General features: G+C 37.8%; 1 protein-coding gene and 1 long non-coding RNA gene across 2 annotated transcripts; one reads left to right on the top strand and one right to left on the bottom strand.

Moving 5' to 3' along the window:
• Positions 1-3,013: 3,013 nt before the first annotated feature.
• LOC127418968 (uncharacterized) lies at positions 3,014-25,142 on the bottom strand. The gene is made up of 3 exons (XR_007893576.1): positions 25,022-25,142; positions 3,499-3,591; positions 3,014-3,108 (listed from the first exon to the last, which is right to left on the bottom strand). It is a non-coding gene; the product is annotated as an uncharacterized LOC127418968 (long non-coding RNA).
• A 14,926-nt stretch (positions 25,143-40,068) lies between these two features.
• On the top strand, positions 40,069-50,681 carry LOC127418915 (potassium voltage-gated channel subfamily A member 3-like). Its single transcript, XM_051659832.1, has 2 exons — positions 40,069-43,403; positions 49,682-50,681. Exon 1 carries the CDS (start codon positions 40,673-40,675, stop codon positions 42,215-42,217), a length of 1,545 nt encoding a protein of 514 aa, XP_051515792.1. The 5' UTR covers positions 40,069-40,672; the 3' UTR covers positions 42,218-43,403; positions 49,682-50,681.
• Positions 50,682-72,089: the final 21,408 nt, after the last annotated feature.

The following is a 72,089-nucleotide window of genomic DNA, read 5'->3' on the forward strand; positions in this document are numbered from 1 at the left end:
CACCAAGAACAAATAAATCAATCTGATTGGCTGATGAATCTGACATTAGATTTGCATTCATTTGCACTGTTGAGGGATTCTGTGGAAATTCTGAAGGCCTGACGGGGTGGAGCTCAAACTCACGCGCTGCTTTGGGCATGCAATTTGTGAAACAGCCATCACGCTTCGCTTGTAAACATCAAGGAATAAATTCTGACTGGATAAAGTATTTGTTTGTAGATTAATTAAGAGTGGAAAGCAATTAAAAATACATAGGCAAAAAGGTGATTGAGAATGAAAGAAGAAAGAAATAAAAATATTTATTTATTTGGCATGTAAGGCCAGCAGAGAAGGCTTTGCTGGCCCTGAGAATTTGCCACTGGTGCTAGCCAATAGCTTTCGAGGAGCTGGCTATGAAGGAGCATAACATTGGTTTGACCCACTGAACGAATACACTGCTTCACTGAACTAGTTGGTCATGTCGTTCGTGAACAAACTGAATATACTGGTAAACTCATTCGCAAACTAATTGAATAAATCAGTCATCTTGTTCATGAACGAGAGGAGGAGCTGCATGTCGTTCGTTCAGTTCGTCAATCTCGTTAAACAAAAATATAAAAGACACCGGATTAATTATGAATAAAAGTGAGTGATGACCACACATTACAATGACATGCGGATGTTATTGAAACTCATAATTATTATTTAGGCTGGGATTGTTATCTTTTTAATATAGCTTGATAAAAAGTTCATAACATGATAGATATTCTTTGTTGTCATTTATGAGGAAAGGCTTATGATGCTTAAAAACTGCAGTGCTGAAGTCTCTTAGTAGAATTGTAGACACAAATTTTAATTAAGGATAATTAGACTTATTCTGGTTGTGAATGACTGCTTTTGGTTCAATGCAATTACTTAAATGACGGTCATTTGGCACCATCTACAGGTGCAAAGATGTAACTTGAAGAAATGGTCAATGAATGAATCAGTGAAGAATTAATTAATGAATCTGAATGAAGCTTTTTGCTGGCAAAATGTAACAGGTTAAGATGTACTCTTGATAATTTTAGCAAAGAATGTTTGTGTTCATTATATTCTTACATCCTAAAATGGTCTGCTGGTCTCCTAGCCTGGCCAAGCTAGTCTTCAGCTGGTTTAAGCTGGGGGTCTTTTTTCTACTAGGGTTGTTGAAGCTTATATTAGTTGCCATTCTTTAATTAATCAAACATTACTCTGTGGACATTGTGTTTACTGATCGCAAAATAGTTTAAGTTTCGCTTTCTGGTGAAGTTACTGTTGAACTGATATTTAATAGTATTCATGACTTCTGAGTATTATATAGAATTGCTGCAATTTTGAGGTTCCCTAAGTGTGTGTATCCCAAAGTGTGTGTGTGGGTGTGCCAGTGTTTTCTCATTTATTTTACCCCAGTCACAGAAATGCACAATTTGTAACACTCTGCATTGCCTTTTTTGTAGTACGTTTAAAGAGAGTGGACAATTTGCAAGTAATATATTAGTTATAAATGTTTAATCGAACACCATGAAAATAGCACGTTATGACTCTGACACTGCAGGTGAATATCTCCGAGTTATCACAGGAAATGTCCAGATAACCTCAAACCATGATATTCATCTGTGCAGAAGAGTAGTGGCAAAACTCAATTGATGTAAAATGTTCTTCTGCAAGTTACTTGCAATTTTAGGTTTTAAACACAGATGTCGATAGAGAGCCCAGAGTTCTGTAGTGCAGTTTTGCAGGGATATCCGATATAATTGCACATCTTAAAACCATTCTATTATTACTTATTTCTATCCATCTTAATGTTAGCTCAAGAGAGGTTGGTAGAAATACTTGCTCAAGAGAGTTAGAAATTGTTGAATTGAAGTTGCACTTCTTAAGGACAGATACAGTATATCTTCATAGTATATTATGAATTATTTCTTTGGGAATTAAACTTTTGTATGAAAAGACAACCTTGTGCTGAAACTACATGAATAGGGTAACATGTCTTTGTAAGCAAGATTACATTTGGTTAAAATGTAGCTTGCATTATGTAACTCACACCTAAAAAGAAAACAAAACAACAATTATACTGAATGTTCTGCTCAGATTCAACTGACAGCACTTTCAGCAAGCTCAGCAATAGTTTTAACTCAATTTATTACAGCAGATTGCTTGTCATTCCCACTTGTTATTTAATCATTCTACGAAGCACACATCTACATAAGTCAATACCGGCTTCATCTTGTTCTGTAATTAAGGTGGAGAAAAGAACCACAATGCAAGTCGAAATGAATGTTCTGAAGTAATCCACTGATAAGAACGCTGGCCCTCACCACCAAGTAAAAGACAGAATGTTCTATTCCCATTTAACAGTATGAGAAGATTATGTACTGTAAATGTTATTCAAATTGACTCTTAAGTCAAACACATTAAGCAAACACATTTTATCATTAGGAAGCTGTTAACAAGACAATGGCATATTTGAAAAAGCCTTTTCAAGGGTGTTGGAATACAGATATTTCCTGATTATAAACCACACATACAGCAGTCCTGGAAATTTAATTATGTCAATGTTAAAATAAATTGAAATGAATTAAAACAATGCTGTCGCTAGGTAAGTTAAATTAAATGAATTTATCAAGAAGACTTAGAAATCACCAGTGATGGGCAGTAGCTTCGCTATTTGTAGCAAAGCTACTGCCCATCACTGGTGATTAGCTTACAACATTTCTGAGTAGCGAGGTGGTAGCTTTGCTAGTTTTTAAATCAAGTAGCTTTTCAGTAGCGAAAAGCTACACCACTAAATCATGCATGCCAGGGGTGAGGCCAGAAATCTCCAGATGAGTGGACCTTGATGAAACAGAGTAGACCTCTATTCTGTGCCTAATTTCATCCTGAATATAATGAAGCGAACCCCTTTCCTCAGCCTTTATGAGTCAATATTCGCTCATTTACCTAATACTTAGAGTTGCATAATTACATATACAATTACAATAATTATTTGATATTATTAGAAATTTACCTTAATAGGTCATATTGATGGAATTGTAATGGGGTTGTCTCTGCATTGTGTTGAATAAAGCACTCGATTGACACCATCTCACACCTTTGGTGGATTTTTTTCTGTTGAAACACATTGAAAAGCAGTGGTCAGTCCCAATAACCATGTTCACGCATGTTCCCCACAACCACTCTCTCGGCTGGTGCAAATCTTAATCTTTATGTATGAACAGTATTGGACAGGTATACAATAATTACACATATTATTTAAAATATAAAGTCTGTACCTGTTTAAACACATTGAAAAGCGGTGGTCAGTCCCAATATTCATGCTCATGCATGTTGTATAATGAGGATGAACATTAAATCAAACAGTACTACACATAAAACATGGTAGCTTAAGAAGAGAGCATACAATACACGTTCATACTTGACAAAACAAAATACATATCGATGTTAACCCCCCAAAAATAAGATACAATCAATTAAAATATTTTTCCGGGGAGCACTCACCCACCACAAACACTCTCTTGGCTGGCGCGAATCTTAATGACCCAACCGGAACCAGTGCGCTACACAGCACAAGCCAATGGGTGGAGAGTGCAGCTGAAATATAATTAAAGGGTCATACACAAAATTAAGTAAAGTAATTGGAATCACATTTCTGACCCTGTTACACAGTGAAAAATTAAATGGCCATTGAAATAAATATAATCAATTAAAATAAGAGATATTGCAATAAACATTATTATTAGACACTTTTCAGTCCTCCAGCTTTTCACAGGTGTTGGCTGGGTTTCCAGAAGCACTAAGAAGAACGTTAGTAGTACCTAAGTAGTACTTCATCTCTATGGTGTGTTTCCCAAAAGCATAGATATCTAAGTAAAAACTTTGTAAATTAACGAGAGCTTTGAACCACTCTTAAGTACATTAAGTGCAACTTAAATGTATCTTTCTCGCATCTTTCACAGTTTATCAGAGACAAAGGGACATTTAATAAATTATTTTATATATTTTAATAATTGGAAAGCCATTGTACACTGTTTTAGAGGATAAAAAAGTGTGAAAAAAATCACATTGAAATCAACTGGCAGTCTCCACAGTCTGCACATGCAACGTGATAGGTCTAAATTAGGTCTAAAGATAAATCTAAATTTACATAACACATAATACAGTATAATGTTTTATTGGCCTTATTTGATAATCATAACTATGATAGCAATAGTAAGATTATATTATTAAACAGATTTCTTTTAAATAATGAACGACATCAGTTAAGATGATCGTAAAGGCTTAAGTTGCAATGTTATTGGGAAACCCAGTGTTGGCTATTTCCCCAAAGATCAAATCTTAAAATCGGACAGCTCTCCTTTTACTTATGTTCTGGGCTTCGTGGAGCTGCTGCAATGTTGCAAAATATTTATTTTGATTAGTAGTCTATGTAAAATAAGAGGTCTGGTGAAAAACGCAAGTGAATCAGATGTTCTATTTAACAGCTGTCCTATAGAGTTGGGGAATGTTACATTTGTAAGACTGGCACAAAATTGTCTGCATCACTTCCGGTAAAAGTCAAAGAACTCTGCGAGAACCAACGTCATAAAACTCTCGCACAGAAGACATCTCCACCTGAGACAACACACCCCACTGATTAGAGACCATTAAATGCAAATCACACTCACATCTGTTCTCTCTCTCACCTCAGGTCACTTTAAGGACACCAAAAACTAAGTTATGACTTGTCCTGTTCTGTAATGTAAAAGGTTTTTGATCATGCATATTTGGTATCATTTGAAAGATCTCACTGCGACTGGTAACACCGTCTCATTCCCTTCCAGCAAAATCAAGTCACTAGTAAGGTTTCAGTGTTTAATAGAATTCTGTAAGTATCAGTATGTCCCTCCCACAGGAACCATATGGAATTCTTTGTAAACATAAATGCAAGCTTCAAAGAACTTACTTGCAACCCCCTAAATTGTAAAACCAGATCCTAAATAACATCAAACACACACATCTGAAAAAACAATAGAATCGTTTGGTACTTAAGGAAGGATGGCAGAGGAGCTCTCTGTAGTCAGATGACCACACAGAAAACATTGTGTGTCATTTTTACCAGGTATGCAATTCTTATTTCTTATGTTTTGATAAATGTGTAAATTTGACTTATTATTGTCTAATTGGAATTGATGAATGTATTATTTTACCTGATAAATAAATTGTTACATTTGAGTTTATTCTGATTTACTCTGAAATTATTATCTTTAGTAGATTACGTTAAGTCCACGTTTCCGCAAATCTACGACCAGGTTAGTAGAGGACTAAAGCTCAGTTCTGAGTGGAGCATGGGGCACACCGACTGAGACTTTAGAGCTCCGACTAACAAATTGGCATTAGTTCTAGTGTACTTAGAGTGTACAGGCTCATTATGGAATTTCCATTTAGGACAACATGAAGTTGTCAACCAAGCTTAAATAGGGTGAAGTCTAAACCTCTGGTTATTGTAATATTTTCTAGCTAAGTGTACATAGGAATCTATGGCATGATTATATCAAGTTATTTTAACTTAGGTATTGTTGGTCTATCTTTGTAAATTTAGTGGTCATGACCTCTGGGTAGAAATATTTTTCAGAAAAAAGTGTTTACTATCTAAGGGGACTAAATAAAATACTTTTAGAAACAAGGGCAAGCATGAGCAGCCATCTAATTAGTATTTAGTCAGTTACTGTTTTAATGACCAATACTGGTGTATTTGTGACCGTGAGATCCGTGTGCACGGCCAGCACGAGACTCTCTAAACGACAGGAATCCGAATGAACAAGTACAATATAAAATAGAGTTAAATACGATGATCAAATGTTAAACCAAATTTAATAATAATAACTAAGATTAGAACATAAATATATCCTTGGAAACTTTTATAATTGGAGTCAGATAAAATAAACGGGGATCATAAAACGAATAATATAGTTATTTAATTGGAACTAAATAACTTAAACTTAATGCGCACGATAAGACAGAACGCGCCGGAGACCTTCAGCCACGCTATTGGATGCCGTCCTTGGGCCAGTTGGGTGGCTTCCCTATTCCTCCTTTACCTTATTCCCCCTCCCCCTTACACATTCAAATGGAGGCTAAAGAGTAGACAAGCATAGAAGAGAAACCTCTTGTTCAAGGACCATTTCTGAGGTTGTAACTACTGAACTATGACACATATGACAATTCACCTGTCGTTTTAATGTCCTTGCATCCTGAGATGGTCTGAGATCATAATAAGCGTTCTCACAGATGACACTATTCCTGCAAATTGTTCCCAGATTATGAACAGAGAAGAAATAGTGAGAACTCGTCATATGTGCATGAGCACCAACGCGTCAATAAACCTCTAAACACACAGCGAATCAGAGACGCGCATCAACAGCTTCTCTTTCGTCTGTTTTCCAAAATATGATCAAGTGTGCTTCTTCAAATAAGCGTATTTGTGTCTAACAGCATTCCTTGTCATTTGTCACTCCGAGAAGTATTAAAGGTCACCTGCAACACAGTTGCGGGTGGTTGACAAGCAAAATTACTCGTTAATTTCATACTGTGCCATGTCATCTACAGAAACATCTACCACACACCCATGTAAAATAATAATAATTATTATTATTATAAATTAAGTGAGACAAAGCGTGGATACATTTATCTTGATGCTAAGTGCAGTAAGCGGATCTGTTTACAGGCATGACTGTAGAGAGCTGTGCAGTGCAGAGAAAATAAGCGACTCGGTAAGAAGCGTGCCACAACACATTTCAGTTCACCATAATCATATCAAACTTTATATTTGAAATAAAATAAAAAAATTCTAACTATATTTATAACAGGAATATGATGATTGTCTTGCATGTGAGCTATTATGCGTGCAACAAAATGCAGTTGCAAACTGTTCTTATATTCCTGCAGTTTTGACTGGGTGGACCAGCCATCAGTCTGGGTGGACCAGTGCCACTCTGGCCCTTATGTGGCCTCGCACCTGATGCATGCACCTGGTGTTTACTATCGCCAGTTTTGAATCAGAACTAAAGATGTAAGACTCAAATGAATCACTCATCTGAGTCAGTTCTTTACAATGATTTGGTCAAATGTGATAGCAAAGCAGTCTGAATCGGTTCACGATTCAATCTGAATGACTCAGAAAGCTCACGTGTACCCTGCTGAATCATTTGGTGCGTGCTCTCACTTGGCAACATGCTCATGGAATATTTTTTTTTCTCTCCTTTTCTCCCCAAGTTGGAATGCCCAATTCCCAATGTGCTCCAAGTCCTTGTGGTGGCGTAGTGACTCGCCTCAATCCGATTGGCGGAGAACGAACCGTCAATCAGCGCATCTTATTACGTGGCTTGTTGAGCACGTTACCGCGGAGACATAGCGCGTGTGGAGGCTTCACGCTATTCCCTGTGGCATCCACGCACAACTCACCACATGCCCCACTGAGAGCGAGAACCACATTATAGCGACCATGAGTAGGTTACCCCATGTGACTCTACCCTCCCTTGCAACCGGGCCAATTTGGTTGCTTAGGAGACCTGGCTGGAGTCTCTCGGCATGCTCTGGATTCAAACTCGTGACTCCAGGGGTGGTAGTCAGTGTCTTTACTCGCTGAGATACCCAGGCCCCCATGGAATATTTTAAAATACAGAAAATAAAGACAAAACTGGTTGCAGTGGATCTACAGTCAAAGGATACCAAACCTGCAAACGCATACTGTCGTTTGCCAGTGATGAAGGTCTTTATTAAGTTCAACATGTGTGCAGCCTGTGAGCGACTACTGCAGGTAAAGACATTTTACCACCAAAAGTGTATCAAAACATTCAGTAGCCTACATGAAAACACATCAAAAAAGTATCATGGCATTACCATGTTTTTTGGACATGTAGCATTACCTGGGGGCACCATGTTAAGGCAATGGTAAATGAATAAGTTAATCATATAGTGATGTACCATAGTAGTACCATGGTATTATTTGAATTACCTTGAAGCACCATGCAAATTCAACTGTATATGAATATGGTAATCATATATCAAATTACAATGGTAGTACCATGGTATTCTTTGAAGTACTTTGAAGCACCATGTAAATACAGAATGGTACATAAATACGGTAATTGTATCTCAAAGTACCATGGTATTACCATCTGATACCATCAGATGTGCTCTCACACACAAGAAATTTGGCCTCTGGTCAGAAGCTTCTAGTACAGAAATACAACAACAAGACACTGAATTACAGGATAAGATGAATAGTTTGTGTACAAGTTTTTATACAGGAAAAAGGGAAAGGAAATTATGTTAAAATGGGTATGGGTTTGCAAAGGTAGTAGTATAAATATGAAAAATAAAAGCCATTAAAACTATTTTTTTTAACCACTCCACAGATTTCATATTAGCAAACTATAGTTTTGGCAAGTCGTTTAGGACATCAACTTTGTGCATGACATGAGTAATTTTTCCAACAATTGTTTACAGACAGATTGTTTCACTTTTAATTGACTATATCACAATTCCACTGGGTCAGAAGTTTACATATACTAAGTTAACTGTGTCTTTAAGCAGCTTGTAAAATTACAGAAAATGATGTCAAGGTTTTAGACAATTAGCCAATTAGCTTTTGATAGGAGGTGTACTGAATTGGAGGCGTACCTGTGGATGTATTTTAAGGCCTACCTTCAAACGCAGTGCCTCTTTGCTTGACATCATGGGAAAATCAAAAGAAATCAGCCAAGACCTCAGAAAAACAATCGTGGACCTCCACAAATCTGGGTCATCCTTGGAAGCAATTTCAAAAGCCTGAAGGTACCACGTTCATCTGTACAAACAATAGTACACAAGTATAAATACCAATGGACCACGCAGCCATCATACCACTCAAGAAGAATACACATTCTGTCTCCTAGAGATGAACATAGTTTGGTGTGAAAAGTGAAAATCAATCCCAGAACAACAGCAAAGAACCTTGTGAAGATGCTGGAGGAAACAGTTAGACAAGCATCTATATCCACAGTAAAACGAGTCTAATATCAACATAACCTGAAATGCTGCTCAGCAATGAAGAAGCCACTGCTTCAAAACCACCATAAAAAAGCCAGACTACTGTTTGCAAGTGCACATGGGGACAAAGATCTTACTTTCTGGAGAAATATCCTCTGGTCTGATGAAACAAAAACGTAACTGTTTGGCCAAAATGACCATCGTTATGTTTGGAGGAAAAAGGGTGAGGCTTGCAAGCTGAAGAACACCATCCCAACCGTGAAGCATGGGGGTGGCAGTATCATGTTGTGGGGGTGCTTTGCTGCAGGAGGGACTGGTGCACTTCACAAAATAGATGGCATCATGAGGAAGGAAAATTATGTGGATATATTGAAGCAACATCTCAAGACATCAGCCAGGAAGTTAAAGCTCAGTCGCAAATGGGTCTTCCAAAAGGACAATGACCCCAAGCATACCTCCAAAGTTGTGGCAAAATGGCTTAAGGACAACAAAGTCAAGGTATTGGAGTGGCCATCACAAAGCCCTGACCTCAGTCTGATAGAAAATTTGTGGGCAGAACTGAAAAAGCATGTGCGAGCAAAGAGGCCTACAAACCTGACTCAGTTACACCAGTTCTGTTTGGAGGAATGGGCCAAAATTCCAGCAACTTATTGTGAGAAGCTTGTGGAAGGCTACCCAAAATGTTTGACCCAAGTTAAACAATTTAAAGGCAATGCTACCAAATAATAACAAAGTGTATGTACACTTCTGACCCACTGGGAATGTGATGAAAGAAATAAAAGCTGAAATAAATCATTCTCTCTACTATTATTCTGACATTTCACATTCTTAAAATAAAGCAGTGATCCTAACTGACCTAAGAGAGGGAATGTTTTCTACGATTAAATGTCAGGAATTGTGAAAAACTTGTTTAAATGTATTTGACTAAGGTGTATGTAAACTTCTAACTTTAACAGTAAATATGAAAAATAAAATGTAAAAATATAGATTTTTCATTTTGAACACATGGGTTTGAATGCTCATTTAAACATTAAAAAATTGCAGCCTCAAGAAGCATTATGACAGCTTTGACATTAGTGATGTCAAATCCAATTGGCTCTCTCGTAACTTGTGACCAATTGCGACAGTCTAATGTTTGGATGTATATTGAACATACTGTATATCCATATGTAAAAGATTGCAAACTGAGTTGATAAATATGACAATTATCATTATTTATTTTTTTATTATTATTAGCGTGCACGTTATAATATAATATGTTTAATTAACAGGATACTTAATGTAGTCACATTATTTGATAGATTTAACTCGGTTTAGTGTGTTACGAAAAATAACCTTTAACATAAACATTCATTATATTATTCAATGTTTGGTTTCCATTGAAATATCAGGCAATTTGAATGTCGCCACTCATCACCACTACAATTTAATGGGCTATATACAGTAGAATAATAAATGAATACATTTTACATTAATTTAATTTAAATTAAAATGTCATACTTTCACTGTCTAGGTAGCTTTCATAAAGTGATTGAGAAAATGTCTCCCTGAACTTTCTGTTCAACTTTGTAATGTGACATTCCCGCCCTTTAAAAATAAATTTTATACTTTCTGACATTATATTTAGGAATTATAATAAGTCTATGAAAAACGTACTGTGACAGAGTTGAAATAATGTAGTGCTTCGAGGCTAGGCTTAGGGTTATTAACAATTAATAACTATTGGTACTTTGCAAGGCAGTAACCACATTTTAAGGATTTCGGGTATTAGTTTTAGAATGTACAAATAAAATACCCTTATCTATTGACCACCAATGTAAATATTGAGAGGGACATGTCTCCTATGATGGTACCCAAATATCTATGGTTCTATACCAAGGAAAATATGATTTCCTGGAAGTTCATCAATAACCTTTAAAAAGCAAACAAACAAACAAACAAACAAACAAACAAACAAACAAAAAACAACAACATAATTTTAAAACTTCTAACATAAATGCAACATTTTTTAAGTATGACCCAATATCAGGTTCCAATATTTCGACACTATTTTCTCCAAGTGTACCCCAGGGGAATTAGTAATAACAACTGGAAGATAACCTTTTCACAAAGTTTCTTTCTTCAACACATATAGAAATAACAAAGACGGTGAATAAAACAATATATCAACACAACTCTCAGTAGAAATATGATGGCCCAATTCATCTGAACTTCTCAGCAGTGATTAGATCCATCCAGCTAGACCACACACGTCTTTTGAAAAGTCCAGAGTTCTGGGAAAAAACTTGAATGTCAGCCCTTCAGCCGTACACTTCCATTAATGAGAGAGAGAGATAGAGATTATTGCTGTATAGATGTGGTGCTGCTATTTAAACTAGCTAAAGATATCAATGAATACATCCCACATGTATTTGAATCTTCCATGGTCAAGGTGAACTGTGAATAAAAGAAAGCACATGGAAAGAGTGGCTAATCAAGGCACATGAGTCAGTGTGCATGTTTATGCTCTGCACATGAGCAAAGGAATTAGGGCCTGTTTTCACAAAGTTTTGTATCGAGTTCCTAGCTAAGAGTTTCTGCATAAAACCTGTTCAAAGAACTGCTAAAAGCAAGATTTACTATGAAATAGGGGAAATCTATAAGGTAAGAGTAAAGGCGAAATTGATCTAGTTGCTATGGATGACGTCACATTCTGTGATGGCCACTCCAGAACCTTCACCTTTTTCTGCTGTAACCACTGGAGGGTCAACTTGGCCTTGTGCTTAGGGTCATTGTCGTGCTGGAAAGTCCAAGAGTGTCCCATGCGCAGCTTTCGTGCAGAAGAACGCAAATTGTCTGCCAGTATTTTCTGATAACATGCTGCATTCATCTTGCCATCAATTTTCACAAGATTTCCTGTGCCTTTAGAGCTCACACACCTCCAAAACATCAGTGAGCCACCAGCATGCTTCACAGTGGGGATGGTACTCTTTTCACTATAGGCCTTGGTGACCCCTCTCCAAACATAGCACTTATGGTTGTGATCATAAAGCTCTATTTTGGTCTGTCACTCCAAATTACAGTGTGCCAGAAGCTGTGAAGCATGTCAAGCTGTTGTCAGGCATATTGTAACCAAGCTTTTTTGTGGCATTGGCGCAGTAAAGGCTTCTTTCTGGCAACTCGACCACGCAGCTCATTTTTGTTCAAAGTATCATCGTATTGTGCTCCTTGAAACAACCACACCGTCTTTTTCCAGAGCAGCCTGTATTTCTCCTGAGGTTACCTGTGGGTTTTTCTTTGTATCCCGAACAATTCCTCTGGCAGTTGTGGCTGAAATCTTTCTTGGTCTACCTGACCTTGGCTTGGTATCAAGAGTTTGAGTGATTTCTGTTATCATTATGATTTAAAAAGGATCCAAACAACTATGTGATAATAAATGGCTTCATATCATCACTATCCTTAAATAAAAGACAGTTTGTTTGCATGATCAGTCATATTTTCAAAATCAATGCCAAAATTTCACAATTTCTGCAAGGGTATGCAAACTTTTGAGCACAACTGTACATATCTATATTGTAACGTCTGTGTAAGATCAGTGATGGCTAATTACACTTTGTTTGAAAAAAACTTTGTTTGAAAAAAAACCTTTTAGCCTTTTGACATTTGCATATAAATTACTGACCTGGCCTCCACGTTTACATTTATATGGGTGCTAAATTGCAGATGGTCTTTATCACTATCAAAAGGATGCTAAAACAGGTCTCCTCTGAAGTGTCTCCATCAAGCTTCAAACACATTCCACAGAAAGGGGGTGACCCCCCGTGCCAGGCACCAGAGCAGTTGTCTGTCTCCAGTAATTCCAATACACGTCACACACACACCTAAAGACATTTTCTCTATTTAGGCCATAGTAAGCAGTTATAAATGTATCTGCTATGTGCATGTGTTGTATGTATATTCCCCTATTATATTAACTTGGTTAAAACCCTTTACTTGTATTAGTTAGACGTTAAACGCATATATTCAAGTGTATGAGTGTATCTCTGCTTTAATATCGTCTGGAGGTTACCTTCTTGGTATCAAAATGATCTTCTCTTTATTTCTCACACCATAATGGGTGACCCCCATGCCAGGCACCAGAGCAGTTGTCTGTCTCCAGTAATTCCAATACACGTCACACACACACCTAAAGACATTTTCTCTATTTAGGCCATAGTAAGCAGTTATAAATGTATCTGCTATATGCATGTGTTGTATGTATATTCCCCTATCATATTAACTTAGTTAAAACCCTTTACTTGTATTAGTTAGACGTTAAATGCCTATATTCAAGTGTATGAGTGTATCTCCGCTTTAATATCGTCTGGAGGTTACCTTCTTGGTTTCAAAATGATCTTCCCTTTATTTCTCACACAATAATGTACACCATGTGATCGTGAAATGCATCGAACAATTCTTACTATGTTTTGAATTAAAAGCTGCACTAGCGGTCCAGATCAGCAATAAAATGCGAATGGGCCATAAACGGAGACAAAGGATGTTTCTCCCGCTCAAAATGCATGCCTCTGATTGGCCACTCCACCCACAAAATGGGTGCGGCAATGAACTATCAAAACTCCAGAGCGCAGACTAATCATCGCTCAAAACTCTTCTTCTTGAGACCAACACACTCCAAAACTCTCTCTTGAGTTTAACCTTCTGGCAGTGTTTACCTTCAAGTAACTTTGTGGATTTCCTGTGGACTTCTTCAACTCACTCCTAAAGAAATCGTTGAGAACCTCGTCTACCGCATCAAGACTCTTATTCAGCAACAAACCAATGCAAGTAACCATTTACAACTGATTAGATGCGCGTTTAAGTTTGAACCCCTTTTAAGGTGAATTGTGCCTCTGATGATTCTCATTTAGGTTGTGGTTAACTGACGTGAAATACTGCCTTCTTTGCTCTCTCTCTCTCTCTCTTTTTCTTACTTTCCTTCATTCTATATATGTATGTTTTGCTTAGTTTGTTTGTATGTTAGTTATAGTTTCATTTATTAAATCCCTTATATTCACAATTGATTGTCTCTGTGTTCCTCTCACAATTCAAAGTCACTGAATGTTGCTCCTTGCTACATGCTAAACTACTGCTAGCACTGTATAAGTAGGAAGGCTATTGTTCCTTGGCCAGGAAAGTAATCTTCCAAGAGTTGATAAATAATTATATTGTCTGCTCGCTGGACGGACAGATCAAGTAATTGTAATATCGATTCTGCTACAGTTAATTCTAAGATCTAATCTAAATATTTATTATTAATTATAACCAGTTATAATTAATTATAAATAATTCCCTTTTAAGCTAATTTGCTACAATATCTATCTATCTATCTATCTATCTATCTATCTATCTATATATATATATATATATATATATATATATATATATATATATATATGATTATTATTATTATTTATTTATGTATTTTTTTCTAGAGCAAATAATTTTCCTAAAAATGTTTGTCCCCATATGTGCACAGCGGGACTAATTTGTGAAATTTTAAATAATACCAAGCTATAGAAAATCTGATTTTTTATTTTTTTCATTAAATTATTTTGTTTCCAGGAGTGTTGGTTATTCATGTTTTTGAGACATTACAGATTTTACAGCTGATTTTCTGTAATGCTGCTTTGAAACAATGTGTATTTGGAAAAGCACAAATAAAAAACTATACAAATAAAAAATATTTGACTTGTATGTTACATGTTATGTATTTTTTTTCTACTTTGGAAAAAAAAAAATCTCAATGTTCTCTTTTTGCCAAGTCAAAAAACAAATGATAGCTAGTGCTGAAGCATTTTACCCATCAGAAATTAGCATAATTAATTCTGATTCAAAGTAATGGCCAGCATCGTCTAATCACTGCCAACCATGTTAAAATAAAATGTTACATTATAAATTCTAAATCTACAGTATGCACTGATTTCCATTGTCCTGTGTCTGGCAAACAGGCTGAGTGGTCCAAACATCATCTGCAGCCTGAAACTGAATTTTTGATTGGATGTTAGCAGTGAATGCACTTAGCTGCATAGGAAAGCTTTAGGATTCTCCCTTGCTCCCTATTTAGTGAATGACTTAACCTTCAATGTGCTGTCTGTCTGCACTTGTCTCAGAACAGTTCGAAATGCAACTTATTTTCACTCTAACTCCAGTGCCTTTCAGTGCAGAGTTTGCATGTTCTCTCCGTGTTCGTGTAGGATTCCTCCGGGTACTCTGGTTTCCTGTCTGTCACTCACTTGACGTTGTGTCGATGTGACACTAGGGGTCACTCTTGGGAGCCCGAAACACCTCTGATCTTTTGAAAAAAGGCCAATTTGAACTGGCGAGTGGACTTTGCATGCCACTCCCCCGGACATATGGGTATAAAAAGAGCTGGTATGCAACCACTCATTCAGATTTTCTCTTCGGAGCCGAGCGGTTGCATTCAGTGCACTGAATACAATTCTTCTAGAGAAAAAAAAACTCACCTCCCTAAAGACTGCTGGATTTGATGCCGCATTTCAACGGCTTCTCCCCCTCTGTGCCTGTGCAGTGCAGATATCTCATCTGGTGCCCTGGAAGATGATGAGTTATCGAGCGCAGCATCAGAAAGCGGGTTCGTCCGGTCTGACGCTGTGGCTTCGGCTGGACTCCCTCCTTCGGGAATGGTTGCCCAGTCTCAGGCCGATGCGGAAATGACGGACATGCTTTCCCAGGCGGCTGCGAGCGTCGGGCTAGAGTGGAACCCTCCGCTCTCCCCTGAACCCTTGCGGCTCGATGATTGGTTCCTTTCTTCCCGGAAGTGCATGAGGAGCTGACAAGGTCGTGGGAGGCATCTTTTACTGCCCGGTCCCGATCTTTCAGCTCCCCCGCTTTCGCTACCCTCGATGGTGGAGCAGCCAGGGTGTATACGGTGATCCCCCAGGTGGAAAAGGCGCTCGCGGTGCACTTGTGTCCGCAGAGCACCACCACCTGGTGCATGCTCCCGAAGCTCCCGTCCAAGGCCTGTAGATTTACATCGTCTCTGACGGCTAAGGCCTAGGGTGCCACTGGACAAGCCGCCTCCGCCCTGCACACCATGGCTCTCCTGCAAGTACACCAAGCCATGGTGCTAAAAGAACTGCACGAGGGTAGTTCTGACCTGGGATTGATGCAGGAACTGCGCTCGGCGACTGACCTCGCTCTCCAGGCGATGAAGGTCAACAGCGTGGTCTCTCGGGCAGGCGATGTCCACTCTCGTTGTCCAGGAGCACCACCTCTGGCTCAACTTGATAGAGATGCGAGAGACCGACAAGGCACGGTTCCTTGATGCCCCCATCTCCCAGGTTGACCTGTTTGGCGACACTGTCGAGGACTTTGCCCAGCAGTTCTCGATAGTGAAGAAGCAGATGGAGGCTATAAAGCACATCCTGCCCCGGCGCAGCTCAACATCCAGGACCCCGTCTACTCATCGCGAAGGGCGTCTCTCTGCAGCAACATCTCCGGCTCCACCGCAGCCCACCCCCCGACCCCGGTGTGCAGCCCATCGCAGGAAGCAGACCCCCCCGTCTCATGGCCTGCCACCAAGAACCCGAGGAAGGCTTCGAAGTGCCCCTGAGATGGGTGAACCAGGGGCAAGGAGACCCATCTCTCTGGAGCTGATGCACAGACCACTCCATCCCCCGGTGAAGGGCTGGGAGGAGAATCTTTTGTTTCTTTTTTTGCCGCATGCCCCAGAGGCTGCGGTACCCAAAGGTTCAGCAAAAGAGCAGTTTCCTTGTTTCCTGGGTCACATGTCCGATGTGCATGGCCGTCGTCACGACCACCGTCCACCATTACTTTTTGGCAGGGTTGGCACTCCAGCGGTGGACCCCCTGCCCCTGGGTGCCCAGCTGTGGCATGAATACCCCTACACGGGATTAGTAGTGCCGATGGACCTCGGGGACAAGACTCCTCCTACCCCTCCTCGGCCAATCTCATGGTGGGCTACAGGAGCCAGGTAAGTGCTTCGATGTCCCTCGACTCAGCATGGCCAAGGGGCTTGAGTCCCCTCAACATGGCACCTCGAGCTCTGCCCCGCCGCGAGGTTCCACCCGCCAGTACGTCCGACATGATTATCCCCTTGGTCCCCCTCGCCCGGAGTTTGGACGCATGGCTCACGCTTTCCAACCTGTCACGATGGCTGACCCGGACCGTCTGACCCGGCTACGCGATTCAGTTTGCCAGGCGCCTGCCCAGGTTCAGTGCCGTCCATTTCACCTCGGTGAAGGGCGAGAATGCTGCTACCTTGCGTGCAGAGATCGCGACCCTCCTGAGCAAGGGCTTCCTCCATCCGAGATGAGGAAAGGGTTCTACAGCCCTTAATTCATCATACCAAAGAAAGGTGGTGGGTTGCGACCAATCTTGGACCTGCGAGTACTGAACTGGGCCTTGCACAGACTCCCGTTCAAGATGCTGATGCAAACACATTCTAGCGTGCGTTCGACATCTAGATTGGTTCGCGGCAGTAGACCTGAAGGACGCGTACTTCCACGTCTCGGTCCTACCTCGACACAGACCCTTCCTGCGGTTTGCCTACGAGGGCCAGGCGTACCAGTACAAGATCCTCCCCTTCGGCCTGTCCTTGTCCCCTCGCTTCTTCACGAAGGTAACGGTGGCTGCCCTTGCTCCGCTAAGGGAAGTGGGCATCTACATTCTCAACTATTTCGATGACTGGCTGATCTTAGCTCACTCTCGGGACTTGCTATGCGCACACAGGGACCTCGTGCTTCGACACCTCAGCCGACTAGGGCTTCGGGTAAACTGGGAAAAGAGCAAGCTCTCCCTGGCTTCAGAGCATCTCTTTTCTCAGTCTGGAGTTGGACTCGGTCTCGATGACAGCGCGTCTCACGAACGAACGTGCTCAGTCGGCGCTGAACTGTCTGAAGGCATTCAGACGGAGGACAGCGGTTCCACTGAAACTTTTTCAGAGGCTCCTGGGGCATATGGCATCCTCAGCAACGGCCACACCACTCGGGTTGATGCATATGAGACCACTTCAGCACTGGCTTCAGACTCGAGTCCCGAGATGGGCATGGCACCGCGGGACACATCGCGTGGCCATCACACCGATTTGTCGCCGCCTCTTCAGCCCTTGGACCGACCTGGCATTTCTACGGGCAGAGGTTCCCCTAGAGCAGGTCTCCAGACGCGTCGTGGTTACAACAGATGCCTCCAAGACGGGCTGGGGCGCCGTATGCAACGGGCACACAGCTGCCAGTTCTTGGACTGGCCCGCAGTTGCATTGGCACACCAACTGCCTAGAGTTGTTGGCAGTACTGCTTGCCTTGCAGAGGTTTCGGCCATTGATCCAGGGCAAGCACATGTTGGCCCGGATGGACAACACAGTGACGGTAGCTCACATCAACCGCCAAGGCGGTCTACGCTCCCATCGCATGTCACAACTCGCCCGCCATCTCCTCTGGAGTCAGCAGCACCTCAAGTCGCTGTGAGCCACTCACATCCCGGGCGACCTCAACACCACAGTGGACGTGCTATCGCATCAGGTTACCCTCAGGGGAGAGTGGAGACTCCACCCTCAGGTGGTCCAGCTGATTTGGAGTTGATTCGGTCAAGCACAGGTAGACCTGTTTGCTTCCCTGGAATCCTCCCACTGCCCACTTTGGTACGCCCTGACCGAGGCACCTCTCAGTATAGACGCGTTGGCACACAGCTGGCCCCCTGGACTACGCAAGTATGCGTTTCCCCCAGTGAGCCTACTCGCACAGACCCTGTGCAAGGTCAGGGAAGACGGGGATCAGGTCATCCTAGTAGCACCCTATTGGCCCACATGGTTCTCGGATCTCACACTCCTTGCGAAATGAGTGGTTGCATACCAGCTCCTTTTATACCCGTATGTCCGGGGGAGTGGCATGCAAATTCCACTCACCAATTCTCATTGGCCTTTTTTCAAAAGATCAGAGGTATTTCGGGCTCCCAAGAGTGACCCCTAGTGTCACTACATCGACACAACATCTCGTTCCCTCCATCAGGGAACAGAGGTTACGAAAGTAACCATGACGTTTCCCCCACAGTCCAAAAGACATGCAGGTCAAGTGAATTGGGGACTCTAAATTGCCTGTAGGTGTGAGTGAGAGTGTGAATGTTTGTGTCTGCATGTGTTAGCCCTGTGACGTTTCCCCCACAGTCCAAAAGACATGCAGGTCAAGTGAATTGGGGACTCTAAATTGCCTGTAGGTGTGAGTGAGAGTGTGAATGTTTGTGTCTGCATGTGTTAGCCCTGTGATGGTTTGGCCACCTGTCCAGGCTCTCCCAGCGACCCTAAATAGGACAAGCGGCCATAGAAAATGGATGGATTAGACTTTGCACAGACAATAGACATGGACATTTCTCAGGAAAACAGCAAATTTCAGTTTGTGGCATTTAATTAACATACAGTACACCCACAGTTTGCACACATACACCCACGACACTTTGTGCTGGCATGGAAATTGCGCTTAGAATTAGCGATCTCACGAAAATTAGATAAGGCGGTCACAAAAATGGAGCCCTTATTCTTAACTTTAGGAATAAGAACAAAACAAAAGATATTCTTACAATTTTTACACACTTAAAACTAAAATTTTACTCTAAGTTACTTTTTACATGTGGCCACAGGCCCTAATCTTGACCTCGAATGCAATTTTAATAAACGTAAAATTGGAATCAACTACTCATCTCGTGACCAAACGTCATGATGTCATTTTGCATGGCAATAAGACCCAATGAGATTTGATGTTATCGGCATAGAAATGTATAAATTATATTTGATAGTGAAAAACACATTCTGTTCAGTTATTCACACAAAGTCATAGCATCAGTTAAGAAGAATTGGAATATAATGCATTATTTCTTTCGATTACTTTTATTTTTATTTTATGTTGTGTGTGTGTGTTTTTTGTTCTTTTTTCTAAGCTTGACAGACCGGAGTCTTTATTGCAAATAAAAACTGTGAGGACTTTTTAAAAATTCACCTTTTGAGTAAAAAGTTAGCCACCACCCAGAACACCCTAACATTGTTGTGGCAAGTTTTGCATGGACAAGCACCACTCACATTTACTTCCAAAAATTGTAGTTAAGCTAGCAAAGGCAAGCGTCACTTTTACTATTGCTCATACTCATTTAGGGGTTTTTCACTGCAGGAGAGCCAAATAACAGCTGTTGACGGGATCTTGGCATGCAAAATGGATGTGGGAAGGTGAATAATGTGGAAACCTTGTATTCATTTCATGCCTTTATATATTTATATATATATTTAAGATTATTCATGGTTCCACTGAGGTAAACAGTTTGTAATTGCATCATCCATGTGTTTTCAAACACAAGGCACTGCTATTACCTTAAGAGCTAAATCTTTAAACACCATTTGTAGGGTTGTGAACTGTACTGTATTAGTCATGACATCCCGTATTTTGGACGGCACAACGCTTGAGGGGGACCCAGCATCCCATATTTGCGTGGTTAAATAGTTGCTACCCTTAGCCGTTTGTGACCCATTTTAAATCCACATTCTGGGATACTTCTGAATGAAACAGGATATCCAATATTTTTGATTTCATGTTGACTTTAAGTTTAAGATGAATGCTTAGACCCAATTAGACCTCTGAATTACCTGTTTAAAACATCAGCATATGTTTTAATGTGCTTTAGTGTTTTGGATGCTGGCGCAGACTGATCTCACTGTGAATTCAGCAACAGAAGGTCAAAAGTTCTTCAGCTGAAATCAGTCTTGTTTAACGAATTTCAAAGAACTGCCCCCAGTGGCTGAAGCTGGAAGTTTTGTTGAACGTATGGGCGCGTGTGAGCTCCAGTTTCAGAGTGAAATGTCCTTAAAGTGGCTACAAAAGCGAGTTATATTTTTAGTTACAAATGATGTTATTCAGTCAACAGGAATTTATTAACTCTTGGCCCAAACCCAAACCCCAAACCTAAACCTAAATGTCAGTAATAGTCCAATTTTAGAGCAAAAACGCAACTTCTGAATCATGCTTTACCATTGTTTATGTGAACACAATTACTTCCTGGTCTCAAAGGGACCAGAACCCATGTCTCGGATATCACTTGTACAACACTTTATCAGTAGTTTCCCATGTGATCATATTTTTGTGGATTCTGGTGTGCTGGTAACCAAGTTTCTTATATAGCTTAACCAGCTGTACATCCTTGGTCACCCTGCATCATCAGAAAGCCCATTCTGGTCGAATAGCTTTACTGGCTGAGCTTTGTTTTCTGAAAAGCATGGCTTTGCTGGTTCACCAGTTAGACCAGCACTAGCCCGCATAAGTCAACCTGAACCTGCATGAAAATTCATTCTGCTCTAAGCTGGTCTTCTCAGCAGGATGGTTCATCTGAATGTCATTCCATGCTCTTCCACTGGCCTCCTTTTGGGATGATGAATGTTCTGCAGAGAGCAAATAATAATAATAATAATAATAATAATAATAAAAGAAGGGGCATCCAGTGTCCTTCACAATGTCAAGGGACTCTCAGAAGGGAGAGCAAGACAAAGTGGGTCTATTCAGAAGGTTGCTCCTGGCAAAGACAGAATGACCTAGTTACTAAACACAGCCAGTGCAAGACAGCACAGATGAAGGACAGGAACGCCACCCAGGAGGAGAGGTGCACGTTGGCCGATATAAATGACTAATCACCACTGTACAGTCCAGAGAACGAGAGAGAAAGAGAAACCAGGGAATAGCACTTTACATTAAACTTTACCTTGTGTCTCATCTTTGACACTTTGTCCAAGTGAGAAGTACAAACAAGAGAGCTAAGTAGAAAATGGTGCAAATATATTCATAAACTATTTGCTCTTGCTGAGTGCTTTGGGATTGAGGGCTTTGGCTGTAGCCCCTCGATTTACATTTCATGCCGGGAGATGCAGCTCTGCCAAAATATCTGTCAAGCAGAGATGCGTTGGTGAGCTGAACAGAATACAGTGTTTGTCTCTGTCTGTCATGTAAAGCCATCAGCCAGATAGCAAAGCTGACTCACTCGGTATCTGATTGCGTGTGTCCATTTAAAGTAAAAGTGTGATAAGCACATTTGGCTCTGGGTTCATTAGGTTGATTTTGGCATGATGTGGGTATGATCATATCTGGTTGGGTAGTTTTTAAAGTATGATGATTAATATTAATGTGATCAATTTGACAACTTAATTGTTATCCTACTACAACATGACCTATCATTCCTGTCTTCAACACAATAATGAGCTCTACAGTATTTAATTTGGAAATTCAATTTCCAAACTTCCTTTAATGTCATGATGCATTGAGACAATAGCTTGGACAAATAGCAGATATTGCAAACAAATGAATTAAATATTTTACTACATAATTAAACTAATGACAACCCTGATCTCATAATGATATGTAGCTATTCGTACTTAACATTTGTAAAAAAAAAAAAAAAAAAAAAAAATATACATACATATATATATATATATATATATATATATATATATATATATATATATATATATATATTATTATTATTATTATTATTATTATTATTACAAATGTACAGCTTTGGAAAAGTAAAAATATTAATTAAACCTGTATATTATAAATATATTTTTATAGATAATTTTCACTATTTTATATCTATTTTTGAGCCCCTAACCTCACCCAAACCCTAAACCTACAGTGCATCTGGAAAGTATTCACTGCGCTTCACTTTTTCCGCATTTTGTTATGTTACAGCCTTATTCCAAAATGGATTAAATTCATTATTTTCCTCAAAATTCTACAAACAATACCCCATAATGACAACATGAAAGAAGTTTGTTTGAAATCTTTGCAAATTTATTAAAAATAAAAAACGAAAAAAATCACATGTACATAAGTATTCACAGCCTTTGCCATGACACTCAAAATTGAGCTCAGGTGCATCCTGTTTCCACTGGTCATCCTTGAGATGTTTCTACAACTTGATTGGAGTCCACCTGTGGTAAATTCAGTTGATTGGACATGATTTGGAAAGGCACACACCTGTCTATATAAGGTCCCACAGTTAACAGTGCATGTCAGAGCACAAACCAAGCCATGAAGTCCAAGGAATTGTCTGTAGACCTCCGAGACAGGATTGTATCGAGGCACAGATCTGGGGAAGGGTACAGAAAAAATTTCTGCAGCACTGAAGTTCCCAATGAGCACAGTGGCCTCCATCATCTGTAAATGGAAGAAGTTTGGAACCACCAGGACTCTTCCTAGAGCTGGCCGCCTGGCCAAACTGAGCGGTCGGGGGAGAAGGGCCTTAGTCAGGGAGGTGACCAAGAACCCGATGGTCACTCTGACAGAGCTCCAGCGTTTCTCTGTGGAGAGAGGAGAACCTTCCAGAAGAACAACCATCACTGCAGCACTCCACCAATCAGGCCTGTATGGTAGAGTGGCCAGACGGAAGCCACTCCTCAGTAAAAGGCACATGACAGCCCGCCTGGAGTTTGCCAAAAGGCACCTGAAGGACTCTCAGACCATGAGAAACAAAGATTGAACTCTTTGGCATGAATGGCAATCGTCATGTCTGGAGGAAACCAGGCACCTCTCATCACCTGGCCAATACCATCCCTACAGTGAAGCATGGTGGTGGCAGCATCATGCTGTGGGGATGTTTTTCAGTGGTAGGAACTGGGAGACTAGTCAGGATCGAGGGAAAGATGAATGCAGCAATGTACAGAGACATCCTTGATAAAAACCTGCTCCAGAGTGCTCTGGACCTCAGACTGGGGCGACGGTTCATCTTCCAACAGGACAATGACCCTAAGCACACAGCCAAGATAACAAAGGAGTGGCTCTGGGACAACTCTGTGAATGTCCTTGAGTGGCCCAGCCAGAGCCCAGACTTGAACCCGATTGAACATCTCTGGAGAGATCTGAAAATGGCTGTGCACCGACGCTCCCCATCCGCCTGATGGAGCTTGTGAGGTCCTGCAAAGAAGAATGGAAGAAACTGTCCAAAAATAGGTGTGCCAAGCTTGTAGCATCATACTCAAATAGACTTGAGGCTGTAATTGGTGCCAAAGGTGCTTCAACAAAGTATTGAGCAAAGGCTGTGAATACTTATGTACATGTGATTTTTTCTTTTTTTTTTTTTTGTATAAATTTGCAAAGATTTCAAACAAACTTCTTTCATGTTGTCATTATGGGGTATTGTTTTTTTAAATTTGAGGAAAATAATGAATTTAATCAATTTTGGAATAAGGCTGTAACATAACAAAATGTGGAAAAAGTGAAGCGCTGTGAATACTTTCCAGATGAATTGTATAACCAGTTTTCAGCAATATAAAAAACTTATCAGACAGACAAATGTAATCACAATAATTTATTCCAAAAATGGCAAAAAGTAGTACAAAAGTAGTCCAAACAAGGGTGTTCTGTGTGGTTGCAAGGGCCCAAAAGAGCCCAAGTATCTATGATATCAGATATACACCCTAGAAAAAGCTCCTCCTTCAATACAATAGGATTTTTTGTTGTTGTTTTATTGTAATCAAAATAATGTTAAACAATGTAACAGTCACCTCTTTGCAGCCTGAACTTGTTCAGAATGTTGAATCTTTGTGACACCTGTGCTAAAAACAATCTAGACGCAGCACAATGAAAGAAACAGAACACATGTGTCTAGAAATGTGTTTTTGAAACTTGAAGTTCTTTTTAATGTGGCACGGTGTCTAAAAATGTGCCGGTCCTGCGCGAGACACTGAAGAAACAGCGAGACACAGTGCAACAGTCAAAGACATCTGTCCAGGATGATTTAGCATATCAAAACAATGGAAAAACAGAGCATATGCAGACAAAAACACATTCAGTGTGAACGGCCCCTAACTCATCTGTTTGCACGTGAGCAAAACAAGTTAGGTAGACCTGTTTATTTTTTCATTAATTACAAACCCGAACCTAACTGCTTAAAACATTTAACCCAAACCCGGCTCGAAAACCATTGGTCTCTCCTGTCCCATCGAGTCTGGTTGAAGAACTCTATATGTAGAAGTAATACTGATGCTTACCTTAGTAAGCACGCACCACTAATTATGGGATGAATAGATGAATGTATCCCAGTGTATGGATTTCCTCTGTACTAAAGATATTTTTCTTCCTTCAATAGCAGAGCTCTTTAATGGCTCTTAGTTAGCCGCAGATGACTGTTGTTAGCAGCTGCTGTTGAGACTGATTATCTGCTATGTTAATTAGTAACAGTGTGTGTTCAAAGGAGTGCTTCGAGAAACTAACAGCTGAGCCTTTCAAAACAGAAATCACCACTGGCATCCTATTCATCGAGAAAAGGGAAGCGCTGTAATCGTCTGTTGCCATGGCTGTAGAGCAGGAAATAACATATTATGGTTAAGAGGGGGCAGAGTTTATGAGGAAAGAAAGAAAGAAAGAAAGTGTGTTGTGGGTTGTTGACAGGGTGTTTTTTATGTGGTTGCTAAGGTATTCTGGGGGGGTAACCATCACAAAAAACCTAGAGTTCTGGCATTGCCACACATTTGCCACTCATTATTTTAACATGCAAATGAGCTTGCATTTTGACATAAATGTTTGCCAGAAGTTCACAGTTCTTCACCGATAGTGGTGAACCTGCAGCCAGCCTTTGGCAACAATGAAGAGTTTGCCACAGCTCATTTACATATGAAAATAATGAGTGGCGAAGTTTCTGCAAATTTGTGGTAAGTTTGCGGTAATTTTTCAGCAAGTTTTCAGAACTCTACAGGTTTGTGGCTGAGTGCAGAGAGAGGGAGAAAGCTGACTATGCCACCCTGTTATTAACACTATTAGTAACCCAATCAGAGTAAAGGGCACACAGGTTCAAAATTCCAAACAAACAAGAGGTCAAGAGATGTGGATACAGTTTACAAAAACATCTTCAGTATATTTACAGATGAGTCAAAAAGGCAGTAGACATTTATTACACCATTAAAAGTTAATAAGATCACATTACTTGGTATGAAAGCTGTGCGATTCACAATAGGCTTCTCACACACTCACAAAAAAACAAAAAATAAACACATAATATGCTAACCAAGAGCTCAGCGATCCCCCTAACAAAGGCTCTTCATCCACAGGTGCAAAATATCACTCATGCACACACAAGCACATTGGTTAAATCAGTTTTTAATACACAGCGCTCCGTGATGGGGCACCACCACCATAAGCGGGGAATGGCATATTCGCCACTCATTAATTTTCACACACAAATGAGCTTTGAGAGAGCAACTCTAATTGAAAATGAATGACTTCATGTTGCTTTGTTGCTAAAAATCATTGTCTGAATGAACGGCCCTTTAAGTCTGAATTAAACTACATGACTTTAATGCATATTTTAGCCCCAATTTGCAGTTGCGCCAAGAAAGTGCATGTCAGAGCTAGTTGGCTCCAGTCTGCAGATTTTGGCAAAGTCAAAATAGTTTCATAGAAAGTCACTTAGTATATGATGGATACTGGTTCCATGTTTTTACCCTCAGACTCCATAGTCGAAGGATATCAAATTTTAATTTTTTGAACGATATTGTTTGCTATTTTTATCAAACTTGTTTGAGCAAGGAGTGGTTCGAAAGTGTGAGTGCGAAGCGATCGTCTGTGCTCCACGATTGCTATCGGGTCCATGAATAACGTATAATGTGTGAGTAAGGACAGCCGATGGAGTTTCTGACTTTATTTTTTATTATAATATAAAACTGAATTATCATTGCTTGTTTTACATGAAAGCAATATATTTCTGTCCTATTTCCTTCACCTGGAGCTTTTATTTTGACAGGACAATGTACCACATCTGGTGAAATGCTGTCATCTCCTCCTTTTGCTTTATACTGTGCCGCATTTGTAGATTTGTATAATAACTTGGAATTGCATGAATGCTTAAACTTGCCATACTTTGATTTCACAATGTATCAATGCATGATTTATTGTGCAGCCCTGAAGAATTTTTAAAAGACTACTATTGCGATTTTTAACAAACTTAATGGCCAAATGAAAAGCACATTAAAATCATCAGTAAAATCATTGCAATTAAATTGTAAATATGCGATATTTCACCCAGCCCTAATGATCACTAGAAAACATACTCGTACATCTTTTTTGAGGAATAGACTAAAATCCAGACTGAACCCACACTCTGTAAAATTGAGGCAACAATCTGCATGCATTTGTTTAGTAAATTTAACAGGAAATACTATTAAGTAAGTGATATGAGTTTATTTCAGTTGAGAAAACCTATTTATATTGAGTTATTGTAGCATTTTTGTATTCATTTGTGGTGGAATGTTAAGTAAAACCAACATCAAAACTTATTTTCATGTTAATGAATAAAAAAACTTTTTTTTTTTAGATACAAACACACAGAGATACAAACTACAATGTTAAGTAAAACCAACAAAGATATTAATGTTCAAATAAATTAATATAAATAGTACTGTGGAGCAGGACGTGGTCGTGTGTCTGTCACTGGGGAGAGAGGAAGCGGTAAGGGACATCACCTGGTGATTGTTACCATTTAACACCTGTGTCTTGTTTCAGTGACGATGGAGACGGGCTTTAAAAGGCCGCCAGAGCAACAGACCGGCAGAGAGAGACCAGAGATGCTGTGTGTGCTCTGAAAAGCCAATACTTTGTTGTGAAGCTGAAAAGCAATTGTATTAACAGTTGACTCACATGGACTATGAAACCGGCTCCCGTGTCCTTCCTACTCTAACCTCTCTACAAGTACATCTACTGTAACTAAACTTTTTATTTTCAGATATGTTACAAATTTAGTAAAACCAACAGAAATATTGATGTTCATGTAAATGAATATATTAGATTTAAGTTCATCCAACTGAACTCTTTATTTTATGATACGGTAGACTGTCGATTAAAACCAACAAATATTATTTAATCTTAATAAATACTGTATATAAATATCCTTGCATTTAATCCTCATTATTTTTGCAGTGAACTTGTCCAGCTTCTCCACAAAGGTAGTTTCAAGACTGACTGTAGTTATCCTTTTAATTTCCCCATTAATCTGTCAGGAACATAAAATAAGATGAAAATGGAAAAGTGGAAAACAAATCAAATTCTACTTTTATTTCAATAAAGTTTAGGCCAACTTGTGCAATTGAAGGATTGTAACAAGTTCAAAAAGTCAGAATTGGGTAGATCCGTCAAGTGTCAACCTTTAAACAAGTTAACAAGCCAGCAGACATTCCAATACACAAGCCAAAGAATGTAATTTGAAAAACCAGGCTGAGGATCATAAATTGTCAAATAGGAGTCCTGGAAGGATACTTAGAATTGCTACTAATACCTCACAATGAATACTGTAATGCTGCCTTCATGTGCTATCGGAAATTATCCTACTTCCGAATTTAAGTGCTTTGTTGTCAGAAAGAAAAGGAAACATGAGGGACAGCAGTTTCATTCATGCATATTTCTTGGGAAACTCTTATTTTGACACCATAATAGATGTTAGTCTGCTTGCTTTGCTGACAATAATGGAATTTTGGTCAAATACATGCTATTTTCTGTGTAAAAAAAAAAATACAATTTGCATCAAATGGTTACTGATATACATAAATGTTTGTAACACAGCTATGGTGGAGGACTGTATGCCATTGAAGCGAGGCAGTTTTTTCGTGAACTGCAGAACATAACCATGTTTGACTGTGTTCAGCAACCAACTGGAAATGCCCAGAAGACTGTGCAATGAGTCTGCTTAACGTGCCAGGGTACAAGTTTGGCTCACTTGTGCTCACCGGGAGCTGAAGACTGCTCGCCCACAGGGAGTGTTCATACATTGTATAAGAAAGTGGGTTTTAGAAATGAGCTCACTTTTGTGTCTGTTTGAACACTCGAGCATGTGCAGTGAGGTGTGGCAACCTTATTAGAACGTGACAACTTTTTGGAACTGAGCCAACAACAACACAAACAGAAACACTGTCTGAAACAACTTCTCGATCCCAGCAATCGGCAGCGGGGAAAGCGAAGAAAACTCTGTGAGGACACTGAGACGTGGTCCGGGCCTTCTTCGGAGCCGAAGCGAACATATCCGTGGGCTCTGGTACTCACTTCATGGTGCTAACATAGTCAGGAACACTTGCTCTTCCCACTAGGAGCCTTTCTGCTGTGGCGGGTGCCTGAAAGCACAATTTTATGCCTTTGGCCATATGTGTTGAGGCCTAACCGCAGTGTCAGTCTCCACGACCGAGTCAGTTGCATTGTAGAGCCCCCTTGCCTCGGCAAGATGTTTGTGGCAGACCTCTGCCTTCCCTATCTAAGGAGGAAGCGGGAACCATGTGAACACTTCACGTAGGACTTTAATAACAGACAGCAGGCATCCGTCCTTACTGCCTGGCCACGCCCTCCTCCTCGTCACATACCCCCAATGCCCAATTCAGGCCGGGGAGTCATCCGGCCTTACTTACAAAGATAATTATTAATTATTAAAATCAATAGAACATTGATGAGAATCAACGTTAGCTTTTTCTAATCCTTTAAATCAACAATTATCAAAGATAATTGTTAACATCGATGAAACATTAATTAAAATTAACACTAGCTTATTGATCATTCAAATTCAACAATCATCAAAGATAATTATCAATTATCAAAAATCAATAGAATATTAATAAGGATTAATTTTGATGGGGCACCACCCTGGAATCAGGGACTAATAACCAGATAGTATAACAGTCTCAATATTAGATTGTTCTCTTAGGAAAATCGACATCCGAAGAATATCGATTTTCGGGGAAAAAAAACAATGAATGAAGGCTTGAATCCGAGCACTGACATCCCGTCAGCATGACACAGGTGTATGCAAAACAAACCAAAACACTTCTCTTTGTAATATAACAAAGTTTATTTATGCAGTAATATCAATTAATAATTAATACAATGCAGTCAATAAACTTCCAACTTCCAACTACAAACTAAACAGTGATATGATTAGATATGGAAATCAAAATAATCCTATAACATATGAGGGTGTGTGTGTGTGTGTGAGAGAGCGATTGTGTGTGTGTGTGTGTGTGTGTGTGTGTGTAAGGAGGGATGCACACAAAATGGCGGACGTGACTCTCGTGGAGAGTATGTCATGCGAGACTTCCAGCCAGAGAATATGGCTGCGAATGTGGGCGGAGAGAAACCAGTCAATGGTGTCTACCAGTTACCGAGTGTATCCGTTTGTACGATAGCTTAGGGACAAAGCTGAGCTTTATCACGAAGCTATCTACTAGCCAAAAATGTGTCCGAGAATGTTTGTGAGGGATCGCGCGTGCGCGCGTGTGTGTGTGTGGTTAGTACGAGAGAGAGAGAGAGAGAGAATAAAGTGATGGCCCCAAAGCCGGTTTCGCGATCGTGGGAGAGGAAGCAGCTGTTAGTTTATCACTCAGAGACGCGGTGGACGGCTCGTATACCGTCCCACGTTCTTTGATTCTTTAATGGATAAACTCAGTTTGCCGGTCTCACCTGCGATGGCGGAAATGCACAACAGTCCAATGTGGTTGGACCACAATACAGCAAATCAAATTCGTGATGATTAATACCCTGACTATTAATAATGAGCGGACATGGCAGTCCGTAAACTGTACAAGCAATAACCTTGGTACACAAGAATAACACACTATAATATTCTATCTCTGCCCAGACGTAAACCTCTCACTTGAATCGCATGAGGATGCAGAATGTGTGTTCATCCGTCCTTTAACTCAGACTCGGTTCCTCGAGGCTCGGGTGATGATGGGAGGCCGTTTCCTCGCTCTGTCGGCGGGCGGTACGGCTGCTGATTTTCGGCGGGCTGGCGGAGAAATCAGCGAAGTTGACTTGATTGAAGAGGGAAGAGAAATCTTTTTTGCAGGTAAACGGATGAAGATGCGGATTGCTCGGCGGTCTCCTTCGGATCCATTAGAGTGTTCGGTGGAACACAGAGTAATCTCAACTCGTCCAGCGAGATGGAGATTGTATGGCCACAGTTTCAAGTCAGACGTTACTTCCTTGTGCCACGAGGCTGCACCTGAGAGCAGCGATGAGCTGCATCTACACACGGCGAGCAAAGTTGCTGGAAGCAAATCCCGGAAGCATTTCAGAGGTATTTCTACTCCTGATGATGTCATGGTTGAAGTGCGTTCTGTTGTGTGCCTTATCCAATAGGAGTTGAGAGTTCGATCCTTTAATGAGCAAGGCTTCATGGGATTTGTAGTCTGTTTTGGACTCCCTTTGTTCGATTTTGGCGTGATTTTTATCAGTATAATTTATGACCTGATATGTGGGGGCCTGAGTTAGGTTTTATGACTGTGTTAGGCCTGTCTTTGTCTTCTATCTGAATACATGAGGCCCAACACCGTCCTGGCCCAATGCAGAATGCACACATTTAGACGGCTGCGTGCAACTCTCTTTCTCGAAATGGCAGGCTGATTGAGGCAACTCAGTGGCAGGCATCTGTCCTTACGGCCCAGCCACCCCTCCTCCTTGTCACAATGTTCTTAAATGTCAGCAACTGCTTCTTAGCTGCCTGGAACCACTCGGTGAAAGCCTAAATGGTGTCACCTGAGAGGCCCTGCTGTGACAGTGCATTACACAGCTCAGAGTCTGGACCATGCTCATCCATTTCCTTAAGTAGGTCAGCCTGGTAGGCCTGCAGCACTGCCATAGTGTGCAGAGCCAAACCAGCCTGGCCTGCAGCCACATAGGCCTTGCCCACAAGCATGGATGTTAGGCGCCGTGGTTTGGACGGAAACGCTGGTCTAGCTTTCCATCCTGGTCCAGACAATATCTGCAAAATGGCATCTTTAAAAAGACATTGTTAAGCAAATAGCTCTTTTAGTGCTTGTGAACACAGTAAAACAACACACACACACAAAAAAAAAAAAAAATCAACAGCATTATCAAACGCACAAGCTTGATAAAGGAAACTGAAGTCTCATCCAAGCACAACAGTTAAGTAGAAATAATCCACTCGTAGATTCGGGCATCCAGAGCATGAGAGACGTACTGAATTGCGACCATGAAGGAGAAAAATTTGATGTAATGACATTGTGCTCTCTCTTTTATGCCTGATGACAAGTGCAATATGCCAATAGATTGGTGTGATTGTTAAGGGCTTCAGAGATTGTCACTGCTAGGTGGAGTGCCCCACAGCGTCAGCAACTGAAGTCGAAGTGACCGACTTGATAGGAAACTGTTACTGACAGTAGTTGCTGTAGTAGTTATCTTATATGTTGATATTGTAGCGAAGATTCACAGGTCTGCATGTCATCCCATTACAGTTTTAAATATCTTCAGCTGTGGCTCTAATGAAATTGTGTTGGCCCAATTCATTTTTTAATGCTGGTTTTAGTGATTATATATATATATATATATATATATATATATATATATATATATATATATATATATATATATATCTTTTATTTATATATCTGAATGTTTAAATGTATGCTATTTGAATGCATATTACTGTATAATATATATATATATATATATATATATATATATATATATATATATATATATATAAAATGCTTTAGTTAATTTTTGACATGTAACTTCTATCTGGTACTGCTCCACATATCTGACTAAACATGGCCTAAATACCTGAGAGATTGCATCACTTGAATGAAGCACAGTACAATGCAGTGCAAATTGCTGTATATCCAGTCTTTTCAATCAGCCCATCTCTCTCTCCATGTTCCTTGTCTCTTGCCTTGGATTGTCTATTGTTTTCTTTGTTAGAAATAGGCTCCTGCTCCCTACTATCATTATGTTGATGCCCAAAGGTGAATAAACTTCAGCTAGTTGCTCATGAGAGTGTAACGACTTACAGACTAAGGAGTAATTGTATCTGCTAATATAATACTCTATAATATTTTGCAATCATTTTTAACCATTAATTAGTGAATCATCACCTAGAATCAACATACATAACCAGACAAGCAACTGATATGTTTTTCCGATTTTTTTCATATGTCAGATTCTGTTTGTTGCACATATTTATAATCTTCAAAGGCAAGGAGTGATTGGTCATTGTATGAAGATAAATAATAGAAAGAAAATATAATTAAAAATAAATAAATAAATAAAAAAATAATAATAATAATACTATATATATATATATATATATATATATATATATATATATATATATATATATATATATATATATATATATTATAACTATAAAATTAAAAAAAAGAAATTATATTTAAAACAAACTAAATTCTTGTTTTAGAAAAAAATACTGTAATACAGTGATTGCTGTATTTAAATGTATTTTATTTATTTTTTATTTTGAATATTATTTTATTTTATTTCTATTTATTTTATGTATAAGTTATTTATATTTTGTTTTATTAAAATTAATGGTCTTAATATATGCAAGTATACCTGTATATATACAGTATATATACTTTTTTTTCTGATATTACAAACCTTGACAGGTTTTGTGAGATTTGAATTAGTGAGTAAATGGAGGCTGTTTTAAAAAGCATTGCAGATAGACAGCTGTGATCATGGTTTTCCCAATCCATGACTCAAATCTATATGAAATACATGAGACAGACCTATGCAAGCCACCCGTCAAAACCAATGAAATTTAGCCTGTATATTTTTAAAGCTATTTTACAGAGTGTAGTCAGATTTCCTTTGTATCTGTTATGTCCCAGGATGTGTTTAATTTTTATATGCTTATTTACATCCAAAGATGTGTAGGCTGTCTATATAGAACATACTATATATCATTTATATATACAAATAATATATTGCATACTATTCTGCAACACTTTACTGTTACGTATTACTTATCTGTTTTTATATGATATACTGTACATTAAATTTTAAAACACTATATGATGTTTGTTTATAGTTCTCTACAGTATATACTATTCAGTTCTCTATACTAATATGCAATTTACGTGCATAAAATGGCATACATTTATAGTTCGTAAACACTGGTATGTACAGTATACCCATTTATTACTGAATATTTCATTTATTTCATTTTTAAGGTCATTGATATAGGGAAAGGGGCCATGCTGGGTAGCATTGGAAACAGATTTGAAAGCTTGAGTTCAGCAATATAATTTGGTCATATTTTTATGGGTTGTATTACTGGTTCACTCAGATTATTTCAAAATATCTACAGCTAACAGACCTTAGGCAAAACACATGGCTATATCATCTCGCCAAATGCTCATTTTATCTCAAATCCTCCTTAACTCTGACAATGAGTTTTGTTCTACAGAAACATATTTTGTGACCTCAAATAATCTCAAAATGACACCTTTAAAGTATAAATGTCTTGCAGAGGGATCCTCTGAAGATCTGTTCATGCTATGTCATGTAATGCTCAAAGAGGATGCATTCATTTGAAGTATTGGAAGAATTTGAAGCTGCTGTGGTGCTGGAAGCATTGTTCCTCTGTCAACTCTGTTGTGCCTTAATACAAAAGCACTTTCGTACTGATGGGTTTTGCACCACAGAACGGAACTTGTTTAAAAACATGCTAGCGCATTTTGCAAGGAAGCTTCATTTAGCGGGTTAATAAGACCTCAGATTCTTCTATATTTAGTCAAGCCAGTAGAAACCATGCTAAAAACCCCTGTGGCTGTCCCATTGCTCTTCTCTCGGCAGAACACGATTGGCACTTTTTTATAGCACAATGGCCTGAATAGGGAGATGAAATTAGAAAATGAATACTGCAGTATTGCTTGGATATTACACATCCTATACAAGCCGTTTGTTGTTGCAGAGCAGTATAATGCAAATAACACATTAAATGTAGTGTTTTGCTTGTAACACGGTTTTAAAAGATGTAGAACACTTATCTGGAATGTATTTCTTTAGGTGTTGTAACATATTTTATCTCACCTCCCTTTACAATAAAGTGTGCAGGTGCAATGGACAACATTCGTCTACTGATGAATCCCGCTATTTACATTGTGCAAAGCAAATCAATAAGGAAACAGCTGCATAAAAACAGCATCAGAGTCCTTCCTGCACAATTAAGCATCTCTAATCTAATATGGGACTTTGTGTTGGTGTTGCATGTCTATATTTGAGATATTTCCATACCCAATAGCAGCCTTCAAGTTGTGTGTGTTTGCTTGTATGAAATTGTATGAATTATTATTGTTTAGGTTAAGGACTTACAATTTTCATCTGGCAGACTAAAAAGCCCATAAACTTTCATTGGAGTAGGAACCATATCTGGGGACCAAAATATGGTGACTTTGGAATGGGCTCTTTTGAGATGGTCCAGTAAGCAACCACCTAGAACCACCACGAACACCCTTACAACCAACCAGCAATGCCCTAGAAACCACAGAGAACACCTTAGCAACCACATAGCAACACCATGGCAACCATCCACAACACCCAAGTATTATGGCAGCATGTTTTGCATGGGCAAACACTACTCATTTTTTCTTAAGAAACTGTACAAATCTACCATAGTTACATTTGGATTCATGCAACTGCATACATGTTTTTGTGCTTTTGTATGAGTGGATCCCCGAGCATGTGTCACATTGTTTGGGTAAATGCGTCAAGAATGACGTGTGAGTACAGAGTTTGAAAACAACTCCAAGGACATATTGAGTTTTCACAAAAGATTCTCAGAAGTAGTAGGAGGAGAGAGCAAGTTAAGAACAGTTTGAAGAACTGAATTAAATTACCTAACCATTTCAAGAGAACCAATGAATGCTTCTCAGATCTGCAGCTACTCACTGGACTATGCCAAAGACTCTGGACCTTCCTCTCTCCTCAAAAGAGGGCAGACAGAGAGAATGCTGTTTAAGGTGTAAGAACGCATTGCTTGTCATGATGTTCTGGACAGGCAGGGTTGGGGAGTAACGAAATACAAGTAACAGGAATACGTATTTAAAATACAAAATATAAGTAACTCTATTCCACTACAGTTACAATTTAAATCATTGGTATTTAGAATACAGTTACATTCAGAAAGTATTTTGATTACTGAAAAGATTACTTTGCATTTTATTGTAATTTGTTTCATTTAATATTTAGTCCTTTCAGATGGAAAACATTTATACATATAAATGATGCGATCCAAAGTGCATTTGAACAGCGGTGAAACACTTTCTTATGATGTGTTACATTCATACGAGCAGACAGAGAAGTAAGTCTGAAGTAAGTTTGGCGCAGAAGAAACAGAAATAAACCTTGGGTAAATTGTCAGCTTTACGCTAAGCTAAAATGCTATTTCTAGCCATTTTACATGCACATGTTACCAGACACGATCATATTTTTTATCAAGAAAATTCACGTTGGATCATAATTTCTATTTTTCTGGTAAGACCTTTGATATTAGGGCAAAAATCATATTCTTGATAATAATTTTTGTATTGTTTTCCTGTAAAAATATCTAATAATTCTTAAAACAAGATCAATTTGATTTATCTTGTTTTAGAAACAACACTGCATAAGATATTTAGGTTTTTCAGAGAATGTATTTTTAACATGTGTATTTTGTCTTACTGTGCTGGCAGAGTTTTTATAGTCAAAACAAGTGAAAAAATCTACCAGTGCTGAAGAAGTAATCTAAAGTATTTAGAATACGTTACTGACCTTGAGTAATCTAACGAAATATGTTTCAAATTACATTTTACAGCATGTATTCTGTGATCTGTAGTGGAATACATTTCAAAAGTAACCCTCCCAACCCTGTGGACAGGTATGATGTGAACATTTCAAAAGAAAAATAATGGAATCAAAGACTAAAGTGCTGATATTAGTAAAAGAAAATAAATAAATAAATAAATAAATAAATAAAGGTAAAGAAATATGACATAATAGACATGATGACCATGATGACATTATTACATAAAAACATTTCAGTTTGGATTATTGCAGGTAATTAGGTAATTGACTGATCTTTCAGTTTTACACTTTGCAGAGGAGAAAATAAATGAAAGGGTTTAAACCCTTTGTACAAATAATACAAATATAAAAAAAATACTTTATAAATTAGTTCTTGGCTCAAACTACACTGATCAGCCACAACATTAAAATCACTGACAGGTGAAGTGAATAACATTTATTATTTCTTTACAGTGGCACCTGTCAAGGGGTGGGATATATTAGGCAGCAAGTGAACAGTCAGTTCTTGAATTTCATGTGTTGGAAGCAGGAAAAATGGGCAAGCATAAGGATCTGAGCGACTTTGACAAGGGCCAAATTGTGATGGCTAGACGACTGGGTCAGAGCATCTCAAAAATGGCACATCTTGTGGGGTGTTCCCAGTATACAGTGGTTAGTACCTACCAAAAGTGGTCCAAGGAAGGATAACCGGTGAACCAGCGACAGGGTCATGGGCACCCAAGGCTCACTGATGCGCGTGGGGAGAGTAGGCTAGCACGTCTGGTCCGATCCCACAGAAGAGCTACTGTAGCAGAAATTGCTGAAAAACTTAATGCTGGCCATGACAGGTGTCAGAACACACAGTGCATCGCAGCTTGCTGAACATGGGGCTGCGTAGCCGCAGACTGGTCAGAGTGCCCATGCTGACCCCTGCTCACTGCTGAAAGTGCCTACAATGGACATGTGAGCGTCAGAACTGGACCATCGAGCAATGGAAGAAGGTGGCTTGGTCTGATGAATCACATTTTCTTTTAGATCATGTGGATGGTCGGGTGCATGTGCATTGTTTACCTGGGGAAGAGATGGCAGCAGGATGCACCATGGGAAGAAGACAGGCCTGTGGAGGCAGTGTGTTGCTCTGGGCAATGTACTGCTGTGAAACCTTGGGTCCTGGCATTCATGTGGATGTTACTTTGACACGTACAACCTAACTAAAGATTGTTGCAGACCACGTACACCCCTTCATGGCAATGGTATTCTCTGATGGCAGTGGTCTCTTTCAGCAGGATAATGTGCCCTGCCACACTGCAAAAATTGTTAAGGAATGGTCTGAGGAACATGACAAAGAGTTCAAGGTGTTGACTTGGCCGCCAAATTTCCCAGATCTCAATCCGATTGAGCATCTATGGGAAGTTCCCATTGTTTGGGAACTTATTTACTTTAAATTAATTTTCTCCCAGCTGTATTATTAAAGAACACAATTTATTGCACTGTATAACATTTGGAAAATTAAGTGATTGTCACTTAACTTTGCACATAATATAATATTATATAATAATTGTAAAAAAATAATCCTGTAAAAAAACAGTAAACTACTGGCAGCTGTGGATACCAGCATTATACTGTAAAAATATGGTGTGTTACCATTCCTGAAATTAACAGATAGATACTGTTTTTGACAGCTATAGTAAACAACTGCAATTTAGCAGCATATTGCTGTTAAATTTCATACTGTCTACTGTTGTTGAAATTAACAGCTATGTTTCCAGCATGCACTGCTGCATGAAGAATTTACTTAGATTTTTTACTATTTGCTGGTTTATTTTGACATTGTTTTTGTTGTAGTCTAAGTTACTTGTATTTTAATGTTCAGCTTTTTCTTTTTTACATAAAAGTATGTTTGTTAATTGTCACCATTGTTGTGTTTTGTATGCCGAGAGTTGATTTCTTTGTGTGTCTTGATAACAACTCCTGTTATGCTGTAAGTTCATCAAAAACATCAAACATTCAGTTTGCTGATATCATTTTGCTGAAATAACCTTTACTGTTTTTGCTTTTATGTTTTTATGTGTAATGCATCACTATTGCCACATATAGTGCCATTTGCAAGGTAGGATCAGATATTCAGTCTGACCTCAGGTTTTGTCTTCCAAGTAGCACAGTGCAACAACTTGTGTTTTATTTAAACATAAATTGACTGGCTGGAAGAACATAATATAATAATAAAGAAGGTCCAAGGTGCCAGCTCAAGAGAACATTAATCACCATAATGGTGACTTCAAACAAAACAACAACACAAAATAAAACTAAGACTTCTATTAAGCCAGAATATTTTTTTATTTTTATTTTTATTTTATTTTATTTTTTTGTAGCCCCAGTGCATTGCCAAAACATACATACTTATTCAAGGGCAAAGGCTTATGGGTATTTCACCATTATAACCCACAATGCAGTGCTATACTGTTATTTTACTGTGTACAGGTTGTTGTTGTTGTTGTTTGTTCTTTCATAAAAAATACACTGTTTAATCCTGGCAAAATTGTACATTTAATATGTATATTGCTTCAAAGGTTGATTTTTTTTTTTTTATTTGACTGCTCATTAGACAGACAAGTGAAGGCTGATGTGAGATGATAAAAAACAGAGGTGTTGGTCAGAAACATCATGAACACTAACCATGTGCCACAAACAAAAAATTTCATGGGGGGGGGGGGGGGATATAAGTTTCAAAATGTCACTATAGCTTTCACCAAGATGATATCATGATTTTAAATGTTCATTTTCCCCTAATACCTTGCATGGAACAGCTATTTACGTAAAACTAGTCACTTCACAGTGAGCCTGCTCTTGATCTCCCAGAATGCAACATTTTTAACAGCAAACTACTGTATTTAAGAATCACAGTAGATTGCTGTAGGAATTTGACCGTAAATTTACAGCAATTTTTTACAGTATAATATAATATAATATAATACAATGCAATGCAATGTAAAGTAATATAATATACAGTCAATACTGAGGTCTAATTCTGAATTTAAAATAAACAACAGTTTTACATAAGCATTTTAAATAAATCATTGAGCAATGTTTGCAATACTTATATGCTATTGTATGTTTGCTTTCCTGATTTTATAAAAGTTGTCAGCCAGTTACAAAACTCAACAATGGTGACAATCAATAAACATTGTAGATAAAATAAATACATAAATAAATAAAATACAGATAATGATTGTGATTCTACAAGACAGCACTGCCACTTTACAGTAATTTCCTGGCCCTGATCACTGCACAGTCAATATATAGATTATAGTTGCCTTTTATTTGCAATAATTTGTAGGACAACTACTGTAAAATATACTATGAAAGTCTGGCAACTAGTAGCCAGGAATGTACTGCAAACTCACACTGACATTTATTTATTTATTTATTTTTACAGTGTAGATAGACAGACAGACAGACAGGAAGACAGACAGAGAGACGGACAGACAGACGGACAGACAGACAGATAGACAGATAGATAGATAGATAGATAGATAGATAGATAGATAGATAGATAGATAGATAGATAGACTGGTTGAGCTCAAGTGGGTATGTTATTCTCCTGGTTTCAGAACTGTGGACAGCTCCCAATATTTCCCTGGCTTTTTGCCTAAAGTCACGCAAAATTCACCAACGCTCTCCAAAAAGCGCGTCTGTCTCCTCTCTCTCAATCACTTTCACGATTAAAGATATTCTTGTGTCATGTGGCGTCAAAGGCTTAAAGGCAGCTAATTGTTGCACTTTTCCCCTAAAACAGTAGCAACTGACGATGGGAATCTGTGACGCGCGTCTGGGGTTCATGTTTATGTCTGTCGGGTTTCCGATTGGGCGACGTGTAGATGTGTGACGAGTATCCGCGCGCCATGGGCGGGAATAGGCATGTTTATAAACCACAGGACGCGCGCGCCGTGGGCGGGAAGACTGGACTGAGAACTTAGCGATTCGAGAGAGAGAGAAAGCGAGGAGAAAGCGAGAGGACGCGCGGCTGTGGCTGACTGGAGCTCGTGGAGGAGGCGCGGCTTCCACTGCCCCTCCACCTAAACAGCTGTATGGACGACCACCTCAGCCTCCTCCACTCGCCTCCGCCTCCCTCGACCAAGCACCGGGCCGCCAACCTTGTGAACCACGGCTACACGGAAAGCGAGCCAGACACTATGACAATTGTTGCTTGCGACAACATGCTGGAGGAGTCGGCGGCGCTGCCCGGGCACCACTACGAGCAAGACCACGAGTGTTGCGAGAGAGTTGTCGTCAACATCTCAGGCTTGCGCTTCGAGACGCAGCTCAAAACCCTCCAACAGTTCCCAGAGACTTTACTCGGAGACCCTAAGAAGAGAATGCGCTACTTCGACCCTCTTAGAAACGAGTATTTCTTTGACAGAAACCGCCCGAGCTTTGATGCCATTTTGTATTACTACCAGTCAGGGGGGCGCATACGGAGACCTGTGAACGTCCCCATTGACATCTTCTCTGAAGAGATACGCTTCTACGAACTCGGGGAGGAAGCCATGGAGAAATTTAGAGAGGATGAGGGCTTTATAAAGGAGGAAGAGCGCCCTTTGCCCACCCATGAATTTCAGCGACAAGTGTGGCTGCTCTTCGAGTATCCCGAGAGCTCTGGTCCAGCCAGGGGCATCGCTATAGTCTCCGTTTTGGTCATTTTAATATCAATCGTCATCTTTTGTCTGGAAACGTTGCCCGAGTTTCGGGACGACAAAGACCCGACTACGGTCGCTCCCCTTATGAACGGAACTCTCCCGTACTTCACGAGTCCCTTCTCTGACCCGTTCTTCGTCGTCGAGACTCTTTGCATCATTTGGTTTTCGTTTGAACTGCTGGTCAGGTTCTTCGCGTGCCCCAGCAAAGCCACGTTCTCCAAAAACATCATGAACATCATTGACATCGTGGCTATCATACCGTATTTCATCACTTTGGGGACCGAGCTCGCAGAAAGGCAAGGCAACGGCCAACAGGCGATGTCTTTGGCCATTCTCCGGGTCATCAGACTAGTCCGAGTGTTCCGCATTTTCAAACTATCGCGGCACTCGAAAGGTCTCCAGATTTTGGGGCAGACTCTGAAAGCCAGCATGAGAGAGCTGGGACTGTTGATTTTCTTTCTGTTCATTGGGGTCATCCTGTTCTCTAGCGCCGTCTACTTCGCCGAGGCGGACGATCCCGACTCGGGCTTCAACAGCATCCCTGATGCGTTCTGGTGGGCGGTGGTAACCATGACGACGGTGGGATACGGCGACATGCACCCCGTCACCATAGGGGGCAAAATCGTCGGCTCTCTGTGCGCGATTGCGGGCGTGCTGACGATCGCGTTACCGGTGCCAGTTATCGTGTCCAATTTCAACTACTTTTACCACCGAGAGACTGAGGGCGAGGATCAGGCTCAGTACCTCCACATCGGCAGCTGTCAGCCGTTGTCCTCCTCCCAGGAGCTGAAGAAGACGCGTAGCACGTCTTCGCTCAGCAAGTCGGAATACATGGTCATTGAAGAGGGCATCAACAGCGCGTTCAAAGCGCCAAACTTCCCCGCTCAGAACAACCAAAACTGCGTGAACATTAAAAAGATGTTCACAGATGTGTAGAGCGCGTAAAGCTTTCCAACCGTGACGTGTAAAGTCTGCCCAAAGGCAACGCTGTAGGCTACTGTAGGTTAATGTCATGACAGTCAAGCGCTGAGTGTGTCGACCCTCCATTTCCACGATCGAGGAAATTATTAGATGTTTTTACGCGCCGGTCTCATGCGGTGTTTCGATCAAACCATTGTACCAATGCCACTATTTCAAGCTATGTAGGCTACTGTCTTTAGGGTGCATTCATTCATGTAGGCAATATGTGAAATCAGTATATCGTCGATGACGATTGCGATTGGCATGGCATTACGCAGCCTACTTTGACATCAAATTGAGAACTTGGGAATGGGGAGGAAGGGGAAAAAATGCAATGAAAGAAGCGTTAGCCTATTTAAAGGTGTTATGTATTTTCTTACACCAATACGAGTGGTGTTCAGATAGCATATCACTTATAGTTGGAATAAGTATCTTAAATAGTGACTTTTGTGTGTGTGTGTGCTTCTATTGTGTGTGTTGTTGTCTCGTCAAGAGCCTTTTCCATATCAACCATGCAAGATGCATACGATGCTAAATGTGAACTTTTTGTGCGACAATTCGTGCAGACTTCGAAGATCTACAGATCAAGCACAAATGCGAAGGATTTTTAATGCTTTTTAATCGCTGGAGTGCGAGACAAAAGGGAAGGGAAAGATCAGAGACTGAAAGCGCTTTCGACTGGATACTTCTAACCACGTAGAAGTGATGCAGTTTCCATAGTAACGATGGGTTCCTCGTTAACCCGCCTTTGTTGCCATGGCATCCTTATTTTTTGGGTTCCACAGAAATCCGTCAGAATGTTTTGGAAGTCTGGCTGAAGATTCGACACAAGTGACCTCGCTACCTTATTGGATTCTTTAAACTGGTGAAAGTGGAACCACAGGACCACCACAGCATGATCCATATTAAGAAATTCTTCTGGGGCATCATCAAAAATCCCCAACTATTACGCCACACTCTGGGAAAAAGTGCAATATATGTGGAAGTTTCATCACTTGAATTTTTATAGACATTAACACTGTCCAACAGGCATAGACAGGAGTAAAATATGAATGGGTGTGAAGCAGCGCCTGCCAATACACTGATCGTCCACAAGGGGCTGCTCTATCTACACCAAATGCTTGGAGAATGGATGGACATCTCGCCTTGTCTTAAAAAACAGGTGAATACTGCACCACATATCTCTTCTCAGTTAGCTAAAATTATGAAAAAGTTCATAAAGGATAATTAGTCCAAAATAGTATGCGCACATCTACACTAAAAAAATAAATAAATAAATAAATAAAAAAAATAAAAATAAAAAAACGGTTTCTTTTTATTGATTAATGATGGAGAGCCCACCTTGAACATTTTTCCATATCAAATATATTCCCCCCACTTAAGGGGGCCTTTAGCCCCAGCAACAGGGGGGCTTTTTACCCCAAATACTATCCTTTCACTTACTGGACAGTTATTGAAACATTTTTGATTTTATCACCTTGAACAGAACTGAAAATAATTTATTATTATTATTATTATTATTATTATTATTTTCTCAAAATAAATGTGATACATGTTTTGCCCGTCATATCCATCAAGCATATTTTGTTTTGCATGTGTCTTGCAGGACTTCTTAGCATTTATTGCCCCACCTAAGATCACCTTGAGTTGACATTGATTTGAAGAGTGAACATGCCACAACTATCAAAGTGCTGCCTCCTTGTGGCTCACAATATTCCAATGATCTTCTCCATATTTAACGCATGAGTGTCTGAAATAAGATCAGAAACTTTCATTCTGCTATAGGCCTACCTCATTTATTAGGTGTTAGTGGTTAACCCATATTAAAGATTATGATTGCTAAATATTTCAAAACGTCCAAGAATTTACAAAGGTCAGAATTTTAAAATGATGAGAGGGTCATTACTGTAACTGGATGAAATACGTAAGGGGACATTTGTCACTATATACTAATGAAATGTAATGCTGCTAAAATAAGTGCATGTGCTCTACACTTTTTTAAAAATCATTTAAAATTTATGGCAAAAATAAATAAATATATAAGGCAACTGTGGTTGCCAGACATTCACTGTAAAAAATAGTGACCATGTTTCAGGCATTATCTGATGTCATTTTGGTCCCTGTATATTTCACAGCTCAGTAGCATATATATCATATGACATAATGTTAATAACGCAACCTACAGGTACTACAAACATCTGATTTGGTCTTTTAAATGTACAGGTAACCACCATAGTAACACAGGTGGTAAAACAAAATACCACATGATGACTTAAATTTTATCAAGAGTTGCCCATCCGGAAGCAATGATGTATAAACACAAAACACCATCAGGGTACTACACATGACACTAAAATATTGCAATAAACATTAACTAAACAAAATAAAATATACATCACTGATTTCAGAAATAAAAAGAAACAAAGCATATTTCAATCAAATAGAATTAAATACGACAGGTCTCTCATGGACTTCTGGGAATGCCCAATTATGTTTTTTTCACCACAATTTTAAAAATAATTTGCCGTAAGAAAACACGTGTATTGTCTTGTTGTACAATATAAATTTCACTTTTAACAACAAAACATACTTTTCACTTCTAAGAACAATTTTTACAATATTTACCAAAAAAATTACATGTATTGTCTTGTTAAATAAATTATAACTTTACAGTGTGCATGGTAAGGTTAACCAGTTTAACAGTTTTCTTTTTTCTTTTGCATTTTTACATACTTTTTCTGTTAAAATGATATTTTTTACAGTGTATCATTGCTGTCTGAATAACAGGGCTTTTTAGACAGGAAAAATCCTAAACATACACCAAATGTTCAGAAAATGTATACCTCTCTATATTTCTACAAAACAGACCAAAATTAAAATTAAATAAATGATCAACTGAAAATTAAGAATTACAGACAAAGAGAATGGATACTTCTTAAATTGCAATCGGCATGCTTTTTTTTTTTTTTTTTTTTTTTTGCTAAAATTATAAGATTTAGAAAGTTTTAAAATGCAGTTTTCATTCATGCTAAGCAAGGCAAGTGAAATGCCTTGTAAAAGCTTGTGTACGCTGTTAAGGACTTCTGTAAGCCTCTCAAAGGATAAACAACCTACTGAAAGTCACAAAGCAAGCTGCTGAACATGTTGCACTTCAGCTCTGACATGTCATTGACATATCAGACTGAAATGTTTCAGCCTGTAATAAATGGCTTTAAAATGCTCCCACTCCCACAAGCCCAGTTTACTTTTTGGGTGTAAATGTCTGCTGGCCGTTTTCTCTTTCTTTTCTTTTCTTTTTTTATTTATTTATTTTTTGGTGTCAGTGACATTAATACTTTGATTAAACAGATCAAGTAAGTTAAAAGGAATCTTCCGTGTTGAATACAAATTAAGCTCAATCAACAGCATTTGTGGCATAATGTTGATTACCACAAAAATTCATTTTGACTCATCCCTCCTTTTCTTTAAAAAAAAAAAAAAAAAGTAAAAATGGAGGTTACAGTGAAGAACTTACAATAGAAGTCAATGGGGCCAATTTTTGAAGTGTTTTAAAAGCAGAAATGTGACACATACGTTTTTATAAAAGCACTTAAATTCATTCTTCTTTAAAACTCATGTATTATTTGAGCTGTAGAGTTGCTTATATGGACATTTTTACAGTCTTTTTACGGTTTGTTTACATTACATCGTCATGGCAACGAAGTTGTAAATTGCCTATAACTTTACACAGAAAAGGTTAGTAAGTGATTTTATCACTCTAAAATCAGGTTAACACATATATCCTTTATGTCTTGTGGCTAAACATTTGAAACAGTGAGTATTTTAACGTTCAAAAACTGGCCACATTCACTTCAGTTGTAAGTCCCTCACTGTAACCTCCATTTTAGCTTTTTATTTTTTTTTTTAAGGAGTGACGAGTCAAACCACATTTTTGTGGTAATCAATATTTGCCAAAAATGCTGTCAATTGAGCTTAACTTGGATTGAACACGGAATATTCGATTAACTTAAAGGATGCGACAAAAGGCGTGGCTCTATAAACTGTTATGTCATCTGACTAAAATGTCAGATACATACAGAACTGTGCAAAAGTTTTAGGAACTTGAGAAAAATTTTGCATAGTGATGCTGTCTTCAAAAATACAAAGTCCAGTAAACATAAAAAAAGCTAAATCAATATTTTGTGTGACAACCTTTGCCTTCATAACAGCACCAATTCTCCTAGGTACACCTGGACACAGTACAGTACTTCCGTAGCTAAAATGAAAAGAGTCCAGAGAACAAAATGAATGTTTTGATTGTCTGTGCAGCTTTTACCATACTCAATTATGACACATATACAAAGGGGTAGTTCACTCAAAAATCTAAATTCTCTCATTATTTACTCACCCTCATCATGATATCCCATGTGTGAATGACTTTCTTTCTTCACTAGAACACATTGCTCAGTAGAAGCTCAGTAGGTCCTTAAAATGTAAGTGAATGGAGATTTCTCTTTTGTAGCTCCAAAAATCACAGACAGTCAGCAAAAACGTCATCCATATGACACCAGCTGTTAAATTAATGTCTTCTAAAGCAACACGATCACTTTTGGTGCGAAAAAGATAAATATTTAAGTACTTTTTTTTAACTCTAAATCATGCTTCCGGTCAGCAGCGGTATGCGTGTGTAACGTAATCGCATTGGCATTTGAGAATGACAAATGCTGAACAGTAGCTTGGCTGGTTTTGGTTTAGATCTGTTTTTATCTATTTCTTTACTCACAATGGTGCGTTTGTGTGCTTATCCTGGATTTCTCAACCGACGTGAGATTACGTCTGTATCATGCTAACACGAATACGTCACACCAGAGACCGCTTGAACTCCGCCCTCTCGTGAAGCTTACCGGAAGTGTTTGATTATAGTTAAAAAGTACTTAAATATTAATCTTATTGCTTTAGAAGACATTCATTTAACAGGTGGAGTCGTGTAGATGACGTTTGTTCTGACTGTCTGTGATTTTCGGAGCTTCAAAAATCGAATCACCATCCACTTGCATTTTAAGGACCTACTGAGCTAAGATATTTTTCTTCAAATGTGTTCTGGTGAAGAGGGAAAGTCATACACACCTGGGATATCATGAGGGTGAGTAAATAATGAGAGAATTTTCATTTTTTGGTGTACTAACCCATTAAACGCAGAGAAATAAGCAAATAGCTATACATCTTATCTTCTGCAACATTGCGCATGTCATTGCAAGGAATCTAGGACAAGCTGAATTTCTTGGGGAGCAATAGAGAGCTCTTCTGCACAGCTGCATCCACAAGCAGCTCCTGTCTGTCTAGTTCTAGTGGCTACTTGTAATTTTAGCCAATCTCGTGCCTTCTGCACACACTTTACCCTTTACAGTTTCCTCTGAACTTGAATGCATCCTATGCGACTGTCTTTTTTGACCAGTGTAGCCTCAGAGGGATTTCTGTGCTTTTAAAAGGCTTTGCTGCTTTTGCCTTCCACATTGCATAATAGACCTAAATGAAAGCCCTCCTTATTCAGGACAAGCAAGATCTACTTCCTGTTTTTAGGTCAGTTCCACAGACAGTGAAGAAATAATGTGTAGACTGGGGTTCATTCTCAGTTATTGATAAATGTTTGATAGTTTCCTAATAAAAAGTTGGCAAACAGGAGATTTGCTGGTAACACTTTGCATTAATGTTCCCTTTGTTAGGGGTTTGTTTAATGTATTATAAGTCATATACAAATACATAAAAAAAGAAGTGATATGTAGTTATAACAACATGAATAAAAAGGGCAACATGCAGCACTTGCCAAATAGTGAGCATCTGAATGTGTTATAAATGCTTGATACTTACACTTTTTAATTTAAATAGACTATTATAGTGAGATTTAAAGGAGGGAGTATATCATTTTGCTAGAGTCCGTCTTGTGTTTATGCTAAGTACTGTAATAGACTGTACTGTACTGTCTTGACTGTCGTGACTTTTGTTGTCACTTTCCTTGTCACATTGATGTCAAAAGAATGGTACCCCGAGTCCTGTCCCAACTTACCTAGTCCTAGTTACCTAAAGTCCTCTGCAAAAACAATGAATGCTCATTCATAGCAAATATCATATAATAAAGCCAGGTGACCATTAAACCATACTGAATTTTATGTACAAAGGTTTCTAATGTTGGTAACTCACTATTTAATGCTTCATATGTGTCCACTTTACATTAAGGTACATTTTCATAGTTTATTAATGTTGAATAAGTGATATTAAGCATTTATAACATGTGAGGTAAACTCACCCACAATTCGGCAAGTATTGCATGACGGCATTTTTTTTATTATTATTTATTTGCATTTTTTTTTGCATGACTTTCTCCCCAATTTGGAATGCCCAATTCCCAATGCGCTCTAAGTCCTCGTAGTGGCGTAGTGACTCACCTCAATCCGGGTGGCGGAGGATGAATCTCAGTTGCCTCTGCATCTGAGAACATCAATCCGCGCATCTTATCACGTGGCTTGTTGAGCGCGTTACTGCGGAGACATAGTGTGTGTGGAGGCTTCACCCTATTCTCTGCGGCATCCACGCACAACTCACCACGCTCCCCACCAAGAGCAAACCACTAATCGGGACCACAATAAGGTTACCCCATGTGACTCTACCACTCCCTAGCAACTGGGCCAGTTTGGTTGCTTAGGAGACCTGGTTGGAGTCACTCAGCACGCCCTGAATTCGAACTCACAACTCCAGGGGTGATAGTCAGCGTCAATACTCGCTGAGCTACCCAGGCCCCCTCGCATGACGCCCTTTTTATGCATGTTGTTATAAACACATATCAATGATTAATAATGCATTTGTAAATGAATAATTAACTATTAATAAACCACTTCATAAGTCCTTAACAAACGGAACATTAATGTAAAGTATTGCTGATTTTCTATACAATTAGTGGTGCCTGCTAAATCATGCATCACTATCACTACTGCTCATAGGGTTAGGAATTTAAAGTAGAAAAATCCATAATACGTCCTGTATTGTTTGTGCTACTGAGATGATTATATAATACCTCAGTTATGTGGCATATTGAGAAGATGCATGCTATTACATTTCTAAGCAATCTGACTTATGATCAGTCTTTTTTCAGAGGATGATAAAATGGGCTAAAAATCTCATAGAAGTACATTAAAGAAGTGACATGAGCAACATCTAGGGACTAAAATATCATAAAGACTTGGAAGTGGGCCAGTAAGGAATGATGTAAAGTAACCTAACAACCACCCAGAACACCCTAGCAACCACATAGCAACGCAAAAACAACCACTCAACAGCCTAGCAATGCCCTAACATCGGCAAGCACTCTACATGATTACAAGTGATTACTTACATGGTTACTACAAACTATTCTACAGTTTTCATGCATTGTTGTTTTGTTTTTGTTTTGTTTGTTTTTTTCAACAGCAATGAGAAAGGAGAAGACAAATTATGCTTTAAAGGAGTTACTGTAAATGTCTTGAGGCCGGATTGCCTGTGTGGACCCCAGCTTGCCAAATGTAGGAGCTTGTGGACTGTTCCCTTCTCCTCCATACTAATAGGAGGAGGTGCCTTCCAAAAATCCCACCCTAAACAGCCTCCAGGCCCTGTTTCCTCCTAGCTAGGCAGCCCCTGCGCACCACTTGCCTTTTCTGTGTTCTGTATTCTGTCTCTTTACCAAAAGAAGATGGACTCCTGTGTCCATGTGCTGTTTTTGCTGCTAAATGTAAGTCTCTAAAAAGGAGAGTTCATCCAAAAATGAAAATTCTGTCATTATTTTCTCACCCTCATGTTGTCCCAAACCCATATGGCTTTCTTTCTTCTCACAAAAAGAGATGTTAGGCAGATTGTAATCCTCAGTCATCATTCACGTTCACTGAATAGAAAAAAGATGCATTGAAAGTTTGTGGTGACTGAGACTCTGAGAAAGATTCTGCCTAACATCTATTTTTGTGTTCCACGGAAGAAAGTCAGACGGGACTGGAATAATATGAGGGTGAGGAAATGATCACAGATTTGACATTTTTGGGTAATTTTCCCTTTAACTCAACATAAGTGCTCCTACTCAGCCCTCTCTGGAGGGTTGTGCTAGTTAAGCTAGATCCATCAGTTGTCATGTGTCGTCAGGCTGTGATATCGTCTTTGACGTTGCTGTATAAACTGATAGTCATAAACGTGATTGCTTTCTTGTCATCTTTGAGTGGTGTTGGGTTATTTGTCTCTTTTGCTGGTGCATCTGTTTGTGTGTCGCATCACATATCATATACATATGGAATATTCTGTCACATTGCAATGACAGAAAGGCGGTTGTGTTGTGTTGATGCAATGTTCTAACTCTTGCAACATGGTGAAAAGGAAAATTAAAGTAATAAAAAAAAAGTTCTGGTTTCAATACAATTTAAGCTCCATTGACAGCATTTGTAGCATGATGTTGATTACCACAAATAAATAATTTTGAATCATCTCTCATTTATTAAAAATAATAATAATGCAGTTACAGTGAGGCACTTACAATGGAAGTTAATGAGGCCAGTTTATAAACACTAAAAAGCACATTGTTTCAAAAGTATAGCTACAAGACACAAGCGTTATATATGTTAACATGATTTTAGTGTGATACAGTTGCTTACTAACCTTTACTGTGTAACGTTATGTGATGAGGAGGAGGGCATCTGCTGGTTCCCGCCTCCTCCTTGCCCATCCTTTACCCGTTACACTGGTGCCGAAACCCAGGAAGCAGGAGGAGGGAACCGACAGAACAGTCAACATAACTTTAATGACATAAAAGAACTTAAAGAAACATAAACACACACACACACACACACACACACACACACACACACACAGTGGCCGTGTGTGTCTCTCTCTCGAACTGGCACGCCTGGCTCGTCTTTATCCCCCTGCCGGCTGATTACAACAATTCAGTGCCGTGCGTGCGTCGTCACGGCCCGGCCACGCCCTCCTCCTTGTCACACATTATCCAAAATTACAACTTCATAGCCACGACGATGTAACGCCGGTAAACCCTAAAAACAATTTTAGCACACTAAATCATTTATGGATGCTGCACAGTGATTTACACAGTAGGTGAACTGGTGTTTCTTGTCATACCTATTAGTACAGTGTGGATTTAAACTATAAGTAGGTCCATTTAAGCATCACTATGATGCAATGACAGGATGCAGAATTACAATAGCAATCAAATAAATACCAATGTAAGCATCACTGAAAACCTTAATTCAAAGTCATATGCAAAAAGAAAAAAAAAGAAGAGTGGAAATAAACAACATACACAGTAAAAAGTGTGGTCACGACTCATGGGAAAAAATACAGCAACTTTGCCTTTATTTTGTCGTTCAGTGTGCCTTTGAAAAAGCCAGGCATAAAACTGCAGTGGCCCAGTTGCATGACCATCAAATACTGCAGAGAGTCTCTTTGGAGTCCAAGGACAGGACGATTTGAGTATGCACATATAGTTCTCACCTTAAAGGCTCCAAAGCACCATACTGTTTAGCACTGTGATGGTTTTGTTTCACATATCAATAAGAACATTTTCCTATGGACTTCTCAGTGAATAATGAAGAGCTCATCATGTAGTGATATACAGTACTGTTAATACCACTAATGTGAAAAGAGGGACACCACGTACGCTTACGACTTCAGGATATGAGTCGCCAATACTAAATAATGATGATGACAGATCAGTGAAGAAATCATGTATGGTTATTTTAAAACTGAAAAAAAAAAAAAAAAAGATTTCAAAAAGAATGGATTGCCAGAAGGTTTAGTACAGGATAAAATTCCCTTTATTAATTAGGGAGTGTTTCGTTTCGTTAAGATAAAACTCGCTTTGTAAATCCCAGAGCTAATCTTAAAGGGATTGTTCACCCAAAAATGACAATTCTGTCATCATTTACTCACCCTCATGTCGTTCCAAACCTGTATGAAGGTGATTTTTGGCAGAATGTTAGCTTTAGTCACCATTCACTTTCACTGCATTTATTTCTGTACTTTCAGTACTTTCTAAGACACTGTTTACACCTGGTATTAAGATGCTTCTCAGGTGATCCGATCACTTGGAGTCAGCGCTAAATACAGATCTACTCGGGGTCTAAAACTTTTTGTTATCAGATTACAAAAAACACATACAAAGATAGTCAAAAGTGCATCGCATTTGAGGTGTAAACACTAATCCGTCCTGAATGTGTCCCGGACAGCAGTGAAGCACCACCCCTGACTTGTCAGTCAACTGCTGCGCTAAAACAAGAGTTTAAACTTTGCCGGTTCTGAGCGGATTTAAAAGAAATAACCGTCCGATGGGAAAATTTTAAAAAGCGGATACACACATGGATGAAAACTTCATGGATCTTAAGTGTGTCTGATATAAACATGCACAGACACAGATGACAAGCACACGCATCTGAAGTGCCTTTAATACAGATGATCGTCTCACAGGAGACGCATTTAAGCGACCAGGTGTAAACAGCGATGTGTCTCGTCTGACCACATGTGATCGGATCACCCAAGATGCATCTTAATACCAGGTGGAAACAGGGGTCTAACATTCTGCCTAAGATGTTCCACAAAAGAAAGAAAGACATTTGAGATTGGGAAGACATGATGATGAGCAAATGGAACAGAATTGTATTTTATTGGGGTGAACTATCCCTTTAAAGGGGTACTTCACCTAAAAATGAACATTCTCTCATCATTTACTCACCCTCATGCCATCCCAGATGTGTGTGACTTTCTTTCTTCTGCTGAACACAAATGAAGATTTTTAGAAGAATATCTCAGCTCTGTAGGTCTATACAATAAAATTGAATGGTGATCAGACCTTTGTAGCTCCAAAAATCACATAAAGGAAACATAAAAGTAATCCATAAGACTCCAGTGTTTAAATCCATATCTTCAGATGTGATATAACAGGTGTTGGTGAGAAACAGATCAATATTTAAGTCGTTTTTTTACTCTAAATCTCCACTTTAACTTTCACTTTCAGATGTGAACTATCACCTATCATATTGCTTCTGAAGATATGGATTTAACCACTGGAGTCATATGGATTACTTTTATGTTTCCTTTATGTAATTTTTGGAGCTCCAAAGCTCTGGTCACCATTCACTTGCATTGTATGGATCTACAGAGCTGAAATATTCTTCTAAAAATCTTTGTGTTCTGCTGAAGAAAGAAAGTTGTACATATCTAGGATGTAAGTGATGAAAGAATTGTAATTTTTGGGTGAACTATCCCTTTAACTTTAATTTGCAATCTGAAGTACTATTTGTGTAAAGACAGCAAAATAAATTAAGTATGCCTTTGTGACTTTTCCCCAAGCATGCATTTCTCATGAAAAAGCAAACTGTAACCGCTGACTTTTCTAAATGTACTGTATATATTATGATGCATTTTTTTTTTCTGTCATAGATGTTTAGAGAGGGCTGAATCAGTGCTTATGCTTCAGGTTTTTTTAATAAGCAGGTGCTTTTCTGAGGTTGCAAATACATGTTTTCATCATAACCAAGAGGTGCATGAATAATCTCCTTTATGCACAGCATTTGGGTAACTTCTGACTAGTTAGCCTGAATGCTTAACCTTTAACTGAATTTTCTTTTCAAACCAAGCATGTTTTTTTTTCCTTCTTATTTTTTCTTTTCTTTTCTTTTTGTTCTCTACATAACATATAAAATAAATCTCATTAAATAGTAGAGCAGTGTTTCCTATAGTGTTGGGTTCGAGTCCACTTTACTCGAGTCCAAGCTGAGCGAGTCTTAAAATTATCCCTATCTATAGAAATAATAGTCTATACTGAGATTTCTTTCTGAATCTTTTTTCTCTATCTGCCGACTGATTTGGGAAAATACAGTACATACAAACAAGTCAACACAGTAGTAATTAGAACTCACTGAGAAGTTATGTCTCACGATTTGACTGCAAATGCTACATCCAAAAACACTGGAAAAGCCCACTGATTTTATAGTCTATAATTAAATTATAAACAAAACATTTCACTGCCCAAAAATATCCTAATATTTTATTGTGCATGGCTGAATGTTGTGAATGGTGGACAAATGCTGTAAAAGAATGAATTTTAAGTAGCTCGTCAATGCTTTGAAAATAGTCAATCAATAATAAATAGGTGCTATTTATCTGTCTAGAGTTGCTGTCTGCTTTAGCAAAAACACTTTTTCCCCCAGACTATTTAAAAAGTTACACAGTTAATTCATAAAGCTATTATGGACCAGTTCAAGCTGACAATACTGCATGGACCACAAGAGACTACAGAAACCTACATGTGCAGATACAATACACCTAAAAAGACTTAAAATCCAAAATTAATACTATTTTTATATATTTTTATTTTGATATGCTGTTTTTAGTAAACTGTGAGAGACATGATGTGGGCGACATGACTCAATGAAGTTCTTGATTTTAAGTTTTTAACCACGATGAAACCACAATGCGAGCACCGTTTTTTGCTGCACAAACGCCACACACAGTTTTACCAGTTGTCAGGTCCCGTGTCATGTGAAACTGCCTTGTTTAGTTTCTGTTACATTGGATACATACCCGTCTTTATGTTTTTGTTGTGCCAACAACCTCGGTAGTCGATGTTATACAGTAGTCTCTGTAGTAACATTCAAGCGTATTGTTGACTGATGAGTGTGCCTGTGCAAGTGCGTATGTGTTTGTGCGTGTGTTTGTTTAAACAGTGAAACAACTCTGGCTACATCTACTACTTCAGGGGCTAATACAGCTGCATGCAGACAGAGATGTGAGATCATTAATTTCTGCTTTGCTATTTTTTTTTTCATTGCATCACAAATGTCATGGACTCCCCATGTCATGAAATCCCGAGTCCCAAAGGCTCGAGTCCGAGTCAAGTCCGAGTAAAAATGCATTCGAGTCCGTGACAAGTTGAAATCCAAGTCCAAACTCGAGTACCCCAAATCTAGTTTCCCAACCCTTTAATCTTGGGTCTAACAACAGTAAGGCTTAAGTACCCCTTCATCAACACCAAACAAGAAATGTGTTCCTTTTTACTCATATTTAAGGCCATACTGTATATATTTCTATCATCATTTACTTACCCTTATGCCGTTTCAAACTCGTATGATTTCTTACTTTTGCAGAACACAAACAACATTTATTTATTTATTTGTTTTATTTTTTTTAAGGACATATGATGTGTTTATATCCATACAATGCAAATCATTGGGATCCAAACTCTGTATAAAAGACCCATGAAATGCAAAGTTCATACAATACAAAAATCTCACATGCTGTACACGTGCTCCCCACATGTAATCAAGCTTAAAATCATGATTGCCAAGGAGACTGCAGATATAAAGCTTTATAGTAAAAAAAGGATTTACATTTTGGTCCATTCTCACCCAAAACCTATCCTATCACCTCAGATGACATGGATTAAACTACTCTAGTCGTTTGAATTACCTTTATTACCTTTTTGCTGCCTTTATGTCCTTTTCTGAGCTTGAAAGTTTTGGACCCCATTAACTTGTATTGTATGGACAAACAGACATTATATCTTCATCAAAATATAATTGTTTGTGTTACACAAAAAAAAGAAAGTCAAATGAGTTTAAGGAGTAAATGATGAGAGAATTGTTATTTTTGGGTGAACTATTACTTTAATCCTTTGACAGCCTTAATACTTAGTCTTAATTTATGGTTTATAGGTGTAACAAACTAACATACTGTACAAATATTTTTAAGTACCCTTTAAAACCTGCTCAAGTACCCCCAGGGGTACGCCAACCACCAGTTGTAAAATCACTGGTCTTGGCCTAGAAAACAGAACACCTTTTTGACTGCAGCGGATCAGGCTTGAGCAGGCTGTCATGTTGTGGCCACAGATGGGTTGAATTGTCACCATTTTGGAGAGGGATTTGAAAGGAAATGCTGTCACACTGTGACCAGATGGAGTCCCCCTCTCTCTCTCTTATTTGTGTAGTAGGAGTTTACTTTTTCATGATTAGCTTCTAATAACTGAATGAAGCTGTTATACATATCATCCAAAATGTTGATTATCAAAATTTTCATTTGTGTGTAATAGAGTACAACAATGGCCACTTTGTGCCCATTTGATTAGAAGCAAAAACCCGTTTTTGAAAATCTGAAGAAAAGGACAAAGGTACACGACTGTGGTATGAGGGAATAAATTGCAGTCCTATGAAGCATTGTAAATGATATAATTAAATTATAAACAATGGTTTTGGGTAAAAAAATATTGACTCATAGTCATCCGTTTTAAGTACTGAATTAATATAGTGTACTGTTTTCTACTGGATAAAGCACCAGGTGTATTTGAATAACTCAGGCTCTTTTATTAATCAACGTTTCCCAACTTGAATACAGAAAATGAATACCTGGGTTTCTGTTAACCTCCTGAGACCCCCATGTGACTGCTGTGTGCATTTTCCATCTCCGTTTTTGATTTGTAACTAGTTGTACCAAATAATCATGCAAAAAATAAATTAATTAATAAATGTAAAAAAATCTAGAGCAAATAGTTTTCCTAAAAATTTATGTCCACATATGTGGACAGCGGGACTGAGTTGTACATTTTAAGTAATACCAAGCTATAGAATGTCAGATCTGTTTCCTCACGTTGTTTATTATGTGTCCAGCAGTGTTGGTTCTTCATGTTTTTGAGACGTTACAGACATTACAGCTGATTTTCTATAAAGCTGAATAAATAATTCTGATTAAAAGAAATGGCCAGCATCATCAAATCACTGCCAACCATGTTAAAATACAATTATACAATTCTGAATCTATGTACTGATTACCATTGTTCCATGTCTGCCAAACATGTTGAGTGGTCCAAACATCATTTGCAGCCTGAAACTGAGCTTTTGGTCAGATTTTAGGAGTGAATGCACTTAGCTGCATAGAAAGCTATAGGATGCACCCTTGATCACTATTTTCATCCTAACTCCATATAAAGCCTCTGAAAGCTAAATTGTTTTTTTTGCATGAAAAAATTCACATTTCAATGTGAAAATGCACAGTAAATATATAGGAATGCATTTACTAATGTTAATGAACAGAACCGTATTGTGAAGCAATAAAAAAATAAAAAAAATAAATAAATAAAATTTTTAAATAATAATTTCCACATATGTGGATTTCATCTTTATCACCGTGCTGATGCACGAAAAATGAACTGATTTTTTAAAGCGGCATATCAAACGAAAGAGACGCTACTCTTTACAACCAAACAAGTTTGAATGAAAAAAATTCAAGAGGTTTCATACCAGAGGCACTTTTGTTGGCACTGTGCCCTTAGGAGCACTTCACGGAAATCGACGTCATACTGTTGTGTCACGTGACGTGGTGCGCCAGCAGTTTAACTTTTAAATGACAGTAAAGAGTCTTGCGAACAGCATTCAGTCGGTTTTAATTCATTTAAATTATGCATTGCATATAGTGAAGCCAGAGGTGGGTAGATTAGCCAAAAACTGTACTCAAGTAAAAGTACAATTACTTGAAAAAAATAATTACTCAAGTAGAAGTAAAAGTAATTATGTTTTTAATTACTTAAGAGTAAAAACATATCCAATTAAAAGAACACTCAAGTAGCAAGTAACTAGTTACTTTCATATTAGTAACATAATAGATGTTTACTCCCCAATATTTCATTATATAATACATATTTAACATATATTACAGAATAATAATAATAATTTAATAATAAGAACAATTATTATTATTATTGTAAATTATTTCATCATTCACCCTCTTGTTGTTTCAAACCTGTATGACTTTCTTCCTTCAATGCAACACTTTTATTAATTAAGATGTCAGACAGAATGTTAGCCTCAGTAACCATTTACTTTCACTGCATGTTTTTTCCTCCATATTTTAAAAGGGAATGGTGACTGAGATTGTCAGTCTATTACATTCTATATAACATCTTTTGGGTCCACAATATACAGAAAGTCACACAGGTTTGGAACAACATGAAGGCGGGGAAATGATGACAGATTATTAATTTATGGTTGAAATATCACTTTAAGGATGCTTGTCATATTTGGATGAATCTGCAAATTAAAAGAAAAGTTTGAAACCCAGTTTCTAGTAATTGTTATGGTGAAAAACATGAACAATATTCCACAGGCCCAATCATATATAATGCTGAATAAAACAGTAGTCATGTACACGATAGGCATAGCGAAAGGTATTTACACAACACGGATGTTTACATGGATTTATACAGTAGAAGCGATGCACCAATTTGGAAATTTTGGCTGATACGATAACCGATAATTCGGCCAAATTTTCTTATCGGACCGATAACGGATAACTTTAAAATTCACATTTATTGGCCGATACCAATATGGCCGCCGATATATTGTGCATCCCCCTATACAGTAGGCACTGATATATTTCAGCACTGATATAAAAATGTATACTTAGAAACTGAGGTCATAAGAGCCCATAAATACAGAATCATCCTGAAAATGACCATCACCACAACACAGACAAGCTCACATTATCACAACTCGCCACAATGAGTTTTCTTAAGTTGGAGCTGCAGTTCTAATCTTGAAATATCCGCCTGTCTTGGTGTAAAATTAAGGGATTGCGTGATGAAAGAAAATGTTTGTTTTGAGCGCTTGCTGCTGCTGCAGTGGTGAACAGGCTGCAATACAGTGCGGAGGAATGCAGGTTTTACAAACTGTAACCCCCAACCCAAACCCTAAACCTAACCTTCAGTGGAGTAAAAAGGTCATGTTAGAATGAACAATGCAACTTCTGAATCACGCTCATCACTAATCATGCAAACGCAATTAATTCCTGGTTTAAATGTTGGAATCTGAACCAGGATCTCCCATGCTGCTGATGCACAGCATTACTAGTTGTGCCATAGGGGAAGGAGAACAGGCTTTTATTTCTAAAAATCCATTTTTTAATGGAGAAAATGAATTACAGTTTTACTACCACTACTGTTGCACTTTGTGCATCCACCATATCACCATAAAAATTAGGTAAGTATGCTATTTTCTTTGTAATACAGAAATTAAAGTGGATCTATTTCACTTTCTGGCCATTCACTCCACCGAGTCTGAATGCCCGCACCTGCTCCCATAACACACTCTATCCATCATTTCATCACAAACACATTCACGCAAACATAATAATACACACTCCTATAACTATAAATCTCCTTATGTAGTGGTAACTAACCCAAACCAGATGGTCTTCTCTGTGTCCACCCCACACTGCAGGCTTCTTCAATGCCAGAATGCCATACTGGAGGGAATTTTCCAGAACCCTACCAAGATACTGTCTGCCAAAGATGAACGAGAGGTAAGAGAAGAGATTAGAGCTGAATGTGTTTTCCTTTGGCCTCCAGGTCTGGCTCATTGTATGGTTCATCATGCAGAGATCACCAGTGGCTTTTCCAACAGGAGTTTCCTGTAGGATTCTTTCATGGCCCATTTCCTAAAGTTCATCCGGAAGAGACATGTGATATTTTGTGTAATCTCTGCCAATCCCAATGCTTTGTGACATAAATGGTAAAACAGACTCATTAAGATGTTTTCTAATCTTTTCTTTCTTTATATTATTCTTTTGAAAGGCAAGCATCACTACTATTAAATGAACATAATTGAGGTTAGGGGGTCCTAAACTGCTATTTCTGAGTATAAAAATGTTAGTTCACTCAAAAATGAAAATTCTCTGATCATTTACTCAGCCTTATATCATCTCAAACTTGTATGACTTTCTTTATTCCATGAAACACAAATGAAGATATTTTAATGGAGATACTGTATGATGTCTGTTTGTCCATACATTGCAAGTGAATGGTGACCAAATGTTCAAGCTCCAAAAAGGACATAAAGACAGCACAAAAGTAATCCATAATACTCCAGTTGTTTAATTCATGTCTTCTGACGTGATCCATTCAGTTTTGAATGAGAACAGACCAAAATGTACCTCCTTTTTCACTATAAATCTTGATATCAGCAGTCTCTCTGTGATCATGATTTCAAACTCGATTGCACTTCCTAGCACCTTCTAGTACTCTGCGCATGTGTCAAGGACTAGGAAGTGTAATCGAGCTTAAAATCAGGATTTGCTTAGTGAATGCAATGGCAAGATGTACAGTTAAAAAGGAGTAACAGTTTTGGTCTGTTCCCTTGGTTTGTGTTCCGCTGAAGAAAGCAAGTCATACAAGTTTGAGAAGACATAAGTGTGAGTTCATGATGAGAGAATTATTGTTTTGGGTGAACTATTCCTTTAATCTTAGGCATGAAACTCCTCCCACACCATTTGTGCTATGTACATGAGTGGATGCAACCTCTTAGAACACCCTAGCAACATAATTGCAACATGCTGAAAACCTCTCAGACCACCTTAGAAATTGCATAGCAACCATCCACAACACCCTTGTATTGAGCGCAACAGTGCCTATCCTGAGAGAGAGAGAGAGACTTCTTTGTTTATTTTATTTTATTTATTTGCTTTTAGATCTTTTTTTTTAACCTAGATTTAAGTTTATCAAATTCATCAAAATGAATAATAAAATTCAATATATATATATATATATACACACACTGTATATATACACTGGTGACCAAAAGTTTGGAATAATGTACAGATTTTGCTCTTATGGAAAGAAATTGGTACTTTTATTCACCAAAGTGGCATTCAGCTGATCACAATGTATAGTCAGGACATTAATAATATGAAAAATTAGTATTACAATTTGAAAAAAATGTTCAGAACTTCTTAAACTACTTCAAAGAGTTCTCATAAAAAAAATCCTCCACGTGCAGCAATGACAGTTTTGCGGATCATTGGCATTCTAGCTGTCAGTTTGTCCAGATACTCAGGTGACATTTCACCCCAAACTTCCTGAAGCACTTCTTGTCGGGCACTTCTCACGCACCTTACAGTCTAGCTGATCCCACAAAAGCTCAATGGGGTTAAGATCCATAACACTCTTTTCCAATTATCTGTTGTCCAATGTCTGTGTTTCTTTGCCCACTCTAACCTCTTCTTTTTGTTTTTCTGTTTCAAAAGTGGCTTTTTCTTTGCAATTCTTCCCATAAAGCCTGCACCCCTGAGTCTTCTCTTTACTGTTGTACATGAAACTGGTGTTGAGCGGGTAGAATTCAATGAAGCTGTCAGCTGAGGACATGTGAGGCGTCTATTTCTCAAACTAGAGACTCTGATGTACTTATCCTCTTGTTTAGTTGTACATCTGTCCTTCCACATCTCTTTCTGTCCTTGTTAGAACCAGTTGTTCTTTGTCTTTGAAGACTGTAGTGTACACCTTTGAATGAAATCTTCAGTTTTTTTGGCAATTTCAAGCACTGTATAGCCTTCATTCCTCAAAACAATGATTGACTGATGAGTTTTTAGAGAAAGCTGTTTTTTTTTTTTTTTTTGGCCATTTTTGACCTAATATTGAACTTAAGACATGCTAGTCTACTGCATACTGTGGCAACTCAAAAACAAACACAAAGACAATGTTAAGCTTCATTTGATGAACCAAATAGCTTTAAACTGTGTTTGATATAATAGCAAGTGATTTTCTAGTATCAAATTAGAAATGTAGCATGATTACTCAAGTATAAGGTGTTGGAGTGATGGCTGCTGGAAATGGGGCCTGTCTAGATTTGATCAAAAATGACTCTTTTCAAATACTGATGGTGCTGTTTTTTACATCAGTAATGTCCTGACTATACTTTGTGATCAGTTGAATGCCACTTTGAATTAAAGTACCAATTTCCTCCCGAAACAGCAAAATCTGAACATTATTCCAATTATTCTGCCAGTGTATATATATATATATATATATATATATATATATATATATATACATACAGGTGCATCTCAATAAATTAGAATGTCGTGGAAAAGTTCATTTATTTCAGTAATTCAACTCAAATTTTGAAACTTGTGTATTAAATAAATTCAGTGCACACAGACTGAAGTAGTTTAAGTCTTTGGTTCTTTTAATTGTGATGATTTTGGCTCACATTTAACAAAAACCCACCAATTCACTATCTCAAAAAATTAGAATACATCATAAGACCAATAAAAAAAAAATTTTTAGTGAATTGTTGGCCTTCAGGAAAGTATGTTCATTTACTGTATATGTACTCAATACTTGGTAGGGGCTCCTTTTGCTTTAATTACTGCCTCAATTCGGCGTGGCATGGAGGTGATCAGTTTGTGGCACTGCTGAGGTGGTATGGAAGCCCAGGTTTCTTTGACAGTGGCCTTCAGCTCATCTGCATTTTTTGGTCTCTTGTTTCTCATTTTCCTCTTGACAATACCCCATAGATTCTCTATGGGGTTCAGGTCTGGTGAGTTTGCTGGCCAGCCAAGCACACCAACACCATGGTCATTTCACCAACTTTTGGTGCTTTTGGCAGTGTGGGCAGGTGCCAAATCCTGCTGGAAAATGAAATCAGCATCTTTAAAAAGCTGGTCAGCAGAAGGAAGCATGAAGTGCTCCAAAATTTCTTGGTAAACGGGTGCAGTGACTTTGGTTTTCAAAAAACACAATGGACCAACACCAGCAGATGACATTGCACCCCAAATCATCACAGACTGTGGAAACTTAACAATGGACTTCAAGCAACTTGGGCTATGAGCTTCTCCACCCTTCCTCCAGACTCTAGGACTTTGGTTTCGAAATGAAATACAAAACTTGCTCTCATCTGAAAAGAGGACTTTGGAACACTGGGCAACAGTCCAGTTCTTCTTCTCCTTAGCCCAGGTAAGACGCCTCTGATGTTGTCTGTGGTTCAGGAGTGGTTTAACAAGAGGAATACGACAACTGTAGCCAAATTCCTTGACATGTCTGTGTGTGGTGGCTCTTGATGCCTTGACCCCAGCCTCAGTCCATTCCTTGTGAAGTTCACCCAAATTCTTGAATCGATTTTGCTTGACAATCATAAGGCTGCGGTTCTCTCGGTTGGTTGTGCATCTTTTTCTTCCACACTTTTTCCTTCCACTCAACTTTCTGTTAACATGCTTGGATACAGCACTCTGTGAACAGCCAGCTTCTTTGGCAATGAATGTTTGTGGCTTACCCTCCTTGTGAAGGGTGTCAATGATTGTCTTCTGGACAGCTGTCAGATCAGCAGTCTTCCCCATGATTGTGTAGCCTAGTGAACCAAACTGAGAGACCATTTTGAAGGCTCAGGAAACCTTTGCAGGTGTTTTGAGCTGATTAGCTGATTGGCATGTCACCATATTCTAATTTTTTGAGATAGTGAATTGGTGGGTTTTTGTTAAATGTGAGCCAAAATCATCACAATTAAAAGAACCAAAGACTTAAACTATTTCAGTCTGTGTGCATTGAATTTATTTAATACACGAGTTTCACAATTTGAGTTGAATTACTGAAATAAATGAACTTTTCCACGACATTCTAATTTACTGAGATGCACCTGTATATATATATATATACACACACTACAGGTCAAAAGTTTTCAAACACTTACTCATTCTTTATTATAATTTTTTTCCACATTTTAGAATAATAGTAAAGTCATCACAAATATGGAATAACATAAATGGAACTATGAGAATTATGTTGTGACTAAACAAAATCCAAAATAAATCAAAACTGTGTTATATTTTAGCATCTTCAAAGAAGTCACCCTTTGTCTAGAATTTGCAGACATGAACTCTTGACATTTTCTCAACTAACTTCTTGAGGTATCACCCTGGGATGCTTTTTAAACAGTATTAAAGGAGTTCCCATCTATGTTGGGCACTTATTGGCTGCTTTTCTTTATTATTGGTCCAAGTCATCAATTTCAAAAAACGTTTTTTATTTTTATTAAATTTTAGTTTTATAATGAAATAAATTAATATGGTGGCACAAGTATATTTTTGTCTACAAAACTAATTTCAAACATTTAAGCATACGCCTTCAGATCAAAAAGATTTTTAAGATCATGAGAAACATTTCAGTCAAGTGTTTCAAAACTTTTGACCGGTAGTGTATGTGTATATATATATATATATATATATATATATATATATATATATATATATATATATAAAACTATTATTATTATTATTATTATTATTATTTTATTTATTTATATTTTTTTTAATGAACTGTAGATAAACTACCAATGTTTTGCCATTATGAATGTGCAATTATATGTCATGACAAAAAAGCAAAATTAAAGAGAGAGAGAAAGAGGAAGGCCTGTTTGGTAACAGCACTAATGTATCACATTATCAGATAATAATTGCCTATGTGTCCTGCAGCAGCAAGATAAACAAATGTAGCCTAATGACTTAGATTTGTCAAGTGAATAGATGTTTACACATGCATTTGGGGAGAAACCGGTGGATATGTACAGTACAGTATATGCATATAAGAGTGTTCTACTGCTATTTGCCATGAATTAAATATGCATCTAATCTTTGAGCTTATGAAAGCCAAATTTATCAGACCAGATGGCGGTTTTGTTCCAGTCAAAGTATTTGTGCATTCCAACAAAAGCTTTACAGGTAATGAGCAGGAGACATTGTATGGATTTTTCCATCTGCTGGAATGGGTGGGAAGTGAACTCTCGCCTAAAATCAATAGGACTGATCCATTCAGAGAGGCAACATGCAAAATATGACACCATGGTGGCTGTACGCTATTGGAACCCATTCTTTATGGAAATGCGTGGAGGGGGAGGGGAGGAGTTCCCTCCCGTCAGAAGCGTTCACAGGGCAGACGGTTAACTAAAATTATCAGGAGAAGGGCACCTTCAGCAGAGTTACTGTAATGCAGCAAGGGAGGAAGTGATGTCATTATGTGTAAACCCATTACTTTATGTTCCACAGATAATATCTCAGAGGGAGATTCTCCACTAACAAGCTTCCTTTTCTCATTCTGTTTCGGGTTTCCATTACTCCCATCTAAATTAGACTTGTATATCACTAGCTTTGACAAGCAGCCAGAGCGTATGCACGTTTGTTTATGCCGAAAATAAACAACAAAAGAGATTTTTAAGATTTTGGGTAATTTAAGACATTACACTAAAGACATAAGAATCATTCAGTTTGAGGGCTACATATGGAAACTCTCACATTGTGCTCTCGTTTCTGTGTTTTGACGCGGTTTTAGAAATAATTAAAAGCACTAATACACTATTTTTTATGCAGTTTTCAAAGGATAGTTCACCCCCCCCCCCAAAAAAAAGCTGTCATCATTTACTCACCCTCATATTGTTCCAAACCCATCTGATTTTCTTTCTTCCATGGAACACAAAAGGAGATGTTAAGATATGTTATGTAAAATGAGGATGAGTAAATGATGACAGTGTTTTCATTTTGGAGTGAACTATCCCATTCATTTAAAATTTTCCACTGAAATTTAACACTTACATAAAGATAAGGTATTGATATCAGTAAGGATCTTTTTGGTGGTCTGCAGAGGTGTGTGTGTGTGTGTAGTTTAGGTTTAGGTTTAGGATTGAAACTAGTCTGAGTCATTGTGTACTGCGGTCTCCTGCACTGGCTGCTATACAGTGAATCATCAAGGTCTCCTGAGCAAATTGGTCCCAGCTCAAAAGGGCACGATTACACCCTCACTGCCATATCTCTCTTGCACACATGCACATTGTCACAAATGCTCAATAATACCCACATGCAATACCCTCAATCTATTAATAATAAAGTAACAGTAATATTACTAGTAAATTAAAGATTTTTTGATTGCTGTGCTCAATCAAAGTTACATTATAATATATCAAGCTAATTAAATATCAACATTATTAAAATATTTCATTAAATATAATCAGTGTTGGGTAAGTTAGTCAACAAAGTAATCCACTACCAGTTACTAATTACTTCTTTAAAATTGTAATCAAATTAATCTACTGATTTCTTCACGGAAAAAGTAATCACATTATTAATTACCAATTTACTCTCTAAAACACTTTTCTTGGTAACGTTTTGTTTTTTCGTACAACAAATTCAAAATACTGTCTATCTTTCCTCGTTTATTGTTGCATGCAAGTTACAGTACGTACAGACATACATAAGAATATAATTAATATTTTAAATGCATTATTCTATGTAATAATACTTTTATAAATATGTGTAACCCAAGTAATGTTCTCAAAAGTAATTAACTCAGTTGAAAGTAACTGTAATCTGAATACAAGAATTTAAAGTTGTATGCATTACACTACTTTTTACTTAAAAAGTAATATGATTAAAGTAACCAATTACTTTGTAATCAGATTACACCCAACACTATATATATATATATATATATATATATATATATATATATATATATATACAGTATAATGTAATGTAATACTAGTATAAATCTAATAAAAGTTTTTGAGTCAATAATCTAGTTGCAAAAATGCTTGTTTTCTCTAACTGAGGTTTTGTACAACATTTTCTTAAATTGGGATATTTTTTGAGAATTTTGTCCTCCAAACTGAAATTCCTATTCACAGTGGACTGTGAACATAATACAACTGCAATACTTTCAGGCAAGTGTCAACTAAATAATGAAAGTACATTTATCTAAAATTTGTGTTCTCAGGACACTTTTTTATTTCATTCTGGGGCAAGTTACAGGATAACATTTACAGTATATTGAGCAAGTTGTCAGAAATGTTTTATATGTCTTTGTGTTATATACAATTGATTAATGTAATCTTTATGCTAAACTTGCTTTTTAATGTCAGGTTCCCATTTGACCAATTTAACCAATTTAGTGTGACAACATGGGGCAAGTCACAAAAGATAAACATGTGTTAGATGAACTGAATCTTCTTATTCTGGGGGCGATAATGGTATAAATATTCAATAGCTTTTTGTTGCCACGACTATAAGATATGTATCTATACAGAAACTGACTTCCAATTGTAAACCTATTCTGAAAAATATTCACTTGAATAAAGAGTGTTATAACTATAGCCCCAATCTCCCCAATATAGTAACTGAAATTATGTTAGCAATTCAGATTATCGAAAATTACCACAGTGGCATAATTTAATATGTTACAGTATTATGAATGAAATCAGTTTAGAAGAATGCATGAAGCCATAAACCTTGTCGGAATAATTAAGTCTGTCTAGCTGATGCAATGTAAACATTTTCCTTTCCTCTTGTTTTCCTTTGTTTTAGCGGAAGGGGGTGCATTTTAATGCTTTCATTATAATGGGATGTTTTCCTCATAAATAATTAGTAAATCACCAGAGAGGTCTGCAGGCGGCCCTATGGAGTGTGTTAAGATCTGGATTTAGCTGAGTAGAGATGGAAGGCAATGAAGATTGGGGCATAGTGATTGGATCAAGCACTACCTTCAGTTATCTTACTTTATCCACATAAACAAAGCAATTATAGTTTTAAGGGACCAATAGGGTGGTAGCAAGTTCATTTCTGATGGGCTATCTGTTGTGCAATATCATGTTAGTGTTAGCTGCTTTGTAACCAAAACTGTTTGAGTTTAATTATAACCCAAGCAGTTGCTAACTATCATGAAACCATGTAAACAAAAACCATGTAAGCCATAAAGTTTCAAGAGGATTTTAGTAACTACTCTGCAAAAAGTAAGCATTACTTTTAGGCATCAAAGGAACTGCAGTTCACATGCTTGAGTCTTACAGTACCTGCAGGCAGATTCTGCTTAGATCCATTTGTAATACATCCATTAACTACATCACTCATTTTTTTCTTTCTTTTTTCAGTTTGGTTCTGTGAGATAAGACCGACTGGGGGAAAGGGGGCTTGACGGTATGTTTTCCTTTAAATTGTACTGTACGTCATAGTGATTTTGAAGGGGAAAAACAGCGAAAATAGCAGTGATAGTTAGAAAACAACTATCTGGTCTCTCCAAACTCATATGGTGTTTTTTTGTTTCTCCATGAAACACAAAAGGAAAATTATTAAAGAATCACTACACAGCTCTTTCCCAAACAAAGTTCATACAGTAGTTATTGACCATGTCTGTCAAGCTCCAAAAATGTAAAAAAGCAACATAAAGCACCACCAAAGTGCATTGATATATGACTTGTACATTATATTCCAAGTCCTCTAAAGCCATATGATAGCTTTCAGTGAGGAACAGATCGAAACGTGAATCAGTATTCACTAATAATCTTCCCCTCCACTAAAGCTCTTAATTCTCATTTGTGTTCACTCTCAGATTCCAAAATGTGGCATAATGCACCAGGTTGAACATCAGAATGCTATTAGCTCTTGCACGTGTCATAGCCAAATGCAGCGCGGCAGTTCAGATATGGAGAATTGAGATTTTAGAGGAAGATTATCAATGATTAAGAAGATGTATTTCTACTTAAATAAGTGTTTTTATTGTGTGTTTTTTGGTCACTATGAACTGTCATTGTATGGAAAATAGCTAAGTAAATACTCCAAAATTCTCCTTTTGTGTTTCACAATAATAATAATAATAAAATAACAGCATACAGGTTTGGAGTGCTGTGAGTAATGATCGAAGTTTCATTTTTGGGTGAACTATCCCTTTATCAGGTTACATGGAGGCTGTGTTTCACCTTTCAACCATTTGTCTTATTACAGATCAGTCAGTCACCATACACCCTAATCTCCTTTGTATATCCAAACAACTATTCATAATACTCACTTTCATCAACTCGTCAGCACATAAATCCAACAGTATCAATACGTGCTACTTACAGAACAGCTGTGAAGACAATTTGGTTCAAATCATCAGATGGTGCTTATTTTAATGTTTTTGTAAACATTCAGTAGCAGTGTGTGATCAGCCTCTCCATCCTTGTGCATGCAGGCACGCACATTTTGTCCTCTCTCACTTGTACAAATGGAGCAGCAGTCCCCTAAGAGACTTCGGCACCTCCTTAATGTACCAGCTGTAACTTCATCCTACCGATTCTTCATTTCACTTTATAAATGAACAGATATATTCAGGTCTTCACGTGGCCAGGACACTGTGCCATCAGGCTCTAAGAATTATTACAGGTTTACAGTGAGTCTGAAATGTGTGTACTGTTAAAGAACACATTCTTAAAGGGATAGTTCATCCAAAGATGAAAATTGTCATCATTTACTCACCCTCATGTTGTTCTAAACCCATGACAAAGTATGACACCACAATACAGTCTTAAAACAAAATTTGAATATAGTAACTTAAAATTGGAATTTATTAACTACACAAATCGCAAAAAATAACAATTAACAAATAGAGCAATAAATTAACAACTATACAAACTAAAAATAAATGTCTACACATAAAAATAAATAACTATATACAATGGAAATAGTTCCTTCAACACACAATCAGTAGAACAGCTGGTGTGCATTATTGCTCAACAGAATTTCTCCCTTCCCAATAGGGCCACAAGGGAGACCCCTATAACTGTCTAACTGAGCCAGAACAGCTCCCTGAGTCCCACGATTGTAGTATATACATATTTAAATAAAATAGAAATAATTAGTATTAAATTAGTATTAGCAATGCATAAAATCGATTCTAAGAGTCAATTCCAGATAAAACTAGGGGGTATTTATACACAAAGGAACTAATGAGGGGATAGAAGACAGCTGAGGATGATGAGGAACAGCTGGAAGTGATGAGGGCAGTGCACTTTCGGAGATGTAGTCCAGGAGAAAACTTCAAAATAAGAGTCCTTCGGAAACATGAGGGAGACAGAACGTGACAGCACTGATGTTTTATATGTAGGGTCAGGTGTTTGTTCAAATCCCAAATCATTGTTAGGTGGCTTAGCATCCACTACTTATAAATAAAAATGATAATAAATAAAATTAATATAACAATATTATATTTATGCAATGTTTGTCGTAACCAATTATATTACATATATATATATATATATATATATATATATATATATATATATATATATATATATATATATATATATATATATATACAAAATGCAATATTATTGTATCATAAAAATAGATATACAATATTTACTTTTTTATATATATTATATAAATGTAATAAATAAAATGAATATATTCAAATTACATGTAATATTTATTATACACAGTAATATTAAATTTTTATTAAATTGAACTTTAAATTTAAAATGTTTATGTATTAAAAATAAATTAATAAATAGATTGCAATAATATTGTATCATTAAATAAATAATAATACTAATAATGATAATAAAAAATTATTTTATTCTATACATTTATGTAATTGTAATAAATACAATTATATTTTGCAATATTTGTTAAAAACAATAATGTTGCATGTAAATTGTACATAAATGTTTATATATTAAAATGTAATAATAAATATAATGCAATAGCATTGTATCATAAAAATAATTAATAATAATAATAATAATAATAATAACAATATACAGTATATATTTATTTTTTTATTGTACACACAAATTTATAAAAATGCAATAATAGTATGTAATATAAGAATATATGTAATCATCAGTGATGGATAGTAACATATTACATATATTCTGGATTACGTAATCAGATTACAAAAATCAAGAACTTGTAATTGGATTAAATTATATTTTAAAATACTCGTAATCAGACTACAGTTACTTTTTATAGATTACATGATTACATATTGACAATCATCTTAATCGTTCTCTTTTTTCAATCTTTTACATTTTTCATACTAAATCAGCACACTGCCGATATACTGTACGTTCTGTAAGTCTTCGAGTGTTTTTGAAAGAGAGGGCAGTGGAGGGTTGTGTGTATTGTACTCAGAACTGATACTCGCTAGCAAACCAGGTGAAGATGGAGCGGTCTACCTCAGCATTTAACCACTGGATCAATAGAGATTATTTAATTTTTGAGAATGAAATGACACCAGTGGTGTGCAGCTCACACTTTGAACTTAACTGCTTCAAAGGATCTAGTGGATGCCATCTTTAAGGGTCCTGCCCGCAGGGTACACAATAGTTCAACTGCAAAATGTGCAGAAATATATGAAACAAAGCCCATTGCTCTACTGTTGCTGCTGATGCGGTGGAGTCCACTGCATGAAACTGGACATAAAACTTAACACAATTGTTCCTTGTGTGACTCAGTGGAACTCTGCCGTTTTAAAATATTCTGCTCTTTTAGAATATTCTTGTTGTGCGAATGATAATATCTTGCGCCTCAGCTTTGGAATAGGTGATGGACTATCAGTAAGCAGTAAGGGTTAAACATGCTTCAGTGTTTTTAGATGAAAGCTTTGACCTAGCAACGCCATTGCTCTTGATTTTATGGTCATTAATGTTCGGAATGTTGCTGTTGTTTTACACACTTAAAGAGAACTTGATGTCTCAGTGTTTTGAATGATAAACGTTGGCCATGCACTTTCATTGCTGTTAGATTTAATGTTTATTTCATTCACGTTATGTATAATGCACTTCTTAAAAATGTCATAAGGAGCTCTTTTTGTTAGTAATAAAGAATGGAATACATTTTCTTTCTCTTTGTACTTTTATGTTAAAATGATTATCTTGCTTAAATGCATGACATAAAATCAAACAGAACTGGGTTGAAAGTAATCCAAAGTAATCCAAAGTAATCGAATTAGATTACCCCAAAATGTAATCTATGAGATAATGTTACAGATTGCATTTTTTTTTTTTTGTCATGTAATTTGTAATCAGTACCGGATTACAATTCACAAGTAACCCACCCAGCACTGGTAATCATATTGTATCATAAAAAATAAATAAATAAGAACAATAATAATAATTATATAAAATATTTCGTTATGTATTTCTTTTCGAACATTACATTTGATTATTTAAAATATTTTAAATTAATAAATAAAATAAGAAAATATTCCGATATATTCAGTTTATACAACACA

Source organism: Myxocyprinus asiaticus, chromosome 28, assembly GCF_019703515.2.
Source record: "Myxocyprinus asiaticus isolate MX2 ecotype Aquarium Trade chromosome 28, UBuf_Myxa_2, whole genome shotgun sequence".
Classification (NCBI taxonomy): domain Eukaryota; kingdom Metazoa; phylum Chordata; class Actinopteri; order Cypriniformes; family Catostomidae; genus Myxocyprinus; species Myxocyprinus asiaticus.

Bases quoted from the DNA above. Each gene is read 5' to 3' on its own strand.
- LOC127418915 (XM_051659832.1), top strand. From the start codon at position 40,673: ATGGACGACCACCTCAGCCTCCTCCACTCGCCTCCGCCTCCCTCGACC.